Below are 72,089 nucleotides of genomic sequence, written 5' to 3'. Positions count from 1 at the left end.
CCGAGAAGGCGATGGTGGTTATGGCTTTGTAGCTGCCGCGTTTTGCAAATGATGACGAATGATAATGTTGTCCAGGTCGTGCGTCTACTCACAACGCAGCCATCACCCTCTATTTTTACGAGGAGTGTCTCGGTGCAGATCTCTGTCATACTCATGCCTACATCTTTAGCTAGCCCTTGCGCAGCTAAGACAGGCTACATGCACTACGAGACATGGGGAACGGTACATACACTGCCGGACTGGGGTTGTCTATCAGATACCCCTGAAGTGCGGTAGTGTGTACATAGGCCAGACGGGAAAATGCTTTAATGTCAGGGTCAGGGAGCACTTCCTCAACGTACAGAAACGGTCTGGAAGTAATCTAGCAGACCACTGCAACCAGCCTCGCCACAAGTGTAAACCAATATTAGAGAACACAAGGTTCTTAGCAAGATCAAAAAAAAAGGGAGGTCATTGAGGCCTACTTTATTGCTAAGGCAGGGGACAGTTGCGTAAGCACGCCTTTAATTTCACTGCACGAGAAAGAAATGCGCTTCCTTGACCATGCCTAAAGTTTCCTTATTTTGCATGTTCGCCTGCCACTTCCCGTTTGCTCATGAAGTTTTCTATGTTAGCCTCTTGGCATTCTCCTCCTTAGGTTTTTGGTGCTGCTCATAAGTGGTAATTGTCCAAATTGCGTCTTACATGTAGACTGTTTTTACCTCTTACCTTCTTGGCGTTGACAAGTTTTTTGCTCTATTTTAGGATGTATTCGTTTGTTTTTAGTTGTTTGTGGCATCTGCAGGGTTGTATGACGTTTTATGCGGTTTTAGATTTCTGACTCTGCTTTTTCTTCGCTTGCTTGGGCCCTTTTAGACTCGCTCGTTATTGCTGGTAAAGTGTTCTTGACACCGCCTTTTGGCGACGATGTTGTTTGGCACGTGTGTTTTCATTGGTTTTTGCTGGTTAAAGTGCTTTTTGATATGTTCACTTCATAAAGTTTCACCCCTTTTTCATTTATTGTTTTGTGGTTTTTTCCTTTGGGTTCATGCATGTGTTGGCCGCCCCTTGATGACTGTGGATTAGGTTGCAATCTTTGGCCCCCTGACTATCACGTGGTGTTTTGGCATATATTGTGCTGTGTGTTCCTCGACAATAAAGAGTTGTCAGCGCTCGTCCTGTCCTCAGTGTTTTTTGTGGTCGTGTCGCCGTCTGCTTCCGCGCTGGTCTTTTTCTAATCGTGCGCCCTTATATAAAAAAAATACGAAATACAAACACACACAAAAAGCCGTCTCAATCTGTGCTACCCCTGGACTACCGCACCGCAATAATGCATGCGTAATGTGCCATGTGTTGTAGGAATGCGTAGACATCGAGCGTTGTCAGCACAGTAACATTTATGAATTTGTCTCGTTGCGCTTGTTTGTCGTGTTGTCGCCCAGGACGCCGTCCGAGCGACGTAAACTTCAAGCGATACCTCATTGAGTGGTCTGCTTCCTCTCTGGTCAAGTGTTCAAGGGCGTGTTGAAGGCTCGGGTTGAGTACATGCTGGGAACGCTACTCTATGAGATGAATATCGATTCTCGGCTCTCGGGCGCAGTTTGCCAAGGTGGTCTCGGCGTTTCTTCACCGCGACAGATGTCCCGGCTCGCTGTCGCTTCGTCGTGGAATTTGTGGCGAAGGGCAAAAATGCTTCAAAAAATTCTCTGCGCCTCTTCGGACTACTCGAGCTACTTCCTCTGTTCCCCTTGACGTTGCCAACTCCGCTTTTCTCTGGTGCCCATGCCGTATTTGTCTCTTGGCTCTGTTTCTAGTTTTTTTTTTTCGCGTTGCTTTTCTACCTTGAAGAAGTCGCTTTCCACCACCACTTTGTGTAGAGCGCTTATTCTTCAAGGTATAAATGACTCCTAGACACATGCACTGGTGACTTACGGTGATAGCCGAGCTGTTTATAACGCAACACACGTTTGCGGTTGCACACCTAATGGTTCGAAACACTATGAAACTTGAAATTACTGCAGGTGTATATTTTTTCTCGAGCTTTCTTGCGGCGAAAAAAAGGTGTTAATCTTTAAATGCCTACCTATAAATACACACCTGCCTAATATACTCTTAGCCACAAGTGAACAGCACCTCACAAAACAAATATATGACGTCATCGCATGGCCGGAGCATAGGAAATGAGTTCGTTTTTCTTCACTGTCTGAGTTTTGTTCTTCTACTTTTTTCTTGGTCGATGAGGCAGACAGCACCCTCACGTATCCCTCAGTCGCTATAACCACAAAAAAAGGTTAATAATTTTTCTCTTACATTCGCGTTTCTTGATTTTGTGATTATAGTTGTTTTCTCAAAATTTAGGGCACAGGCATACCTTGAAGCATGCATCACGAGGTTTCGAGTGTAATATTTGCTCAATTGGCCACCTGATACGGTGTAGATATTCAGACGCACACAACTTGTGCTGTGGGTGCTCCAGCGTGCATTCGTGCGTGCGTGCGTGTGTGTGTGCGTACGTGCGCGTGCACTCAAGCCGCTATCACTGGGTCCTGCGAATAGATGTGAAAGATTCGAGATATCAGTGAAACATGGATGGAATAAACGCGCAAACCAGCCGCCTGTCTGGAAGCGACAACGGCGGCTACGGGAAAAGCCAAATACTCATGCGTCCCCCTTACCCCCCAACCGTGTTCTTTCATTTGGTTGCTGACACCATTTATTATTCGCCATTTTTTTACTTTATTGCCGTGCTACCTGTTTCCGTCGTTTTATCCTGGCGCGTCTATGTAAGGCGCGTCAGTCCTATACTAGCGCTGTCGAATGTGGGCTAGTATTTCTCGCTATCCAAGCGGCTTTGCCTCCCCAAAGCCCCAAATCTCTCGCGGCGCACAGACGTCAGCTGGTCGGCCCGACGATTAAGAATCGCTGTTTGGATTTTGCGACGATAAACTCATTCCCAGGGTGTGAAGTGTAGATGTGCTACTACTGGCGTATTTCGCGAGTGACTTTCGGAATTGGATCCTTTTAAAAACTTTGGATGTAATAAAGAATTTTAAAGACTAGGTTTACCTTCGATGTGGACAGCCTTCAATTTAAAGTTCATTAATAGTCTTCGAAATGAACTCTATCACGGACATAATGTCCGCCTTGGCGCACAATCCACCTGCACGGAGCGTGACGATGCATATTTTACTTCTTTTAAAAGAAAAATCTGTATACATTAGAAAAAAAAACGCACTATTTGTTGCAGCCAACACGATAATAATGAACGTTCTTCACGTCTGTAGCTTGTAGCAAAAAAATTTGAAAAGCGTTTGATACAAGCAAGAGCATAAGCTCAGCGTCTCATAACGAAACGAAGCATCTCATATCGAGATGTTTGCCCATGTATTCTCTCTAGTGAGGCTGTTTAGTTACTTTTTTGTTCTGAGATTTCAAGAGCGAGTTGAGAACAAATTCTTCTCACAGCGAGACACTGTTCTAAAATCGCGTCGCGAACACTCACTGACGGCGAGGACATTGACAAGGAATCACCGTTCGAAGTCTTCATTTTATTGTTATGGTGATGCCGCCGGAAACTAATGCAGCAAACTGTTTCATCATTTTTCCAAGAGCATATTAGTATGAATACAAGCATGCAGGTACTCATACAGTAGTTCTGTTTCAGAATATTGAATATAATACGGGCGGCGAATCCTTTAAGGCGAAAGCCTTTATTGGCTCATACTCGCAATGTCCGTCCGTCCATGACGCTCAACTCGCTAAGAAAAAAAAACTTTGTGCACGATGGGATTCGAACCACCATCCCTTCGTTCCACCAGCAGCACACACGCGTTTCCTTCTTCATGTACGTTTTTACTATCTGAAGCTAACTTGCTCTTTGTAGACGAGCTAATACAGATGCTACCCGAGCTGTACAGCTTCATTCGCTGAATGTGTTCAATAGCACGAGTGCCACCTTTCCTCCATTTTTCTCTTAGAAGTAATTGTACCTTGTTATGTATCTTCGTGACACAGTTTCATGGACTAAAACAGTCTTTCTTCCTAGGAAGCTGAGGCGATCTGAATCGTCTACAGGATCCAAAGGAGTGGAGTGGCCCTTTTATTGGCAGCTGCACTCCTTTCTTGCCACACTGACAGTAAATAACAGTGACCTAATGCAGGAGAGCGTGGAGGTAATCTTTTTTTACCTGTAGCGCAGTTCAGCCCGATAGTAGCGTAGTGAATGCTATGTGCCTGCTTTCCATTCCAATTTGGAGACGCCTTTCAGAAACCACTATTGAGTTTTGAGGAATAGTACGGAAAAAGGAATAAACGGAGAGTTGAAAGCTATATCATGCGTGCAAACATGCCTTTGTTTCTTCATTTGTGTTGTACCGCATCGTTGCTTACAAAGATGCAAGAAGGGCTAATTGATGTTGATCTAGGTTGCATCGAAGCACTACACTACACCAAAAGCAAACTACACAAACAATGCGAAGACCTACCTCACTCAGAACTTGATGTGTTTTTACTGAAAACAGTAGAATGAGTATCCTCGAAAGAGATAGGCATATGAACATAACAGCAAAGTATATATCAAGAAGAACACTTGAAAGAAATCATACTTGTCTAAAACCCAACAAAACATTCAAAACCAAAGTGGCAAATCAATAAGTGATAAGAGGACCTTCCGCACTGTCCTATAAAGAGTTTTCAGCAGCCTCCTTACAAAATGATTTTTGTGCTTGGACATCATCACACAGAACACAGAATTGAGCCTCTCGGCACAATGTGCAATGCACCTCAAAATGTGACGGCACAGATTCTTTCAGTGAGGCTTCATATATGCTCTTTGACAAGAAAAGTTCAAGTACAAGAAATTCATTGCAGGGATTGGACAGCGTGCCACTACTGAAATGAGTAGCGTATGTAGCACCAGGTCAAAATTAAATAATTTTGGTCATCATAAGTCATTTTTACACAACATGCGGCAGCCGTGTTGTGTTCAGTGTAAAATTGACATGGTGTTCCAGCGCAAGAATTTCCTCACATTCAAACAATTAATAGAGGTGTTTTACACAAGGACAAGAGGCAATGCAAATTTTGCGCCGTAAAACGTTTTGTTTTTACTAATGAGTAGGAAGCTCTCTTATCCCCCTGAGATTTTTCTGTATCTTGTCCTGTTATGTTTTCAAGAGTCTGTGTTCGAGGCTTTACTTGCCTACCAACCATCATATGATTATGTATTTTAGTGGCTGACGTATCTGTGTCATTTTCTCTTTTTTTCTCCATTCACAGTAGCCAGAGGATCCAGCACAAAATGAACAAGAGATTGTCTTTGAATATGAACAAGAAAACTCGAACCTCGTACCAGCTACAAACTGCACCCTGGAAGAGGGTGCCGACAGTAGGGCAGGCAGCGAGCCAGCAGGCAGGGAGCAGGGGACGAGCGGGGAGAGAGCGGCCTTCCAGCTTGCTACTTCGTGAGCTCATGTCCATGCATGAGTAGGCCGAAGAACGTGCAGCCAAGGCTGCGAAGTAAAGCAGCTCATCGGGCTCGAAAAAGAGAGCAACGAGGTGCAGAAAGGGATGCTTGGGATTCTGAAGCAATATTTGCGTCAAAGGAAAATAAAGAATAATTGATTCTGTCCTTCGTGTAATAAGCGAGGCACTGCCAGTATCAATATGTTGTTGACAATGCTTAAGCTGGAACCTGTTTCAACTATGCTGAAATTCCTCAAAGTTGACATGAACAATGCAAGAACTTGTGTACAGTTAGCAGCGTACAAGTGGTCACAAAAGTTTCTGACACAAAAATCATAAGGCACCTAAATTTCCTCACTGCATATAGAACAAAAGCCATGAACTGAGGGGTGGACTAAGCAGGCACACACTGCAGTTTGTGGCTGCATGTTTACACTCTGCTGAGCGATTAAGTTTTGCTGCAGTTTCAGTCTTCTGAACTTTTTGATGAGATAGTTTGTTCATGTTCTTTGAAAAACAACTGCGTTCTTAACAGACGAAGGCTATGTGTTCTGCCTCTGTCTTCGTCTGTTAAGCGCAGTTGTTTTTCTTACTTGCAATGGAGACATCAGTTCCAGTTCAGACTGCGGAACGGTTGCAAATATGCCACATATGAAAATTTGGAATGAACACACATGAACCAAAAGCAGCTTAAAAGCATATACCTGGTGTTTCAGGGAAGGTGATCACACATTTTTAAAAGTAGGGTTTTACCTGCGTTGGCGGATGTCAAAAAAACAGGCGAATCATGTTAAAGTGATTAGCTAAATTCTATTAGTTAGCTATTAAGCTATTACCAAAAGACACATGATTGCAACTAGAGATTTGTAGCGGACCGTTAAGAATGGTCATATCAGTTTTTAGAAATTCGAAAATGCCATTACCCTCGGCGGTGTGGCACGACAGAATATGGCTACATCGTGCTATAATACATGCACTTTCTAACAGTATGTATGCAAAGCAACCCCTCCAATAGTCGTAACTAGTCAAAATAACCAAATTTTGTCGTGCCACAGCGGAGAGAGTAATGGCGTTTTTCAAATTCTAAAAACTGATATGGCTTTTACTAATGGCCGGCTACAAGTCTCTAATTGCAATTAGGTGCCTATAGTTAATAGTTAAAAGCTAACGATTATAACTTAGTTAAACACTTAGCTAGTTGAGATGATTCGCCTGTTTTTTGACGTCCGCCCACACTCGTATTACTATGCCGCCAATTGCTTATCGTTACCTCCAAAAACGCTATTTTGAAAAATTAGTGATCACCTTCCCTGAAACATCCGCCATATGTACAGTTGGATAATTATTTTCAACCAGTATGCCACAAAACATACTGAAATAATCTCGCGCACAAACACAGCAGTAAATGCAAGGCATTTCACTTTCAAGCAAGGTGCTTCGCCAGGGCATTTCTTACGACCACCCCTGAAGGTTCCACTTGACTGCTTGTGCACACAGGCTGTGGCCGTCGCCTGTCTTCTACATGCACCAGATCCAGCCAGTTAGAGTCACAGCTGTCGGTAAGTTCTTCACATATGTTGTGAAGGACACAGCATGATCGAATAGGGTACATTAACAATGTCACATTCCAGGCCCTTAGTAGAATTCCGAAGAGTGCCTTGAGGCGCCCAAAGGCATTTTCCACCACACGTCTGGCACTAGAAGGGCGAAAATTAAATTCCTGTGCATCAGAACAGATAATGCCGGAATGTGGGAAGGGCTTCATTACATTCTTCTGCAGTGGGAAAGCTTTGTCGGCTAGGAAGAGAGGCCCAATCTGCACACCTTCAATTTCTCACACTTCCTTCTTGAACATATCGCTGTCCAGAACCTTTGGAAGCCGCGACACTTCAAAAACTGCTGCATCATGGTTTCGGCCAGGAGACCCAGTGTTCGTGTACAAAAATTTGTACCGGTGGTCTGCGACAGCCAAAAGAATTGTGCTGTACCACCCAGTTATAATTGTGGCAATCCACAACGTGTTCCGAGGGTGGACAAACTTCAATGTGGCTCGAGGGGATGCTTGTAGCGCGACAAAAAAACACAAGGGACAGAGACGAACGGGAGACGCTTGTCCCGTTCGTCTCTGTCCCTTGTGTTTTTTTGTCGCGCTACAAGCATCCCCTCGAGCAAAATGAACCAACTCGCCCAGCAAAATGTTTTATTGAACTTCAATGTGGCAGCGGTCGACAGCTCCTACGCCCTGCGGGAAGCCTGCGACTGCTGCAAACTGCCGGAGATGTTCGGCCAGCTCGTGCGTCCCCGACATTTTTATATACCGAGGTTCCAGCACTTCCACCATCACGTCGCAAAACTCCCTCACAATATCGTTTACTGATGAGCGGCTCACTCCGAACACATTTGCGACTGTTTTCTCTTCTGCTGAGGTGGCTAGGCGATATATGGCAATCGACACACGTTTGCGCAGCGGTATCGCCTTGCTCATGTTCGTATCGCGCCGCTTCATCCACTCACACACACCCACGATGTATTGAAATGTGCTCCTGGTCATCCAAAAATTTTCTCTGAAGCCACTCTCCGGAAGGTGCGGGAGAGTTGTTTCATACGACGACGTTTCCCGGGGGTAAGCCCACACACTACGCTCCTAGGCGTACGGCGTACTTTTTCCTAGAAAAAAACAAAACAGCGCTTGAGCTTTTGGAGGCCTACCACATAAAAGAAAATGGCGACAAATGTATAAGAGACACTTATGTCAAATTGTACAAGAAGGAGAAGTATTTTCTGCGCACATGTTGTTGATCAGGAGATGACTGGCTGTACCCCCTTCCCCCTCTCTCATTCCTCTTGTTCTTTTTGCTATGACTCTGCATATATAAGGCACGTTCACTCAAATAAACTCAGTTAGTCTGCGCTCTTTCCGTTTTCTTGGCTTTTCCTGTGTTTGTCTCTTTTGATTGCGCAACGTGGTTCTTCAAATAAATGCACCAACTAGCCCAGCAAGAAGTTCTTCGAAACATCTCAGTACTGCGTCCATTTTCCTGCCTGGGAATGCCCGGACTGCTAACCGCTTATCACCAGTTACACGCTCCATTATAGTTCTTTTGCACCTACCCATATTTGAGTCACCAGCGATAAGCACTAGTCTATTCCCTTCCACCATCCTAACTTCCGGATTATTATGCCGCCTCTTATCTGTGACTGCGACTTCATTCCTGGGAGTTAGCTTGTTCCCCTTCTCTCCATCTCCTCCGCACTTCCTAGCTGCCACGTGTGCATAGCTGTTCCTGTCCGAACCTGCCTGACCTAATTCTTTATCGCTGTCCATGCCAGCTCCGGCCCCATCCACGTGGCTGGCGCTGGAATGTCCGCCAATGGGGCTTCACTTGACGGTGTCAGCCATTTTTGCCTCGAGCACTTGACTAAGCTGTTCTTGAAGTTTCTGCTTCTCTGCCTTCTCTACCTGCAGCTCTTTTTCTCGGGCAAGTAGCGCTAGGCTGGTTTTCGCTTCGTCAGCCCTGTCCAGGAGTGAGCTAAATGCGCAGCATTTGCACATAAAATCCGCGCCTTCGGCCTCCTCTACAGATTCGAACCGCGTTTCCTTCAAATTCACCGACGCCTCACACTCCCTGCATTTAACCTTCAGTTGCTTGACCATCTTTAGCAGCACTCTATTATTACTACCACGAAATGCTAGAAATGAAAAAAAACAACCACGTGCTCAAATAAAATTCTGCCTACCGCAAAAGCCAATCGCCTAGAAAAATACTAATTACCTGTCTAAACTAGTTAACTCATGAAGGAGCCCTGCAAATCTATAGCTGTCGGCAGAAAAAGGCCCAGCCATTAGAGCACTGACCTGCTCTTTCGCGAGCACTTCACTTAAATAGCCTAGATCTAAAACGAGCCTAAATCTAAGCTCTCAAAATATTAAAGGAAAGAACTCATCTATTGGTCGTAGGCACGGCGCTCTCGCAGTCGTCCGTCCGTCCGGTCCCGGTCACCACGCGTAACCCGAACAGCACCGAAACAAGCGTCCGCACCGCATGGCTGTCAACTGTGTGGGGACCTTCCCTGCAGCCCCCCCGAGTTTGCTTTCCCGCGAGGCACCGTGCAGCACCAGTCTCACCCCGAGGATGAACGCGTTGCCCTTGTCACTTTCATTAACTGGCAAGAGAGGGCGCCAGCGTCGCTGCGCGGGAGACTGCTGAAGCCCGCCCGCGGGAGATGGGGGTCTCTTCGGCTGGGATGATCAGCCCGAGCGGACGAGTCGCTCGGGGCTCCGCTCTTCGCCGGCGGGGCGAGGAAGCGACGGGGAGACAGGCTCCCGTACTCGTCCCGTCCGGCCTTCGGAGTTTATATCCCTTGCCCTAGCGCGGGCGAACATTCGCTCGGAACCTTGCTGGTGAGTCGGACGACCTTGATTCATTAGCGTACCTTGTTGCTAGCTGGCGTTATTGTTTCTGTAGTGTAGAGCGGTGTACTGGCACGATGGAAGCGCCGGCTACGAAGACCTTGGCACAGGCAATCTACGAGGCAGAGCCGAGAGACCAGACACAAGCGGCAGTGTTCCATCCAGCACGAGCATCCAACCGGCGGCGCGAGCGCTTCGTCGTCGTTGGCTTCGGGGCTGGTTCATCTTCTTCATTCCAAGTGCCCCGGCGGAAAGAGGGAGCCATCCTGACGACTCAAGGAGAGGAGACTACGAGGGGGCTATAATACGGCTTCAAGCGGCTGACGTGATCGACGTCGCGGCCATGGCGGCGATGGTCCGAAGAAGGTGTCACCGGTTCGATAATGTAGTTGACCGGTGACGTACGCTCCAAGATGCGGTAAGGGCCGATGTGCTTGGCCGAAAATTTGGACGTATTCGGAACAGAGAGCCAGTGGAGAAGTGAACCGCGGGCGTGTCTTGATCGGAAGCATGGGTACGGAGACCTTGACGTTCGGCGGTGAAGGAGCGAGCCAACGGGCGGCACTGCTCAGCATGGCGGGTGATGTCAGAGAGGGAAGCATATTCCGAGCTGTCGGGGTTGTAGGGAAGGATTGTATCCAACATACAAGAAGGTTCGCGTCCGAATAAAAGAAAGAATAGGGAAAAGCCGGTGGTTGCTTGAGAGGCGGTGTTATATGCATAGGTGACGAACGGAAGAACCTGATCCCAATTGGAGCTGTCGGAGTGAATGTACATGGCGATCATGTCCCCAAGAGTACGGTTGAAGCGTTCGGTGTGGCCGTTGGCTTGAGGGTGGTAAGCAGTAGTGGTGCGGTGGACTGTGTGGCACGCAGCGAGAAGCTCGTGAAGAACTTCAGACAAGAAAACACGGCCGCGGTCACTGAGAAGTTCGCGAGGAGCGCCGTGACGCAGGACAAAGTGATGAAGAAGGAAGAAGGCTACATCGCGAGCAGTAGCCGCAGGTAGGGCAGCGGTCTCAGCATACCGAGTGAGGTGGTCCACGGCGACTATGATCCAGCGATTCCCAGCGGTCGTGAAGGGAAGTGGCCCATATAGGTCGATGCCCACACGATCAAAAGGGCGAGCCGGACACGGTATTGGCTGCAACGGGGCAGTCGAAGGGCGAGGTGTCGACTTCCGCTGCCGACAAGCCGTGCAGGAGCGAACGTAGCGACGAACGAAGTTGTACATGCCCCGCCAATAGTACCTCTGGCGTAGTGGCTCGTACATTTTCAGCGAGCCAGTGTGAGCGCTCTGAGGATCGGCATGGTGGTGTTCACAAATCTCAGTGTGGAGATGTCGGGGAATCCCGAGAAGCCACTTGCGGCCATCTGGACGATAGTTGCGCCGGTACAGAAGACCGTCGCGAAGGGCAAAATGGGAAGCCTGGCGACGATGTGCTCGATGGAAGGAGGCCGTAGAGGGTGCACGAAGTACGTCGAGCAACGATGAAATCCATGGATCTTGGCGTTGTTGATGGGGCATGTCCATGGTAGTGAGCGCTGCGAGTAGGGATGCAGATATTGGCGAAGAGGGCACTGGGGAGCGGGACAAGCCGTCGGAGTGCTTGCGGCCCGATCGGTAAACTACGGTGATATCGAATTCCTGAAGACGGAGGGCCCAGCGGCCTAGGCGTCCTGAGGGATCTTTGAGTGAAGCCAACCAGCACAAAGCGTGATGATCGGTGACGACGGTGAACGGGCGGTCATATAAGAATGGGCGGAATTTTGTTAGAGCCCACACTACGGCGAGACACTCCTTTTCCGTCACGGTGTAGTTCGACTCAGCCTTGGTGAGGGCACGGCTGGCGTACGCAACGACGTATTCAGGAAATTCGGGCTTGCGCTGGGCAAGGACAGCCCCGAGGCCGATTCCGCTTGCGTCGGTGTGCACTTCAGTAGGGGCACTGGGGTCGTAGTGTCGAAGGACAGGTGGTGAGGTGAGGAAACGACGGAGCGCAGCAAAAGCGTCGTCGCAGGCCGAGTCCCACGTAGACAGTTCGGCGGGACCATTAAGAAGTTTCGTCAGGGGCGCGACGATGGAGGCGAATTTGGGAACACATCGCAGAAAATAGGAGCAGAGACGCACAAATCGGCGCACTTGTTTTGTAGAAGTCGGTTTAGGGAAGTCAGCGACAGCACGGAGTTTGTCAGGATCGGGCAGGACGCCGTCTTTGAAGACTAGGTGGCCGAGTATTGTCAGCTGCCGGGCACCAAAGTGACGTTTTTTGAGATTAAGTTGAAGGCCAGCATTGGTGAGGCAGCTCAGTATCTGGCGTAAGCGCTTGAGATGCGTCGGAAAATCGGACGAAAACACGCCATCATCTAAATAGCAGAGACAAACAGTCCACTTCAGGCCGCGCAAGATGGTGTCCATCAGTTAAACTTTCCTCTGCCCTTTTACCGATGGGAACGGCAGTTAGCAGTACGAAGAGTACTTCAGGTCTTCGTCCGGCGACACGTTGCCGGTTGGGGCAGCAGTTCCAACTTCTCAAAGCAAAACTTATTTATTAAAGACGGCACTGACATAAAAAGGCAGGTGAGTAAAAGGCAGTTTAAAAAAAGGCTGTTAAAAACGGCCGAGCTTGAGACTCGGCGCGCTCGTGCCAAGTCGTCGTTTCCCACGGGTTTTAACCCCTTCGATAATTGGGCGGAGCTTGAGTAATCTAGCTCTCGCCCAATTTGGACTAATAGCAAAGCAAATGCATCTTATGTACTAGTGGGCGGAGCCCAGGGCTCGCCGGTCCGAGCCCAGTGGAATGCGCAGCTCTCACCCTAAGCGGGCGTCACGCCTCGACGTACATTCCTCGATTCCCGCCCCCCTCCCCGGGCATGATTGCTCCTGGTAACAGGTGCGGGGGGGGGGGGCATTGTCCCCGTGGGCTGTCCCGAGCCCAGTGGAATGCGCAGCTCGCTGCATGCGCATTCGATCCACCGGTTGCCACGCGTCGGGACAGAAAGGATTAGTGCCGCCTTTCACCCTAAGCGCGGGCGTCACGCCTCGACGTACATTCCTCGATTCCCCCCCCCCCCCTTCCCCGGGCATGGTAGCTCCTGGTAACAGGTGCGGGGGGGGGGGCATCGGCTCCGTGGGCTTCACACTTAACACCTCCCCACCAAGAATGTTGAGGGGACACTTGCTGTACAAACAATATACCGAAGCCCACAATAGCGCAAAGCATCCGGCCTTCAACAACATACAAAACGCGCGAAAGCACAAGGGTCCCGGCCCCCACTGGGAGCTGTACCAGCGCAAAAAAAAAAACAGAGGGGCACCTCACATCCTACTGACAATAGCGAAAAGAGTACTAAAAAAATTGCCTTCATGCATGCAGATATCTCAGTCACAGGAAGACAAGCATAAATGAAAACCTCTCGTAAAAGCATTACAAAAATCGCACAAGCAACGGCATGTAAATAAATACTGAATAAAGAAACATTCAATCAATGCATAGCTTTCATGAACTTGCATATACACCGCAACCCGATCCAAATGAGGGCAATACAGACATTGCGACGCGGCGCTATTCGCCCGACATGGATTCTATGTCCTCAGAAAGGAAAACAGTTCGCAAAGGACAGAATAAGCCCACTGGCATGAGCCTGTCCAACCATCTTCAGTGTCTTTTAGCAGTAAACTGCTCATGTTCTCCCACTCTCACCCCCTGCCTCGTTGTGTGCTCGAGCCACAAGTACATCTTTACACCTATCGCCACCCGGCAGAGTGAATTAAGGCTGGGATCTTTAGGCGTTTGTCTTTATCCACCAGGATCGAACACGTGGCCCGATGGCATAAAAGTGGAGATTACTTGATGCAGCGTGCACCATTCTGGCATTTGTCCTGCTCTCCGGTTGCATTGCTCATCTTCTACCTCGGTGGAGCCGCCGACAGTCTGCGCATATGGGGCGCAAGCTTCCGTGAACGGCTCTAAATGCTCATATCGAGAGAGCCTTTTAGAATGTGGCATGGTCGGCTCATTGCATTCATCATCACCGGCCTCTAGGTTTGCGACCCGCCAGTTGCCCAGACCCGTAATGAGATCGCAGCATGGGTCGCGGTTCGCCGCTGTAAGCGGCATTTTAACTTTGCTTCTCTCAGGGCGTGGAGCAATTTTACCGTCGTTGCTGCTGGGATTCCACTCATCTTCCGCCCAACTTATCGCCGCGTTAGACGAGTTTTCCGGCTCCAAACATAAATTATGGTGAGTCATAAAAAAAAAGGAAAAAAATAGAGCCTCTGCCTGCGCCACAAGTATAACAGTCGCGACTACTCAGCTGTGGGGCTGGCTTCTCCAACGCAGCTGTGAATGATGCGCATGCTGTTTGCACGCACACGCCGCTTTCGCCAAACGCTCTCTGGCCTACTGGCGCTTCTACTGGCAACAACGTCTCACACTGGGCAACCCGTCCGGCAAGGCAGTCCGTGCCGTTTCGCTCATCAGCGCCATTAGCCTTACTATCCACATGCTCGGCTGCTTCGCAATATTCGGCCTGCATGGTCTGATCGCTGGTCGAATTTTTCCCAGGCACGTGCGCAGAGCCCACCTCCGCTCTAGGGATCAAGGGGTGTTGATGTGTGTCAACACCCTTGGTTGACTGCACAACGTGCGGCTCCTCGACTGTACTGATCGCTGCACCGTCTGGAGTAACCTGGTTCTCCTCCTGACTGTCCTCAATAGGCACCGAATGAATGCCGCTATCCTCTTTAATCGTCGCACCGATCAGCGTTTGATCAGCGCCGTTTTCTATGATAGTGCATGACTGTGTCTGTGCCGTCTTCGGCAGTGCACGCGCAGCTCTCCGTGAGTGTTCCTCCTCCTCAATTCTCTTCCTCTCCTGCCGGAGCTTCTCTTCGGCAATAGCTAACTGGCGCTTGAGCTCTCGAATGATAGCGTCACCTCGCTCCTTTTCTAAGGCCCGCTTGGCCTCTGACATTTCTGCGCGCTCAGCGCCATACTCATAGTCGTATCGACCTACCCAGCCTATAGTAGCCATTGTGCCTTGTTTACGTCTAACCCATCGGCTCAAGCACTCCCGAGGCAAGTAAAGTGATAATGGGGCAACTCACTCCATTGTCGGGCTGTCGGCCATGGCACTTGCTTCGTGGCAGCAGCAAGTCACGTCCTGAGTCGCAGACGTGTTGCCGGAATCCAGAGCCCGCCGTAGACCTATCGCGTCCTCCAAGCCGATGAAGTCGCCAGCCACAGATGCCGCCGAAGACACCGCGCTTCGCTCCGTCGGTCCGCTTCTCTCGCTCCTCGGCATTGACGTGGAGCATTGACTCCGAGGCCTCGCACAAGGGTATCGCCTCACTTGGACCTTGGTCCCCGGGGCTTCTCACCAAGATGTTGCCCCGTCAATCTTCCGGAAGGTGCTTCCTCCAACCGCTCTGCAGAAAGCCGCTCAGACGATCCTGGTCACGGCACCAGTTAAACTTCCCTTTGCCCTCCTACTGATGGGAACGGCTTTTAGCAGTACGAAGAGTACTTCAGGTCTTCGTCCGGCGACACGTTGCCGGTTGGGGCAGCAGTTCCAGAACTCTGAAAGCAAAACTTAATTATTAAAGACGGCACTGACATAAAAAGGCAGGTGAGTAAAAGGCAGTTTAAAAAAGGCTGTTTAAAAAAGGCTGTTAAAAACGGCCGCGCTTGAGACTCGGCGCGCTCGTCCCAAGTCGTCGTTTCCCGCGGGTTTTAACCCCTTCGATAATTGGGCGGAGCTTGAGTAATCTAGCTCTCGCCCAATTTGGACCAATAGCTAAGCAAATGCATCGTATGTACTAGTGGGCGGAGCCCAGGGCTCGCCGGTCCGAGCCCAGTGGAATGCGCAGCTCTCACCCTAAGCGGGCGTCACGCCTCGACATACATTCCTCGATTCCACCCCTCCCCGGGCATGATCGCTCCTGGTAACAGGTGCGGGGGGGGGGCATTGTCCCCGTGGGCTGTCCCGAGCCCAGTGGAATGCGCAGCTCGCTGCATGCGCATTCGATCCACCGGTTGCCACGCGTCGGGACAGAAAGGATTAGTGCCGCCTTTCACCCTAAGCGCGGGTGTCACGCCTCGACGTACATTCCTCGATTCCCCCCCCTCTTCCCTGGGCATTGTCGCTCCTGGTAACAGGTGCGGGGGGGGGGGCATCGGCCCCGTGGGCTTCCACTTAACACCATCATTCGTTCAAACGTTGCGGGAGCGTTACAGAGGCCGAATGGCATCACGTTTAACTCATAGAGTCCGTCAGGGGTGACGAACGCCGTTTTTGGACGGTCGGATTCAGCCATCGGTACTTGCCAATAGCCGGAACGGAGATCCAGGGAGGAGAAGAACTCGGCGCCCTGCAAGCAGTCAAGGGCGTCGTCAATACTTGGTAGCGGGTAGACGTCTTTGCGCGTAATTTTGTTGAGCCGGCGATAGTCCACGCAAAATTGTATCGAGCCATCCTTCTTTTTAACCAGGACGACTGGGGACGACCAAGGACTGGTGGAAGGTTGAATAATGCCGCGTTGTAGGATGTCGTCAACTTGCTCAGTTATGACGCGGCGCTCGGGAGGCAACACACGGTAGGGGCGCTGACGGAGAGGAGCATGGGTTCCGGTGTCAATGTGGTGCTCGACAGTGGTCGCACGGCCCAAAGAAGTCGACTGGTGGTCAAACGATGAGCGAAACTGGTTGAGCAGGGCAAGGAGCTGCGCGCGGTGAGCAGTGTCGAGAGCGCGGTGAATGCAGCGGTCCAAAATGTCCGATGACAAAGCTGGAGTAGCACCACGTGGGGTGAGGGCAGCGACTTCAACACTAGAGGAGGTTACATCAGTGTCGAAGGAAGAGATCAAAGCAGCGGTTTCAATATGGCCGAGGCACTCGCCACGGAGCAGGGAGAGCGCGGAGAATGAGGTGTTAGAGACGAGGATGGCGGCAGCACCGTGGTGAATGTCGATGACGGCGAAGGGAAGACATGGGTGTCGGCGAGAGGCAAGTACAGGGGAAGGCATGAAGAGAACGGTGGCTTTGAACCGTGTCAGCCGCGATTTAGTGGGGAGAACGTGCTTATCTCCCCACTCCAACCCCCACATCTGGCGCCCAACGTGGGGCCTGCTCTTGGAACATTGGACGACTGTCGGTTCGGTTCGAGGAACGCTCTTTGTCCGGACTTGACAAGTGCAAGGCCTAGAGTGAATTTTGATCACTAGGACCTGCGGCATGCTTTCTTGAGTGCGAGGTGTATTGCGCTGCAGCATGTTTGAACTTTTCGACATGCTCAGCACATTTTTTTCCCTGGAGTTTCTTCGTGAGAATCACTGGGTCCGCATCGAGGGAGCGTGATTCCTAGCGCACGCGGAGTCGCCGAGCCCGAAGCGAGTGAGTACGGAAGCCGCGTGGGTGGTCCGAGTTTCTGCATATATTTTCTCTACTGTCTCTTTTTTGACTCTGGGAGTCGCGGCTCCGGGAGACGGGTGGCCTGGGGCCACGGGTGCCGCTACGAGCTCGCTGGTATTGCAGCTCGGCACCGGGCGCTCCGACACCGTCCGATACGGTGGGCGCCGACCGCTCAGAAGATGCTTTGTGCAGTGAGCGGGGTAGGACCACCCCACAAAGCTGATGTCTCCTCGCGGCTGCGCGCACATAACCCGTTTCGGGTCTTTGTTGTGGTCACAGTCGTTGTCGGAGTGGTAGATAGGCCTGAGGCTTTGCGTTTGCACAGCCGCCGACACGTTTTGCTAGCGAGTTAGGCATTGTGCCACGAGGCCCTTGCGGATGCCGTTTCCCCTCCCGTGACCTACGTTAAAGGCACGCCGAGAGCGTTTCGGCAATTTTACAGATCCGGTGGAGCCACCCAGGCTTGCTGTCCGGTGCACATCGTCTCGCTGCAACCTGCTGCGACGGAGCGGCCTGTATCCTGTTCGCCGCATCCATCCGGGGCAGCTGTGGCGAGACCAGTCAGCAGTCACCTCCGGCTGCTGCTGCCCTGGCGACTACTGCAGGATCCTGGCCTGCAGTTTTCCCACCGGCCTTCGATTCGCGGGCCTGCGGACACGGTAGTCCGCGGGCCATGCGAGTCGTCCCAGCGGAGACCTTCACGCCGCCTTCGGAATACCGCGGAAGTCTGCGTGGACGCTGTCGGCGTGACCTCCGTTGCAAGACATGCCTCAAGGACATGAAGACCGGGAGACTCCTCCATAGCATGTACCTTCAGGCGCGTGGGTCTATTTAAGGTTGGGGGGATGTGGGGACCTGCCCTGCAGCCCCCCGACTTTGCTTTCCCGCGAGGCACCGTGCAGCAGCAGTCTCACCCCGAGGATGAACGCGTTCCCTTGTCAGTTACATTAACTGGCAAGAGAGGGCGCCAGCGTCGCTGCGCGGGAGACTGCTGAAGCCCGCCTGCGGGAGATGGGGTCTCTTCGGCTGGGATAATCAGCCTGAGCGCACGCGTCGCTCGGGGCTCCGCTCTTCGCCGGCGGGGCGAGGAAGCGACGGGGAGACAGGCTCCCGTACTCGTCCCGTCCGGCCTTCGGAGTTTATATCCCTTGCCCTAGCGCGGGCCAACATTCGCTCGGAACCTTGCTGGTGAGTCGGACGACCTTGATTCTTTAGCGTACCTTGTTGCTAGCTGGCGTTATTGTTTCTGTAGCAATAAATGCCTGTTTGTGTCAGCCAATGTGTCGTTCCTTTGTTCCCCCAGAGCAAGGCCCGCCGTGGTCGGCGAGCGCTCGGTAGCGTATGCGATCAAGGGGTGGGGTCCGGGCGGCTTTGAACCGTGTCAGCCGCGATTGAGTGGGCAGAACGTGCTTATCTCCCCATTCAAACCCCCACAACTGTCAAGGTTGGATTTGCCCTTTCAGTGCCCCCAAAATCCCTTTTGTTCCCGCCTTGAAATGCTTTCTGTCGGCTCGAGAGGGGGAACGAGCCAGCACGAGGAGCATGGAGGTGCATGCCCTTTTCGACGCCCGTCGCGGCGCGACACTCGGCGCGTAGGCGCTCCGCCCGTACGCCTAGGATGTGCCCATCGAGTTGGGGCTGTACAGATATCTGCGCCCTGTTCGCGCCTGCGCGTGCGTCGCACATTGCGCATGCGCAGACAGGATCCAGTCTACGCCCGTGCGCGTAGGCGCTCCGCCGGTACACGTAGAATGTGTCCATCGAGTTGGGGCTTTAGACCATGCAGCCATCGCCGCAGCCTTCCGCACCGCGTGTTACATTGCCAGCTTCTCGCGCTGTGCTTCGCAAACGCTGGTCTTCATGCAGTCTAATACCCCTGTCACACGGGCATTTCGAGGGCCCTCGAACCGATAGTCTATCGACTCAAAGACGATCGAGCGCTGCCACACGGGCAGTTTCAATGGCGATCGAGTCAATAGCCTATCGAGTCAACGGAGTAGCGCAGAACTCCATCGAGATTTCGAGGGCCTTCGAGCGCTGCCCAAGGTTGCTAGCGTTGCTCCGAGCGGCGCCAAGCGCACTTTCGTACACGACACATTCACGGTGCAAAAACATGAACAATCATTATTCGCATAAAATTTAATGTAAGCAGCCTGTAAAATTATTTTAAAATTATATTAGACTGGTTTTAAGTGCATCAAGCGCATTAATTTTGCGTTGCAGTCATTGCGTTGCTTGCGTACTTAACGTTGACAACATGGAGGCACCCTGCCCCCCCGCTTCACAGCGATAACAGCTTCGTCGCTAATCCCTCAAAGCAATATCGTGTTCTAAGCTGTTGTATTCGCCTTCGATTTGCCCATTCTTACTCTCGCATAAAGTTTCAAGAGAAAAATAGCTCTTGTTTTTCAGATATCATGGCGATTTCCCCGGTCTTAAGCCTGACGAAGCAGCGCTCCGACGCAGTTGGACTGGCTTGGTTTTGGTTCGTCTTGTATTAGAATGGCTACAGCAGTGTCTGCATCTGTCCGTCGCGTACGCCCAATTAAAAGGATTTTAAACGACATGCGCGTATGCGTGTATTTAAGCATTTCGTATACATTTATCAAATATTTTTGCTATTTTTGTAAAATCTAAAGTAGCGATTGTGGCGCCGCACAAGCGTAGAGTGAGACACGAGAACCATTTCAATGGCCATTGAGATTTGCCGTGTAGCAGCGGCGAGTTCGATGGCGATTGAGAATCTCGAAGACCCTCGACTCGAGGGTGATTGAAACTGGCCGTGTGACAGGGGTATTATCCGTTATCGATACAGAGTCGGCGGCGGAGAAGCACCGTAAGACAACTGCCAGACGAGCAGCGGTGCGTGGTTTGTAGCGTACTAACTACTATGGTCAGAAGTGCACTGGAACAGAGGCACAACTTTCTCCAGCCTTGTTATCCGCCGCGGCCGGACGGAAGATTGTACTCAGGCGCCTGTAGTTGCGTCATCAGCGGGCCCTTCGCCTTTTCTCCTTTGGAAAGCATCTCAGAAACGATGCTGTCGGAAAAAGAGAGCAAAACAAGGTAATGTGTCCGCTGTTTTTGCCCATTGTTTATGACCTACACTGCGAGCATTCTGTTAAGCGGTGGCGCTGCATGCCGCTTCGAAAAATAATGTTCTTGGAGGTGATACTGCGCATGCATGAGGCGAACTGCTTATTTGTTTTTCCAAGAATAGCTGGATTTTGGGCTTTTGCCCAGGGTTACTCGGGTGCTGAAAAAATTGGTCCGGAGGTGTCTTTCTATCCTTTCATAGTGGCTAAATCGGCTAAAGTGGCTAAGGAGGAGAAGGATGAAATTTATTTTCATCGGCCAAGGTAGCAGTTGGTGTGGGGATGTAGCCCCATCAAGTGGCCATGAGCCCGTGGCGTCCGGCGACTTCTAGGACCCTTGTCACAACCCGGATCTGTGTGTCCGAGTCGGAACTGAGCAATGCGGTTTCCCACTGGTCTGGATTCGAGAGCTGCAAACCTCGCGGAGGGGAGTCCTGAGGGTAAGCCCAGAGTATGTGGGATAGAGTGGCATGTTGGCCACATAGTTGACAGGAGGGAGAGTAGACCCCAGGGTATATGCGGGCATATATCGCGGTGTCGGGGAAGGTGTTCGATTGGAGTTGCCTCCAAGCAACCTCTTGGGGTTTGGTGAGAGAAATATGTCCGGGGGGATATAGAAGTCTACCTAAACGGTAGTGCATGGTCATGTCTTGAAGTGTAACCATACGATCTCTCGCCGTCCGCAGGACGGGCGACAACACATCCCGCTCGACAAATCCTCGGGCATGATTGTGGGCCGCCTCATTCCCTGGATGAGATGAGTGCGCAGGTACCTAGACCAATTGCATCGGGCGGAGTTGGTCCTTGGTGGAGCGGAGGAGAGATAAGGTGACGGGGGAGACCCGGCCTTTGACGAAATTACTAATCGCAGATTTAGAGTCGCTGAAGATGGTTTCTGCAGAGGTGGAGACCATCGAAAAGGCTATGGCTGCCTCCTCGGCCTCTTCAGACGATCTGACGGGAATGGAGCACGCAGCCAACGGCCGTCCACAGTAGTTACAACCGCGCGCGAAAAAGCATCGCGATCATAGTATTCGGCGGCGTCGACGTAGACCGCTGTCAGATCGGTTGAATACTTTTTATTCAAAGACTTAGCCCTGTCCTTGCGGCGAGCGACGTGATACTCTGGGTGCATGTTTTTCTGGAGAGGGGTAACGACAAGGTTGCTGTGGATATCGGCCTTGTCGGCGACGGTCGTTTCGAAGCTTATTCCAAGCTTATCGAGTATGTGACGTGCCGTGGAGGAGTGGGTGCGACGCTCGTACTGAGCGGTGAGATGAGCTTCCGAGAGCTCGGTCACAGTGTTGTAGACCCCTAATGCCAGTAGTTTATACGTGGGGGTCCGGTGGTGGAGATGGAGAGCCGCCTTGTATGCCTGTCTAATAAGGCAGTCAACGCAGTCCCGTTCCTGGCAGCTAAGGTAGAGGTAAGGAAGAGTATATGTGAGGCGACTGACAACAAACGCCTGAACAAGACGTCGGAGTTCAGCCTCTCGCATGCCTTTATGTTTATTAGCAATGCGACGAATTAGACGAATGGTCTGCGAGAAAGAGACGGTGAGTTTAGCCGGAGTGTCGGTGTTTCTCCGATTGCCCTGGATGAGAATCCGCAGTTCCCTAATGGTGGATACTTCGGGTATGGGTTGGCCACTAGCAGTAATGCAGATGGGAGAATTGCCGCGGAGGCCGGGTTGACCTCGAATGAGGAGCAGCTCGGACTTCTGGGGTGAGCACGAGAGGTCGGCTCCGGCTACGTGGCGCTCAATGACATCCACCGCTTGTTGAAGTGCGGATTCAACCTCAGCACCATTGCCTGTTGAAACCCAGATTGTGACGTCGTCTGCGTATAAGGTATGGAATAGCAGGGGGATAGCGTCTAATTTTGATAGTAGCGTCAGCAAGGCGACATTGATAATAAAGGGAGAGAGAACGGATCCTTGGGGGTGCCATTGCTACCTAAGGTTATAGGGTCAGAGAGGAGAGAGCCAAAGCTAATTTCATCTGTACGACCAGAGAGGAAGGTGCGTGTATACTCGTAGGTATGGTGACCAGGATTTAGTAGGGAGAGGTTAGAGAGAATAGCTCCGTGCGAGGCATTGTCAAATGCTTTATTTAAATCAAGCCCTAGAAAATCCTTTGCGCCCGCTCTGGTAGAGCGGGCACGAAGGGCACAGTATCTCTCGAGAGAGCTGGGGCATAATGTCTTGCGTAGAGAGATTTGAACGGAAGCCAATCATGGTGCGAGGTAGGAGATCGTTATCTTCAACATAATGATTAAGACGGTTGAGAATGACGTGCTCCATCAGTTTCCCAGCACAGGAAGTGAGGGAGATGGGGCGGAGGTGTTCGAGAGCTAGTCGTTTGCCTGGCTTCGGTATAAAAGTCACGCGTGCATGTTTCCCTGCTGCAGGGATTTCGCCCTCTCTCCAGCAATCATTAATGAAGGCAATGAGAGCCTCAATGAACAGGTAATCTAAATTGGGGAGTGTTCTTGGAAATGCCGTCCGGTCCCGGGGGAGAGTTTGGGCGGAGCTGAGAGCGAATCTTACCTCAGCCTCTGAAATCTCCGTAAAGTGGCTAAAGATGTGGGGATACACATGAATCCTCTATGCCCTGTGTTAAGCGCGCCGTTCGGGAGGTTTGCGAGGGAGGGCACTCCGCCGCCACCGCTTTCTTTCGCGCCCCGCGGCGACGCCGCTGTGAAGACTTTCCCTCTTACCACGAAGAGACCTCGCCTCCACAGCACTGGAGACGGCGCGGTTTCCAGTCGTCGCTGCGATAAGAGGCGAAGTTCCAAGAAGTTGGAAAATTTCTCTGCGACGCGCCGCTCAGTCACTTGCATGTGAACCAGCCTTTATCGCCCGGCCACCGCGTGTGGCTTGTCCGCTGCGGGCCGGGCCGTGAGCGAGGAGCCAAGCGAGGTGAGCGGAACTAAAGCCCTTCTTCCTCCACAATTTTGTGGGCGCTCTCCCCTTTCGTGCTTTTCACCCCCATACAGGTGGGGAACACTCCCTCGTTGCGGCGGCTGCTTTGTAGCTGCTGCTTGGATTGCTCAGGAGCAATAAACGCTCATCCGAGTAGAATGCTCGTGTTTCTCTCCTCTGGCCCGAACCCGCCGTGATGGCGACTTACCGCACCACGGGTTGGGGATCACAGCTCTCACTGCTAGGGCTGGTGCGCTGGTGCTAGGGAGCGACTATCGCTTCTAGCCATTTGAGCGTTATTGCAAGAATAACGCCCACGCAGATTGTCAAATAAAGTGACGACTATATAAACCGGGCATCCTCACTGCTTTCGAGAAAGAAAATTTGTTATTTAAACAGTCTTACTTTTTGTCGCTGTTTTGTGTTTTTGCTCTTGGTTTTCAATACATTTATTTACTAGAAGCGTTGCGATAAATTGCTATTGTTGCTTGTTAGCGCTCCGCCTATTATCTTCTCTTTGTCTACGATTTAACACAGCAGTATCTGAGACTGAAGCCGACCAATAAGCACGACTTCTAGTCCTGCTTTAGTGTATTTCTATCGGTTCTTGTTATTTCCTTGCTGGCCGTCGCTTTCTCCTCGTCACTCTTCGTGATTCTGAAAGCCGTTCGGTAAATCAGTCTGCGGAAAAATCCCCCCTGGAAGGGGCCAAGGATCCATTGTCCCCGGCATTCCATCCCCCCCCCCCCCCCCCAGCTGACACCAGACAAAGCATGCACCAGCCACCTCATCGTTCACAAGCCCGAAAGGGCATGAAAAACGCATGTGCGGGAGGGGAGTGCTCTATGAGGGAGCGTCAGGAAACGAGCTTCAGAGAAAGCAACAAGCCCATTAAAGTCTCATCTTCATGTATGCTTTCTGTATGATTACGATTTTGACCAAAAAATGATGGAAGGAGACTGCAGCGCTTTTCTGTACTCTATCATGTTGGAGCCGGTAGTAGTAGTACTAGTACGTGGTTCATTAAATTAATGATAAAAAGGAAGGCATCTGCCATCGATACTGAAGCACCTGAGCTGGAGCAGGGGAAATAAAGGATAGCAGGCATAATGGGGAAATGAAATGAAAGAGGTGGGGATACAGGAAGAGAGGATAGGGGTGAGAGATAATATACAATAAAATTATTTGCACAATAATAAGTATGTACAGGTTGCGCGCGTGATTAGTTCATGGTGAAATAGGAGCCAGAGGGAAGAAATAGAAATCAGAGAAGGAGGACCCGGCTCGGAAAAGAATTTCAAGCCGTGAAGGAAAGTAAAACGTTGGGGATGAAAGGACAACTTTAACCTGGAAGAAAAGTTTGGGGAACCTGAAAGAGCTTCAGGCCATGAAGAAAATGGTCACCGAGATCCCCGTGATCCCTCGAGTGTTGCAAACCGGACCCCTTTTCCGACGTGTACGCGAGCGCCCACGCGCTGGCGCCGATATCTATCATGGACTGATATCCGCGCCTCGCAGAGTATCGCTGGCGTCCTCTGCAGCGCGCATGAGCAAAGCGGTTCTGGCGTACGCCAAGACCGCCGACGCTCGCCGCGTACGCGCAGGAAGCAGCCTTGGAGTTTGTACTTGAGTTTCCCCAACCAGCCGCCTCAACATACGATGCCGAGCACACGGCGCAGGAGATTTTGTGTACCACGTATCCAGCCTTTTCTTTAGGATGCCGGTCTGTGGCCGGAGGGACGAGGTGGCGATGGTGGTGGTCGTGTTGTGTGTTGCACATACATGTCTCTCTCAATCTGCGTGCCTCAATACATAGCAAAAACAAAACACCTAAAGAAACAAAACGTAAAAGAACAAAACCTTTTCTTAGCGATGCCGGCCTGTGGCGGGAGGGACGAGGTGGCGATGGCGGTGGTCGTGATGTGTGTTGCACATACATGTCTCTCTCAATCTGCGTGCCTCAATACATAGCAAAAACAAAACGTAAAAGAACAAAACCTTTTCTTAGCGATGTCAGCATGTGGCGGGAGGGACGAGGTGGCGATGGCGGTGGTCATGTTGTGTGATGCACATCCATGTCTCTCTCAATCTACCTGCCTCAATACATAGCAAAATCAAAACACCTAAAGAAACAAAACGTAAAAAAACAAGCCTTTTCTTAGCGATGCCGGTCTGTGGCGGGAGGGACGAGGTGGCGATGATGGTGGTCGTGTTGTGTGGTGCACATAGATGTCTCTCTCCATCTCCCTGCCTCAATACATGGCAAAATCAAAACACCTAAAAAAACAAAACGTAAAGGACCCAAGCCTATTCTTTAGGATGCCGGTCTGTGGCGGAGAGGACAAGGTGGCGATGGTGGTGGTCGTGTTGTGTGTTGCACATACTTGTCTTTCTCAATCTGCCTGCCTCAACACATAACAAAATCAAAACAACTAAAGAAACAAAACGTAAAAGAACCAAGCATTTTCTTAGCGATGCCGGTCTGTGGCGGGACGGACGAGGTGGCGATGGTGTTGGTCGTGTTGGGTGTTGCACATACGTGTCTCTCTCAATCTGCCTGCCTCAATACATCACAAAATCAAAACAACTAAAGAAACAAAACGTAAAAGAACCAAGCTTTTTCTTTAGGATGCCGTTCTGTGGCGGAAGGGGCCGAGGTGGCGACGGTGGTGGAAGTGTTTTATATTTCACATACATGTCTCTCTCAATCTGCCTGCCTCAATACATAGCAAAATCAAAACACCTAAAGAAACAAAACGTAAAAGAACCAACCCTTTTCTCAGCGAGGCCGGTCTGTGGCGGGAGGGACGAGGTGGCGAAGGTGGTGGTCGTGTTGTGTGTTGCACATACATGTCTCTCTCAATCTGCCTGTCTCAATACATAGCAAAATCAAAACACCTAAAGAAACAAAACGTAAAAGAACCAAGACTTTTCATAGCGAGGCCGGTCTGTGGCGGGAGGGACGAAGTGGCGATGGTGGTGGTCGTGTTGTGTTTTGCATATACTTGTCTCTCTCAGTCTGCCTGCCTCAATATATCACAAAATCAAAACAACTAAAGAAGCAAAACGTAAAAGAAAAAAACCTTTTCTTTAGGATGCCGGTCTGTGGCGGGGGGGGGGGGGGTCGAGGTGGCGATGCTGCTGGTCGTGTTGTATATTGCACATACATGTCTCTCTCCATCTGCGTGCCTCAATACATAGCAAAATCAAAACACCTAAAGAAACAAAACGTAAAAGAACCAAGCCTTTTCTTAGCGAGGCCGGTCTGTGGCGGGAGGGACAAGGTGGCAATGGTGGTGGTCGTGTTGTGTGTTGCACATACATGTCTCTCTCAATCCGTCTGCCTTAATACATCACAAAATCAAAACAACTAAAGAAACAAAATAGTAAAAGAAACAAGCCTTTCCTTTAGGATGCCGGTCTGTGGCGGGGGGGGGGGGGTGGCGATGGTGGTGGTCGTGTTGTGTATTGCACATACATGTCTCTCTCAGTCTGCCTGTCTCAATACATAGCAAAATCAAAACATGTAAAGAAACAAAACGTAAAAGAACCAAGCCTTTTCTTAGCGAGGCCCGTCTGTGGCAGGAGTGACGAAGTGGCGACGGCGGTGGTCGTGTTGTGTGTTGCCGTGAAGGAAAGTAAAACGTTGGGCATGAAAGGACAACTTTATCCTGGAAGAAAAGTTTGGGGAACCTGAAAGAGCTTCACTCCATGAAGAAAATGGTAACCGAGAGCCACGTGATCCCTCGAGTGTTGCAAACCGGACCCCTATTCCGACGTGTACGCGAGCGCCCATGCGCTGGCGCCGATATCTATCATGGACTGATATCTGCGCCTCGCAGAGGTTCGCTGGCGTCCTCTGCTGCGCGCATGATCAAAGCGGTTCTGGCGTACGCCAAGACCGTCGACGCTCGCCGTGTACGCGCAGGAAGCACCCGTGGAGATGGTACTTGAGTTTCCCCAACCAGCCGCCTCAACATACAATGGCGAGCACTCGGCGCAGGAGATTTTGTGTACCATGTTTCGAGCCTTTTCTTTAGGATGCCGGTCTGTGGCCGGAGGGACGAGGTGGCGATGGTGGTGGTCGTGCTGTGTGTTGCACATTCATGCCTCTCTCAATCTGCGTGCCTCAATACATAGCAAAATCAAAATACTTAAAGAAACAAAACGTAAAAGAACAAAACCTTTTCTTAGCGATGCCGGCCTGTGGCGGGAGGGACGAGGTGGCGATGGCGGTGGTCGTGTTGTGTGTTGCACATACATGTCTCTCTCAATCTACCTGTTTCAATACATAGCAAAATCAAAACACCTAAAGAAACAAAACGTAAAAAACAAGCCTTTTCTTAGCGATGCTGGTCTGTGGCGGGAGGGACGAGGTGGCGATGGTGGTGGTCGTGTTGTGTGCTGTACATACTAGTCTCTCTCAATCTCCCTGCCTCAATACATGGCAAAAGCAAAACACCTAAAGAATCAAAACGTAAAGGAACCAAGCCTTTTCTTTAGGATGCCGGTCTGTGGCGGGGAGGACGAGGTGGTGATGGTGGTGGTCGTGTTGTGTGTTGTTCATACATGTCTCTCTCAATCTAACAGCCTCAACACATACCAAAATCAAAACACCTAAAGAAACAAAACGTAAAGGAACCAAGCCTTTTCTTTAGGATGCCGGTCTGTGGCGGGGAGGACGAGGTGGCGATGGTGGTGATCGTGTTGTGTATTGCACATACATGTCTCTCTCAATCTACCTGCCTCCACACAAAGCAAAATCAAAACACCTAAAGAAACAAAGCGTAAAAGAACCAAGCCTTTTCTTAGCGATGCAGGCCTGTGGCGGGGAGGACGAGGTGGCGATGGTGGTGGTCGTGTTGTGTGTGGCACATACATGTGTCTCTCAATCTGCCTGCCTGAATACATTGCAAATCAAAACACCTAAAGAAACAAAACGAAAAAGAACCAAGCCTTTTCTTAGCGATGCCGGTCCGTGGCGGGAGGGACGAGGTGGCGATGACGGTGGTCGTGTTGTGTGTTACACATACATGTCTCTCTCAATCTCCCTAGCTCAATACATGGCAAAATCAAAACACCTAAAGAAACAAAACGTAAAGAACCAAGCTTTTTCTTTAGGATGCCGGTCTGTGGCGGGGGCGGGGCGAGGTGGCGATGCTGCTGGTCGTGTTGTATATTGCACATACATGTCTCTGTTGATCTGCCTGCCTCAATAGATAGGAAAATCAATACCCCTAAAGAAACAAAACGTAAAAGATCCAAGCCTTTTCTTAGCGATGCCGGCCTGTGGCGGGAGGGACGAGGTGGCTATGGTCGTGGTCGTGTTGTGTGTTGCACACGCATGTCTCTCTCAATCTGCCTGTCTCAATAATTAGTAAAATCAAAACACCTAAAGAAACAAAACGTAAAAGAACCAAGCCTTTTATTGGCGATGCCGGTCTGAGGCAGAGGGACGAGGTGGCGGTGGTGGTGGTCGTGTTGTGTGTTGCACATACATGTCTTTCTCAATCTGCCTGTCTCAATACATAGCAAAATCAAAACACCTAAAGAAACAGAACGTAAAAGAACCAAGCCTTTTCTTAGCGATGCCGGTCAGTGGCGGGAGGGACGAGGTGGCGATGGTGGTGGTCGTCTTGTGTGTTGCACATACATGTCTTTCTCAATCTGCGTGCCTCAATACATAGCAAAATCAAAACACCTAAAGAAACAAAACGTAAAAGAACCAATCCTTTTCTCAGCGAGGCCGGTCTGTGGCGGGAGGGACGAGGTGGCGAAGGTGGTGGTGTGTTGTGTGTTGCACATACATGTCTCTCTCAATCTGCCTGCCTCAACACATAGCAAAATCAAAACACCTAAAGAAACAAAACGTAAAAGAACCAAGCCTTTTCTTAGCGATGCCGGTCAGTGGCGGGAGGGACGAGGTGGCGATGGTAGTGGTCGTGTTGTGTGTTGCACATGCATGTCTCTCTCAATCTGCGTGCCTCAATACATAGCAAAATCAAAACACCTAAAGAAACAGAACGTAAAATAACTAAGCCTCTTTTTAGCGATGCCGGTCTGTGGCGGCAGGGACGAGGTGGCGATGGTGGTGGTCGTGTTGTGTGTTGCACACACATGTCTCTCTCAATCTGCCTGCCTCAACACATAGCAAAATCAAAACACCTAAAGAAACAAAACGTAAAAGAACCAAGCCTTTTCTTAGCGATGCTGGTCTGTGGCGGGACGTACGAGTTGGCGATGGTGATGGTCGCGTTGTGTGTTGCACATATATGTCTCTCTCGATCTGCCTGCCTCAATGCATAGCAAAATCAATACCCCTAAAGAAGCAAAACGTAAAAGATCCAAGCCTTTTCTTAGCAATGCCGGTCTGTGGCGGGAGGGACGAGGTGGCTATGGTGGTGGTCGTGTTGTGTGTTGCACATGCATGTCTCTCTCAATCTGCCTGTCTCAATACATAGCAAAATCAAAACACCTAAAGAAACAAAACGTAAAAGAACCAAGCCTTTTCTTAGCGAGGCCGGTCTGTGGCGGCAGGGACAAGGTGGCAATGGTGGTGGTCGTGTTGTGTGTGGCACATACATGTCTCTCTCAATCTGCCTGCCTTAATACATCACAAAATCAAAACAACTAAGGAAACAAAACGTAAAAGAACCAAGCCTTTTCTTTAGGATGCCGGTCTGTGGCGGGGGGGTGGGTGGCGATGGTTGTGGTCGTGTTGTGTATTGCACATACATGTCTTTCTCAATCTGCCTGTCTCAATACATAGCAAAATCAAAACACCTAAAGAAACAAAACGTAAAAGAACCAAGACTTTTCATAGCGAGGCCGGTCTGTGGCGGGAGGGACGAAGTGGCGATGGTGGTGGTCGTGTTGTGTGTTGCACATACATGTCTCTCTCATTCTGCCTGCCTCAATGCATGGCAAAATCAAAACACCTAAAGAAACCAAACGTAAAGGACCCAAGCCTTTTCTTCAGGATGCCGGTCTGTGGCGGGGAGGACGAGGCGGCGATGGTGGTGGTCGTGTTGTGTGTTACACATACATGTCTCTCTCAATCTCCCTGCCTCAATGCATGGCGAAATCAAAACACCTAAAGAAACAAAACGTAAAGGAACCAAGCCTTTTCTTTAGGATGCCGGTCTGTGGCGGGGAGGACGAGGTGGCGATGGTGGTGGTCTTGTTGTGTGTTGCACATACATGTCTCTGTCAATCTACCTGCCTCCAGACATAGGAAAATCAAAACACCTAAAGAAACAAAGCGTAAAAGAACCAAGACTTTTCTTAGCGATGCAGGCCTGTGGCGGGAGGGACGAGGTGGCGATGACGGTGGTCGTGTTGTGTGTTACACATACATGTCTCTCTCAATCTCCCTAGCTCAATACATGGCAAAATCAAAACACCTAGAGAAACAAAACGTAAAAGAACCAAGCCTTTTCTTAGCGATGCTGGTCTGTGGCGGGACGTACGAGTTGGCGATGGTGATGGTCGTGATGTGTGTTGCACATACTTGTCTCTCTCAGTCTGCCTGCCTCAATATATCACAAAATCAAAACAACTAAAGAAGCAAAACGTAAAAGAACCAAACATTTTCTTTAGGATGCCGGTCTGTGGCGGGGAGGGGGGGCGAGGTGGCGATGCTGCTGGTCGTGTTGTATATTGCACATACACGTCTCTCTCAATCTGCGTGCCTCAATACATAGCAAAATCAAAACACCTAAAGAAACAAAACGTAAAGGAACCAAGCCTTTTCTTAGCGAGGCCCGTCTTTGGCAGGAGTGACGAAGTGGCGATGGCGGTGGTCGTGTTGTGTGTTGCCGTGAAGGAAAGTAAAACGTTGGGGATGAAAGGACAACTTTATCCTGGAAGAAAAGTTTGGGGAACCTGAAAGAGCTTCACTCCATGAAGAAAATGGTAACCGAGAGCCCCGTGATCCCTCGAGTGTTGCAAACCGGACCTCTTTTCCGACGTGTACGCGAGCGCCCATGCGCTGGCGCCGATTTCTATCATGAACTGATATCTGCGCATCGCAGAGGTTCGCTGGCGTCCTCTCCTGCGCTCATGATAAAAGCGGTTCTGGCGTACGCCAAGACCGTCGACGCTCGCCGTGTACGCGCAGGAAGCACCCTTGGAGATGGTACTTGAGTTTCCCCAACCAGCCGCCTCAACATACGATGGCGAGCACTCGGCGCAGGAGATTTTGTGTACCACGTTTCGAGCCTTTTCTTTAGGATGCCGGTCTGTGGCCGGAGGGACGAGGTGGCGATGGTGGTGGTCGTGTTGTGTGTTGCACATACATGCCTCTCTCAATCTGCGTGCCTCAATACATAGCAAAATCAAAATACCTAAAGAAACAAATCGTAAAAGAACAAAACCTTTTCTTAGCGATGCCGGCCTGTGGCGGGAGGGACGAGGTGGCGATGGCGGTGGTCGTGTTGTGTGTTGCACATACATGTCTCTCTCCATCTACCTGCCTCAATACATGGCAAAATCAAAACACCTAAAGAATCAAAACGTAAAGGAACCAAGCTTTTTCTTTAGGATGCCGGTCTGTGGCGGGGAGGACGAGGCGGCGATGGTGGTGGTCGTGTTGTGTGTTGTTCATACATGTCTCTCTCAATCTACCAGCCTCAACACATACCAAAATCAAAACACCTAAAGAAACTAAACGTAAAGGAACCAAGCCTTTTCTTTAGGATGCCGGTCTGTGGCGGGGAGGACGAGGTGGCGATGGTGGTGGTCGTGTTGTGTGTTGCACATACATGTCTCTCTCAATCTACCTGCCTCCACACATAGCAAATTCAAAACACCTAAAGAAACAAATCGTAAAAGAACCAAGCCTTTTCTTAGCGATGCAGGCCTGTGGCGGGGAGGACGAGGTGGCGATGGTGGTCGTCGTGTTGTGTGTTGCACATACATGTGTCTCTCAATCTGCCTGCCTGAATACATAGCAAATCAAAACACCTAAAGAAACAAAACGAAAAAGAACCAAGCCTTTTCTTAGCGATGCCGGTCCGTGGCGGGAGGGACGAGGTGGCGATGACGGTGGTCGTGTTGTGTGTTACACATACATGTCTCTCTCAATCTCCCTAGCTCAATACATGGCAAAATCAAAACACCTAAGGAAACAAAACGTAAAAGAACCAAGCATTTTCTTTAGGATGCCGGTCTGTGGCGGAAGGGGCGGAGGTGGCGACGGGGGTGGAAGTGTTTTATATTACACATACATGTCTCTCTCAATCTGCCTGCCTCAATACATAGCAAAATCAAAACACCTAAAGAAACAAAACGTAAAAGAACCAAGCCTTTTCTTTAGGATGCCGGTCTGTGGCGGGGGCGGGGCGAGGTGGCGATGCTGCTGGTCGTGTTGTATATTGCACATACATGTCTCTGTCGATCTGCCTGCCTCAATAGATAGGAAAATCAATACCCCTAAAGAAACAAAACGTAAAAGATCCAAGCCTTTTCTTAGCGATGCCGGTCTGTGGCGGGAGGGACGAGGTGGCTATGGTGGTGGTCGTGTCGTGTGTTGCACATGCATGTCTCTCTCAATCTACCTGCCTCCACAAATAGCAAAATCAAAACACCTAAAGAAACAAAGCGTAAAAGAACCAAGCCTCTTCTTAGCGATGCCGGTCTGTGGCGGGACGGACGAGGTGGCGATGGTGTTGGTCGTGTTTGGTGTTGCACGTACGTGTCTCTCTCAATCTGCCTGCCTCAATGCATCACAAAATCAAAACAACTAAAGAAACAAAACGTAAAAGAACCAAGCTTTTTCTTTAGTATGCCGGTCTGTGGCGGAAGGGGCCGAGGTGTCGACGGTGGTGGAAGTGTTTTAAATTGCACATACAGGTCTCTCTCAATCTGCCTGTCTCAATACATAGCGAAATCAAAAGACGTAAAGAAACAAAACGTAAAAGAACCAAGCCTTTTCTTAGCGATGCCGGTCTGTCGCAGGGAGTACGACGTGGCGATGGTGGTGGTCGTGTTTCTATTGCACATACATGTCTCTCTCAATCTGCCTGCCTCAATGCATGGCGAAAACAAAACACCTAAAGAAACAAAACGTAAAGGAACCAAGCCTTTTCTTAGCGATGCCGGTCTGTGGCAGGGAGTACTAGGTGGCGATGGTGGTGGTCGTGTTGTGTGTTGCACACACATGTCTCTCTCATTCTGCCTGCCTCAACACATAGCAAAACCAAAAGACCTAAAGAAACAAAACGTAAAAGAACCAAGCCTTTTCTTAGCGATGCTGGTCTGAGGCGGGACGTACGAGTTGGCGATGGTGATGGTCGCGTTGTGTGTTGCACATATATGTCTCTCTCGATCTGCCTGATTCAATGCATAGAAAAATCAATACCCCTAAAGAAGCAAAACGTAAAAGATCCAAGCCTTTTCTTAGCAATGCCGGTCTGTGGCGGGAGGGACGAGGTGGCTATGGTGGTGGTCGTGTTGTGTGTTCCACATGCATGTCTCTCTCAATCTGCGTGTCTCAATACATAGCAAAATCAATACACCTAAAGAAACTAAACGTAAAAGAACCAAGCCTTTTCTTAGCGATGCAGGCCTGTGGCGGGGAGGACGAGGTGGCGATGGTGGTCGTCGTGTTGTGTGTTGCACATACATGTGTCTCTCAATCTGCCTGCCTGAATACATAGCAAATCAAAACACCTAAAGAAACAAAACGAAAAAGAACCAAGCCTTTTCTTAGCGATGCCGGTCCGTGGCGGGAGGGACGAGGTGGCGATGACGGTGGTCGTGTTGTGTGTTACACATACATGTCTCTCTCAATCTCCCTAGCTCAATACATGGCAAAATCAAAACACCTAAGGAAACAAAACGTAAAAGAACCAAGCATTTTCTTTAGGATGCCGGTCTGTGGCGGAAGGGGCGGAGGTGGCGACGGGGGTGGAAGTGTTTTATATTACACATACATGTCTCTCTCAATCTGCCTGCCTCAATACATAGCAAAATCAAAACACCTAAAGAAACAAAACGTAAAAGAACCAAGCCTTTTCTTTAGGATGCCGGTCTGTGGCGGGGGCGGGGCGAGGTGGCGATGCTGCTGGTCGTGTTGTATATTGCACATACATGTCTCTGTCGATCTGCCTGCCTCAATAGATAGGAAAATCAATACCCCTAAAGAAACAAAACGTAAAAGATCCAAGCCTTTTCTTAGCGATGCCGGTCTGTGGCGGGAGGGACGAGGTGGCTATGGTGGTGGTCGTGTCGTGTGTTGCACATGCATGTCTCTCTCAATCTGCCTGTCTCAATACTTACCAAAATCAAAACAACTAAAGAAATAACACGTAAAACAACCAAGCCTTTTATTAGCGATGCCGGTCTGAGGCAGGGGGACGAGGTGGCGGTGGTGGTGGTCGTGTTGTGTGTTGCACATACAAGTCTCTCTCAATCTGCCTGTCTCAATATATAGCAAAATCAAAACAACTAAAGAAACAAAACGTATAAGAACCAAGCCTTTTCTTTAGGATGCCGGTCTGTGGCGGGGGGGGGGGGGGGCGATGGTGGTGGTCGTGTTGTGTATTGCACATACATGTCTCTTTCAATCTGCCTGTCGCAATAAATAGCAAAATCAAAACACCTAAAGAAACAAAACGTAAAAGAACCAAGCCTTTCATTAGCGATGCCGGTCTGAGGCAGAGGGACGAGGTGGCGGTGGTGGTGGTCGTGTTGTGTGTTGCACATACATGTCTCTCTCAATCTACCTGCCTCCACACATAGCAAAATCAAAACACCTAAAGAAACAAAGCGTAAAAGAACCAAGCCTTTTCTTAGCGATGCAGGCCTGTGGCGGTGAGGACGAGGTGGCGATGGTGGTCGTCGTGTTGTGTGTTGCACTTACATGTCTCTCTCATTCTGCCTGCCTTAATACATAGCAAAATCAAAACACCTAAAGAAACAAAACGTAAAAGAACTAAGCCTTTTCTTTAGGATGCCGGTCTGTGGCGGGGAGGAGGAGGTGGCCATGGTGGTGGTCGTGTTGTGTGTTGCACATACATGTCTCTCTCAATCTACCTGCCTCCACAAATAGCAAAATCAAAACACCTAAAGAAACAAAGCGTAAAAGAACCAAGCCTCTTCTTAGCGATGCCGGTCTGTGGCGGGACGGACGAGGTGGCGATGGTGTTGGTCGTGTTTGGTGTTGCACGTACGTGTCTCTCTCAATCTGCCTGCCTCAATGCATCACAAAATCAAAACAACCAAAGAAACAAAACGTAAAAGAACCAAGCTTTTTCTTTAGTATGCCGGTCTGTGGCGGAAGGGGCCGAGGTGTCGACGGTGGTGGAAGTGTTTTAAATTGCACATACAGGTCTCTCTCAATCTGCCTGTCTCAATACATAGCGAAATCAAAAGACGTAAAGAAACAAAACGTAAAAGAACCAAGCCTTTTCTTAGCGATGCCGGTCTGTCGCAGGGAATACGACGTGGCGATGGTGGTGGTCGTGTTTCTATTGCACATACATGTCTCTCTCAATCTGCCTGCCTCAATGCATGGCGAAAACAAAACACCTAAAGAAACAAAACGTAAAGGAACCAAGCCTTTTCTTAGCGATGCCGGTCTGTGGCAGGGAGTACTAGGTGTCGATGGTGGTGGTCGTGTTGTGTGTTGCACACACATGTCTCTCTCATTCTGCCTGCCTCAACACATAGCAAAACCAAAAGACCTAAAGAAACAAAACGTAAAAGAACCAAGCCTTTTCTTAGCGATGCTGGTCTGAGGCGGGACGTACGAGTTGGCGATGGTGATGGTCGCGTTGTGTGTTGCACATATATGTCTCTCTCGATCTGCCTGATTCAATGCATAGAAAAATCAATACCCCTAAAGAAGCAAAACGTAAAAGATCCAAGCCTTTTCTTAGCAATGCCGGTCTGTGGCGGGAGGGACGAGGTGGCTATGGTGGTGGTCGTGTTGTGTGTTCCACATGCATGTCTCTCTCAATCTGCGTGTCTCAATACATAGCAAAATCAATACACCTAAAGAAACTAAACGTAAAAGAACCAAGCCTTTTCTTAGCGATGCCGGTCAGTGGCGGGAGGGACGAGGTGGCGATGGTGGTGGTCGTGTTGTGTGTTGCACATACATGTCTCTCTCAATCTACCTGCCTCCACAAACAGCAAAATCAAAACACCTAAAGAAACAAAGCGTAAAAGAACCAAGCCTCTTCTTAGCGATGCCGGTCCGTGGCGGGAGGGACGAGGTGGCGATGACGGTGGTCGTGTTGTGTGTTACACATACATGTCTCTCTCAATCTCCCTAGCTCAATACATGGCAAAATCAAAACACCTAAGGAAACAAAACGTAAAAGAACCAAGCATTTTCTTTAGGATGCCGGTCTGTGGCGGAAGGGGCGGAGGTGGCGACGGGGGTGGAAGTGTTTTGTATTACACATACATGTCTCTCTCAATCTGCCTGCCTCAATACATAGCAAAATCAAAACACCTAAAGAAACAAAACGTAAAAGAACCAAGCCTTTTCTTTAGGATGCCGGTCTGTGGCGGGGGCGGGGCGAGGTGGCGATGCTGCTGGTCGTGTTGTATATTGCACATACATGTCTCTGTCGATCTGCCTGCCTCAATAGATAGGAAAATCAATACCCCTAAAGAAACAAAACGTAAAAGATCCAAGCCTTTTCTTAGCGATGCCGGTCTGTGGCGGGAGGGACGAGGTGGCTATGGTGGTGGTCGTGTCGTGTGTTGCACATGCATGTCTCTCTCAATCTGCCTGTCTCAATACTTAGCAAAATCAAAACAACTAAAGAAATAACACGTAAAACAACCAAGCCTTTTATTAGCGATGCCGGTCTGAGGCAGAGGGACGAGGTGGCGGTGGTGGTGGTCGTGTTGTGTGTTGCACATACAAGTCTCTCTCAATCTGCCTGTCTCAATATATAGCAAAATCAAAACAACTAAAGAAACAAAACGTAAAAGAACCAAGCCTTTTCTTTAGGATGCCGGTCTGTGGCGGGGGGGGGGGGGGGGCGATGGTGGTGGTCGTGTTGTGTATTGCACATACATGTCTCTTTCAATCTGCCTGTCGCAATAAATAGCAAAATCAAAACACCTAAAGAAACAAAACGTAAAAGAACCAATTCTTTTATTAGCGATGCCGGTCTGAGGCAGAGGGACGAGGTGGCGGTGGTGGTGGTCGTGTTGTGTGTTGCACATACATGTCTCTCTCAATCTACCTGCCTCCACACATAGCAAAATCAAAACACCTAAAGAAACAAAGCGTAAAAGAACCAAGCCTCTTCTTAGCGATGCCGGTCTGTGGCGGGACGGACGAGGTGGCGATGGTGTTGGTCGTGTTTGGTGTTGCACGTACGTGTCTCTCTCAATCTGCCTGCCTCAATGCATCACAAAATCAAAACAACTAAAGAAACAAAACGTAAAGGAACCAAGCTTTTTCTTTAGTATGCCGGTCTGTGGCGGAAGGGGCCGAGGTGTCGACGGTGGTGGAAGTGTTTTAATTTGCACATACAGGTCTCTCTCAATCTGCCTGTCTCAATACATAGCGAAATCAAAAGACGTAAAGAAACAAAACGTAAAAGAACCAAGCCTTTTCTTAGCGATGCCGGTCTGTCGCAGGGAGTACGACGTGGCGATGGTGGTGGTCGTGTTTCTATTGCACATACATGTCTCTCTCAATCTGCCTGCCTCAATGCATGGCGAAAACAAAACACCTAAAGAAACAAAACGTAAAGGAACCAAGCCTTTTCTTAGCGATGCCGGTCTGTGGCAGGGAGTACTAGGTGGCGATGGTGGTGGTCGTGTTGTGTGTTGCACACACATGTCTCTCTCATTCTGCCTGCCTCAACACATAGCAAAACCAAAAGACCTAAAGAAACAAAACGTAAAAGAACCAAGCCTTTTCTTAGCGATGCTGGTCTGAGGCGGGACGTACGAGTTGGCGATGGTGATGGTCGCGTTGTGTGTTGCACATATATGTCTCTCTCGATCTGCCTGATTCAATGCATAGAAAAATCAATACCCCTAAAGAAGCAAAACGTAAAAGATCCAAGCCTTTTCTTAGCAATGCCGGTCTGTGGCGGGAGGGACGAGGTGGCTATGGTGGTGGTCGTGTTGTGTGTTCCACATGCATGTCTCTCTCAATCTGCGTGTCTCAATACATAGCAAAATCAATACACCTAAAGAAACTAAACGTAAAAGAACCAAGCCTTTTCTTAGCGATGCAGGCCTGTGGCGGGGAGGACGAGGTGGCGATGGTGGTCGTCGTGTTGTGTGTTGCACATACATGTGTCTCTCAATCTGCCTGCCTGAATACATAGCAAATCAAAACACCTAAAGAAACAAAACGAAAAAGAACCAAGCCTTTTCTTAGCGATGCCGGTCCGTGGCGGGAGGGACGAGGTGGCGATGACGGTGGTCGTGTTGTGTGTTACACATACATGTCTCTCTCAATCTCCCTAGCTCAATACATGGCAAAATCAAAACACCTAAGGAAACAAAACGTAAAAGAACCAAGCATTTTCTTTAGGATGCCGGTCTGTGGCGGAAGGGGCGGAGGTGGCGACGGGGGTGGAAGTGTTTTATATTACACATACATGTCTCTCTCAATCTGCCTGCCTCAATACATAGCAAAATCAAAACACCTAAAGAAACAAAACGTAAAAGAACCAAGCCTTTTCTTTAGGATGCCGGTCTGTGGCGGGGGCGGGGCGAGGTGGCGATGCTGCTGGTCGTGTTGTATATTGCACATACATGTCTCTGTCGATCTGCCTGCCTCAATAGATAGGAAAATCAATACCCCTAAAGAAACAAAACGTAAAAGATCCAAGCCTTTTCTTAGCGATGCCGGTCTGTGGCGGGAGGGACGAGGTGGCTATGGTGGTGGTCGTGTCGTGTGTTGCACATGCATGTCTCTCTCAATCTGCCTGTCTCAATACTTACCAAAATCAAAACAACTAAAGAAATAACACGTAAAACAACCAAGCCTTTTATTAGCGATGCCGGTCTGAGGCAGGGGGACGAGGTGGCGGTGGTGGTGGTCGTGTTGTGTGTTGCACATACAAGTCTCTCTCAATCTGCCTGTCTCAATATATAGCAAAATCAAAACAACTAAAGAAACAAAACGTATAAGAACCAAGCCTTTTCTTTAGGATGCCGGTCTGTGGCGGGGGGGGGGGGGGGGCGATGGTGGTGGTCGTGTTGTGTATTGCACATACATGTCTCTTTCAATCTGCCTGTCGCAATAAATAGCAAAATCAAAACACCTAAAGAAACAAAACGTAAAAGAACCAAGCCTTTTATTAGCGATGCCGGTCTGAGGCAGAGGGACGAGGTGGCGGTGGTGGTGGTCGTGTTGTGTGTTGCACATACATGTCTCTCTCAATCTACCTGCCTCCACACATAGCAAAATCAAAACACCTAAAGAAACAAAGCGTAAAAGAACCAAGCCTTTTCTTAGCGATGCAGGCCTGTGGCGGTGAGGACGAGGTGGCGATGGTGGTCGTCGTGTTGTGTGTTGCACTTACATGTCTCTCTCATTCTGCCTGCCTTAATACATAGCAAAATCAAAACACCTAAAGAAACAAAACGTAAAAGAACTAAGCCTTTTCTTTAGGATGCCGGTCTGTGGCGGGGAGGAGGAGGTGGCCATGGTGGTGGTCGTGTTGTGTGTTGCACATACATGTCTCTCTCAATCTACCTGCCTCCACAAATAGCAAAATCAAAACACCTAAAGAAACAAAGCGTAAAAGAACCAAGCCTCTTCTTAGCGATGCCGGTCTGTGGCGGGACGGACGAGGTGGCGATGGTGTTGGTCGTGTTTGGTGTTGCACGTACGTGTCTCTCTCAATCTGCCTGCCTCAATGCATCACAAAATCAAAACAACTAAAGAAACAAAACGTAAAAGAACCAAGCTTTTTCTTTAGTATGCCGGTCTGTGGCGGAAGGGGCCGAGGTGTCGACGGTGGTGGAAGTGTTTTAAATTGCACATACAGGTCTCTCTCAATCTGCCTGTCTCAATACATAGCGAAATCAAAAGACGTAAAGAAACAAAACGTAAAAGAACCAAGCCTTTTCTTAGCGATGCCGGTCTGTCGCAGGGAGTACGACGTGGCGATGGTGGTGGTCGTGTTTCTATTGCACATACATGTCTCTCTCAATCTGCCTGCCTCAATGCATGGCGAAAACAAAACACCTAAAGAAACAAAACGTAAAGGAACCAAGCCTTTTCTTAGCGATGCCGGTCTGTGGCAGGGAGTACTAGGTGGCGATGGTGGTGGTCGTGTTGTGTGTTGCACACACATGTCTCTCTCATTCTGCCTGCCTCAACACATAGCAAAACCAAAAGACCTAAAGAAACAAAACGTAAAAGAACCAAGCCTTTTCTTAGCGATGCTGGTCTGAGGCGGGACGTACGAGTTGGCGATGGTGATGGTCGCGTTGTGTGTTGCACATATATGTCTCTCTCGATCTGCCTGATTCAATGCATAGAAAAATCAATACCCCTAAAGAAGCAAAACGTAAAAGATCCAAGCCTTTTCTTAGCAATGCCGGTCTGTGGCGGGAGGGACGAGGTGGCTATGGTGGTGGTCGTGTTGTGTGTTCCACATGCATGTCTCTCTCAATCTGCGTGTCTCAATACATAGCAAAATCAATACACCTAAAGAAACTAAACGTAAAAGAACCAAGCCTTTTCTTAGCGATGCCGGTCAGTGGCGGGAGGGACGAGGTGGCGATGGTGGTGGTCGTGTTGTGTGTTGCACATACATGTCTCTCTCAATCTACCTGCCTCCACAAACAGCAAAATCAAAACACCTAAATAAACAAAGCGTAAAAGAACCAAGCCTCTTCTTAGCGATGCCGGTCCGTGGCGGGAGGGACGAGGTGGCGATGACGGTGGTCGTGTTGTGTGTTACACATACATGTCTCTCTCAATCTCCCTAGCTCAATACATGGCAAAATCAAAACACCTAAGGAAACAAAACGTAAAAGAACCAAGCATTTTCTTTAGGATGCCGGTCTGTGGCGGAAGGGGCGGAGGTGGCGACGGGGGTGGAAGTGTTTTATATTACACATACATGTCTCTCTCAATCTGCCTGCCTCAATACATAGCAAAATCAAAACACCTAAAGAAACAAAACGTAAAAGAACCAAGCCTTTTCTTTAGGATGCCGGTCTGTGGCGGGGGCGGGGCGAGGTGGCGATGCTGCTGGTCGTGTTGTATATTGCACATACATGTCTCTGTCGATCTGCCTGCCTCAATAGATAGGAAAATCAATACCCCTAAAGAAACAAAACGTAAAAGATCCAAGCCTTTTCTTAGCGATGCCGGTCTGTGGCGGGAGGGACGAGGTGGCTATGGTGGTGGTCGTGTCGTGTGTTGCACATGCATGTCTCTCTCAATCTGCCTGTCTCAATACTTAGCAAAATCAAAACAACTAAAGAAATAACACGTAAAACAACCAAGCCTTTTATTAGCGATGCCGGTCTGAGGCAGAGGGACGAGGTGGCGGTGGTGGTGGTCGTGTTGTGTGTTGCACATACAAGTCTCTCTCAATCTGCCTGTCTCAATATATAGCAAAATCAAAACAACTAAAGAAACAAAACGTAAAAGAACCAAGCCTTTTCTTTAGGATGCCGGTCTGTGGCGGGGGGGGGGGGGGCGATGGTGGTGGTCGTGTTGTGTATTGCACATACATGTCTCTTTCAATCTGCCTGTCGCAATAAATAGCAAAATCAAAACACCTAAAGAAACAAAACGTAAAAGAACCAAGCCTTTTATTAGCGATGCCGGTCTGAGGCAGAGGGACGAGGTGGCGGTGGTGGTGGTCGTGTTGTGTGTTGCACATACATGTCTCTCTCAATCTACCTGCCTCCACACATAGCAAAATCAAAACACCTAAAGAAACAAAGCGTAAAAGAACCAAGCCTTTTCTTAGCGATGCAGGCCTGTGGCGGTGAGGACGAGGTGGCGATGGTGGTCGTCGTGTTGTGTGTTGCACTTACATGTCTCTCTCATTCTGCCTGCCTTAATACATAGCAAAATCAAAACACCTAAAGAAACAAAACGTAAAAGAACTAAGCCTTTTCTTTAGGATGCCGGTCTGTGGCGGGGAGGAGGAGGTGGCCATGGTGGTGGTCGTGTTGTGTGTTGCACATACATGTCTCTCTCAATCTACCTGCCTCCACAAATAGCAAAATCAAAACACCTAAAGAAACAAAGCGTAAAAGAACCAAGCCTCTTCTTAGCGATGCCGGTCTGTGGCGGGACGGACGAGGTGGCGATGGTGTTGGTCGTGTTTGGTGTTGCACGTACGTGTCTCTCTCAATCTGCCTGCCTCAATGCATCACAAAATCAAAACAACTAAAGAAACAAAACGTAAAAGAACCAAGCTTTTTCTTTAGTATGCCGGTCTGTGGCGGAAGGGGCCGAGGTGTCGACGGTGGTGGAAGTGTTTTAAATTGCACATACAGGTCTCTCTCAATCTGCCTGTCTCAATACATAGCGAAATCAAAAGACGTAAAGAAACAAAACGTAAAAGAACCAAGCCTTTTCTTAGCGATGCCGGTCTGTCGCAGGGAGTACGACGTGGCGATGGTGGTGGTCGTGTTTCTATTGCACATACATGTCTCTCTCAATCTGCCTGCCTCAATGCATGGCGAAAACAAAACACCTAAAGAAACAAAACGTAAAGGAACCAAGCCTTTTCTTAGCGATGCCGGTCTGTGGCAGGGAGTACTAGGTGGCGATGGTGGTGGTCGTGTTGTGTGTTGCACACACATGTCTCTCTCATTCTGCCTGCCTCAACACATAGCAAAACCAAAAGACCTAAAGAAACAAAACGTAAAAGAACCAAGCCTTTTCTTAGCGATGCTGGTCTGAGGCGGGACGTACGAGTTGGCGATGGTGATGGTCGCGTTGTGTGTTGCACATATATGTCTCTCTCGATCTGCCTGATTCAATGCATAGAAAAATCAATACCCCTAAAGAAGCAAAACGTAAAAGATCCAAGCCTTTTCTTAGCAATGCCGGTCTGTGGCGGGAGGGACGAGGTGGCTATGGTGGTGGTCGTGTTGTGTGTTCCACATGCATGTCTCTCTCAATCTGCGTGTCTCAATACATAGCAAAATCAATACACCTAAAGAAACTAAACGTAAAAGAACCAAGCCTTTTCTTAGCGATGCAGGCCTGTGGCGGGGAGGACGAGGTGGCGATGGTGGTCGTCGTGTTGTGTGTTGCACATACATGTGTCTCTCAATCTGCCTGCCTGAATACATAGCAAATCAAAACACCTAAAGAAACAAAACGAAAAAGAACCAAGCCTTTTCTTAGCGATGCCGGTCCGTGGCGGGAGGGACGAGGTGGCGATGACGGTGGTCGTGTTGTGTGTTACACATACATGTCTCTCTCAATCTCCCTAGCTCAATACATGGCAAAATCAAAACACCTAAGGAAACAAAACGTAAAAGAACCAAGCATTTTCTTTAGGATGCCGGTCTGTGGCGGAAGGGGCGGAGGTGGCGACGGGGGTGGAAGTGTTTTATATTACACATACATGTCTCTCTCAATCTGCCTGCCTCAATACATAGCAAAATCAAAACACCTAAAGAAACAAAACGTAAAAGAACCAAGCCTTTTCTTTAGGATGCCGGTCTGTGGCGGGGGCGGGGCGAGGTGGCGATGCTGCTGGTCGTGTTGTATATTGCACATACATGTCTCTGTCGATCTGCCTGCCTCAATAGATAGGAAAATCAATACCCCTAAAGAAACAAAACGTAAAAGATCCAAGCCTTTTCTTAGCGATGCCGGTCTGTGGCGGGAGGGACGAGGTGGCTATGGTGGTGGTCGTGTCGTGTGTTGCACATGCATGTCTCTCTCAATCTGCCTGTCTCAATACTTAGCAAAATCAAAACAACTAAAGAAATAACACGTAAAACAACCAAGCCTTTTATTAGCGATGCCGGTCTGAGGCAGAGGGACGAGGTGGCGGTGGTGGTGGTCGTGTTGTGTGTTGCACATACAAGTCTCTCTCAATCTGCCTGTCTCAATATATAGCAAAATCAAAACAACTAAAGAAACAAAACGTAAAAGAACCAAGCCTTTTCTTTAGGATGCCGGTCTGTGGCGGGGGGGGGGGGGCGATGGTGGTGGTCGTGTTGTGTATTGCACATACATGTCTCTTTCAATCTGCCTGTCGCAATAAATAGCAAAATCAAAACACCTAAAGAAACAAAACGTAAAAGAACCAAGCCTTTTATTAGCGATGCCGGTCTGAGGCAGAGGGACGAGGTGGCGGTGGTGGTGGTCGTGTTGTGTGTTGCACATACATGTCTCTCTCAATCTACCTGCCTCCACACATAGCAAAATCAAAACACCTAAAGAAACAAAGCGTAAAAGAACCAAGCCTTTTCTTAGCGATGCAGGCCTGTGGCGGTGAGGACGAGGTGGCGATGGTGGTCGTCGTGTTGTGTGTTGCACTTACATGTCTCTCTCATTCTGCCTGCCTTAATACATAGCAAAATCAAAACACCTAAAGAAACAAAACGTAAAAGAACTAAGCCTTTTCTTTAGGATGCCGGTCTGTGGCGGGGAGGAGGAGGTGGCCATGGTGGTGGTCGTGTTGTGTGTTGCACATACATGTCCCTCTCAATCTACCTGCCTCCACAAATAGCAAAATCAAAACACCTAATGAAACAAAGCGTAAAAGAACCAAGCCTCTTCTTAGCGATGCCGGTCTGTGGCGGGACGGACGAGGTGGCGATGGTGTTGGTCGTGTTTGGTGTTGCACGTACGTGTCTCTCTCAATCTGCCTGCCTCAATGCATCTCAAAATCAAAACAACTAAAGAAACAAAACGTAAAAGAACCAAGCCTTTTCTTTAGTATGCCGGTCTGTGGCGGAAGGGGCCGAGGTGTCGACGGTGGTGGAAGTGTTTTAAATTGCACATACAGGTCTCTCTCAATCTGCCTGTCTCAATACATAGCGAAATCAAAAGACGTAAAGAAACAAAACGTAAAAGAACCAAGCCTTTTCTTAGCGATGCCGGTCTGTCGCAGGGAGTACGACGTGGCGATGGTGGTGGTCGTGTTTCTATTGCACATACATGTCTCTCTCAATCTGCCTGCCTCAATGCTTGGCGAAAACAAAACACCTAAAGAAACAAAACGTAAAAGAACCAAGCCTTTTCTTAGCGATGCTGGTCTGAGGCGGGACGTACGAGTTGGCGATGGTGATGGTCGCGTTGTGTGTTGCACATATATGTCTCTCTCGATCTGCCTGATTCAATGCATAGAAAAATCAATACCCCTAAAGAAGCAAAACGTAAAAGATCCAAGCCTTTTCTTAGCAATGCCGGTCTGTGGCGGGAGGGACGAGGTGGCTATGGTGGTGGTCGTGTTGTGTGTTCCACATGCATGTCTCTCTCAATCTGCGTGTCTCAATACATAGCAAAATCAATACACCTAAAGAAACTAAACGTAAAAGAACCAAGCCTTTTCTTAGCGATGCCGGTCAGTGGCGGGAGGGACGAGGTGGCGATGGTGGTGGTCGTGTTGTGTGTTGCACATACATGTCTCTCCCAATCTACCTGCCTCCACAAACAGCAAAATCAAAACACCTAAAGAAACAAAGCGTAAAAGAACCAAGCCTCTTCTTAGCGATGCCGGTCTGTGGCGGGGAGGACGAGGTGGCGATGGTGGTGGTCGTGTTCTGTGTTGCACATACATGTCTCTCTCAATCTCTCTGCCTCAATACATGGCAAAATCAAAACACCTAAAGAAACAAAACGTTAAGGAACCTAGCCTTTTCTTTAGGATGCCGGTCTGTGGCGGGGAGGACGAGGTGGCGATGGTGGTGGTCGTGTTGTGTGTTGCACATACATGTCTCTCAATCTGCCTGCCTCAGTGCATGGCAAAATCAAAGCACCTAAAGAAACTAAACGTAAAGGAACCAAGCCTTTTCTTTAGGATGCCGGTCTGTGGCGGGGAGGACGAGGTGGCGATAGTGGTGGTCGTGTTGTGTATTACACATACATGTCTCTCTCAATCTCTCTGCCTCAATACATGGCAAAATCAAAACACCTAAAAAAAAACGTTAAGGAACCAAGCCTTTTCTTTAGGATGCCGGTCTGTGGCGGGGAGGAGGAGGTGGCGATGGTGGTGGTCGTGTTGTGTGTTGCACATACATGTCTCTCTCAATCTACCTGCCTCCACAAATAGAAAAATCAAAACACCTACAGAAACAAAGCGTAAAAGAACCAAGCCTCTTCTTAGCGATGCCGGTCTGTGGCGGGACGGACGAGGTGGCGATGGTGTTGGTCGTGTTTGGTGTTGCACGTACGTGTCTCTCTCAATCTGCCTGCCTCAATGCATCACAAAATCAAAACAACTAAAGAAACAAAACGTAAAAGAACCAAGCTTTTTCTTTAGTATGCCGGTCTGTGGCGGAAGGGGACGAGGTGTCGACGGTGGTGGAAGTGTTTTAAATTGCACATACAGGTCTCTCTCAATCTGCCTGTCTCAATACATAGCGAAATCAAAAGACGTAAAGAAACAAAACGTAAAAGAACCAAGCCTTTTCTTAGCGATGCCGGTCTGTCGCAGGGAGTACGACGTGGCGATGGTGGTGGTCGTGTTTGTATTGCACATGCATGTCTCTCTCAATCTGCCTGCCTCAATGCATGGCGAAAACAAAACACCTAAAGAAACAAAACGTAAAGGAACCAAGCCTTTTCTTAGCGATGCCGGTCTGTGGCAGGGAGTACAAGGTGGCGATGGTGGTGGTCGTGTTGTGTGTTGCACATACATGTCTCTCTCATTCTGCCTGCCTCAATGCATGGCAAAATCAAAACACCTAAAGAAACCAAACGTAAAGGAACCAAGCCTTTTCTTCAGGATGCCGGTCTGTGGCGGGGAGGACGAGGCGGCGATGGTGGTGGTTGTGTTGTGTGTTACACATACATGTCTCTCTCAATCTCCCTGCCTCAATGCATGGCAAAATCAAAACACCTAAAGAAACAAAACGTAAAGGAACCAAGCCTTTTCTTTAGGATGCCGGTCTGTGGCGGGGAGGACGAGGTGGCGATGGTGGTAGTCTTGTTGTGTGTTGCACATACATGTCTCTCTCAATCTACCTGCCTCCAGACATAGCAAAATCAAAACACCTAAAGAAACAAAGCGTAAAAGAACCAAGCCTTTTCTTAGCGATGCAGGCCTGTGGCGGGAGGGACGAGATGGCGATGACGGTGGTCGTGTTGTGTGTTACACATACATGTCTCTCTCAATCTCCCTGCATCAATGCATTGCGAAATCAAAACACCTAAAGAAACAAAACGTAAATGAACCAAGCCTTTTCTTTAGGATGCCGGTCTGTGGCGGGGAGGACGAGGTGGCGATGGTGGTAGTTTTGTTGTGTGTTGCACATACATGTCTCTCTCAATCTACCTGCCTCCAGACATAGCAAAATCAAAACACCTAGAGAAACAAAACGTAAAGGAACCAAGCCTTTTCTTAGCGATGCTGGTCTGTGGCGGGACGTACGAGTTGGCGACGGTGATGGTCGTGTTGTGTGTTGCACTTACATGTCTCTCTCGATCTGCCTGCCTCAATACATAGCAAAACCAATACCCCTAAAGAAACAAAACGTAAAAGATCCAAGCCTTTTCTTAGCGATGCCGGTCAGTGGCGAGAGGGACGAGGTGGCGATGGTGGTGGTCGTGTTGTGTGTTGCACATGCATGTCTCTCTCAATCTGCCTGTCTCAATACATAGCAAATCAAAACACCTAAAGAAACCAAACGTAAAAGAACCAAGCCTTTTCTTAGCGATGCCGGTCCGTGGCGGGAGGGACGAGGTGGCGATGACGGTGGTCGTGTTGTGTGTTACACATACATGTCTCTCTCAATCTCCCTAGCTCAATACATGGCAAAATCAAAACACTTAAAGAAACAAAACGTAAAAGAACCAAGCTTTTTCTTTAGGATGCCGGTCTGTGGCGGAAGGGGCCGAGGTGGCGACGGTGGTGGAAGTGTTTTATAATACACATACATGTCTCTCTCAATCTGCCTGCCTCAATACATAGCAAAATCAAAACACCTAAAGAAACAAAACGTAAAAGAACCAAGCCTTTTCTTTAGGATGCCGGTCTGTGGCGGGGGCGGGGCGAGGTGGCGATGCTGCTGGTCGTGTTGTATATTGCACATACATGTCTCTGTCGATCTGCCTGCCTCAATAGATAGGAAAATCAATACCCCTAAAGAAACAAAACGTAAAAGATCCAAGCCTTTTCTTAGCGATGCCGGTCTGTGGCGGGAGGGACGAGGTGGCTATGGTGGTGGTCGTGCTGTGTGTTGCACATGCATGTCTCTCTCAATCTGCCTGTCTCAATACTTAGCAAAATCAAAACAACTAAAGAAACAACACGTAAAAGAACCAAGTCTTTTCTTTAGGTTGCCGGTCTGTGGCGGGGGGGGGGGGGGGGTGGCGATGGTGGTGGTCGTGTTGTGTGCTGCAAATACATGTCTCTCTCAATCTGCCTGTCTCAATACATAGCAAAATCAAAACAACTAAAGAAACAAAGCGTAAAAGAACCAAGCCTTTTCTTTAGGATGCCGGTCTGTGGCGGGGGGGGGGTGGCGATGGTGGTGGTCGTGTTGTGTATTGCACATACATGTCTCTTTCAATCTGCCTGTCTCAATAAATAGAAAAATCAAAACACCTAAAGAAACAAAACGTAAAAGAACCAAGCCTTTTATTAGCAATGCCGGTCTGAGGCAGAGGAACGAGGTGGCGGTGGTGGTGGTCGTGTTGTGTGTTGCACATACATGTCTCTCTCAATCTACCTGCCTCCACACATAGCAAAATCAAAACACCTAAAGAAACAAAACGTAAAAGAACCAAGCCTTTTCTTAGCGATGCCGGTCTGTGGCGGGAGGGACGAGGTGGCGATGGTGGTGGTCGTGTTGTGTGTTGCACACACATGTCTCTCTCAATCTGCCTGCCTCAACACATAGCAAAACCAAAACACCTAAAGAAACAAAACGTAAAAGAACCAAGCCTTTTCTTAGCGATGCTGGTCTGTGGCGGGAGGGACGTACGGGTTGGCGATGGTGATGGTCGCGTTGTGTGTTGCACATATATGTCTCTCTCGATCTGCCTGCCTCAATGCATAGCAAAATCAATACCCCTAAAGAAGCAAAACGTAAAAGATCCAAGCCTTTTCTTAGCAATGCCGGTCTGTGGCGGGAGGGACGAGGTGGCTATGGTGGTGGTCGTGTTGTGTGTTCCACATGCATGTCTCTCTCAATCTGCCTGTCTCAATACATAGCAAAATCAATACACCTAAAGAAACTAAACGTAAAAGAACCAAGCCTTTTCTTAGCGATGCCGGTCAGTGGCGGGAGGGACGAGGTGGCGATGGTGGTGGTCGTGTTGTGTGTTGCACATACATGTCTCTCTCAATCTACCTGCCTCCACAAATAGCAAAATCAAAACACCCAAAGAAACAAAGCGTAAAAGAACCAAGCCTCTTCTTAGCGATGCCGGTCTGTGGCGGGGAGGACGAGGTGGCGATGGTGGTGGTCGTGTTCTGTGTTGCACATACATGTCTCTCTCAATCTGCTTGTCTCAATACATAGCGAAACCAAAAGACGTAAAGAAACAAAACGTAAAAGAACCAAGCCTTTTCTTAGCGATGCCGGTCTGTCGCAGGGAGTACGACGTGGCGATGGTGGTGGTCGTGTTTCTATTGCACATACATGTCTCTCTCAATCTGCCTGCCTCAATGCATGGCGAAAACAAAACACCTAAAGAAACCAAACGTAAAGGAACCAAGCCTTTTCTTCAGGATGCCGGTCTGTGGCGGGGAGGACGAGGCGGCGATGGTGGTGGTCGTGTTGTGTGTTACACATACATGTCTCTCTCAATCTCCCTGCCTCAATGCATGGCGAAATCAAAACACCTAAAGAAACAAAACGTAAAGGAACCAAGCCTTTTCTTTAGGATGCCGGTCTGTGGCGGGGAGGACGAGGTGGCGATGGTGGTAGTCTTGTTGTGTGTTGCACATACATGTCTCTCTCAATCTACCTGCCTCCAGACATAGCAAAATCAAAACACCTAGAGAAACAAAACGTAAAGGAACCAAGCCTTTTCTTAGCGATGCTGGTCTGTGGCGGGACGTGCGAGTTGGCGATGGTGATGGTCGTGTTGTGTGTTGCACTTACATGTCTCTCTCGATCTGCCAGCCTCAATACATAGCAAAACGAATACCCCTAAAGAAACAAAACGTAAAAGATCCAAGCCTTTTCTTAGCGATGCCGGTCAGTGGCGAGAGGGACGAGGTGGCGATGGTGGTGGTCGTGTTGTGTGTTGCACATGCATGTCTCTCTCAATCTGCCTGTCTCAATACATAGCAAATCAAAACACCTAAAGAAACCAAACGTAAAAGAACCAAGCCTTTTCTTGGCGATGCCGGTCTGAGGCGGGAGGGACGAGGTGGCGGTGGTGGTGGTCGTGTTGTGTGTTGCACATACATGTCTTTCTCAATCTGCCTGTCTCAATACATAGCAAAATCAAAACACCTAAAGAAACAAAACGTAAAAGAACCAAGACTTTTCATAGCGAGGCCGGTCAGTGGCGGGAGGGACGAAGTGGCGATGGTGGTGGTCGTGTTGTGTGTTGCACATACTTGTCTCTCTCAGTCTGCCTGCCTCAATATATCACAAAATCAAAACAACTAAATAAGCAAAACGTAAAAGAACCAAACCTTTTCTTTAGGATGCCGGTCTGTGGCGGGGGGGGGGGGGGCGAGGTGGCGATGCTGCTGGTCGTGTTGTATATTGCACATACATGTCTCTCTCAATCTGCGTGCCTCAATACATATCAAAATCAAAACACCTAAAGAAACAAAACGTAAAAGAACCAAGCCTTTTCTTAGCGAGGCCGGTCTGTGGCGGGAGGGACAAGGTGGCAATGGTGGTGGTCGTGTTGTGTGTTGCACATACATGTCTCTCTCAATCCGTCTGCCTTGATACATCACAAAATCAAAACAACTAAAGAAACAAAATAGTAAAAGAAACAAGCCTTTCCTTTAGGATGCCGGTCTGTGGCGGGGGGGGGGGGTGGCGATGGTGGTGGTCGTGTTGTGTATTGCACATACATGTCTCTCTCAATCTGCCTGTCTCAATACATAGCAAAATCAAAACACGTAAAGAAACAAAACGTAAAAGAACCAAGCCTTTTCTTAGCGAGGCCCGTCTGTGGCAGGAGTGACGAAGTGGCGATGGCGGTGGTCGTGTTGTGTGTTGCCGTGAAGGAAAGTAAAACGTTGGGGATGAAAGGACAACTTTATCCTGGAAGAAAAGTTTGGGGAACCTGAAGGAGCTTCACTCCATGAAGAAAATGGTAACCGAGAGCCCCGTGATCCCTCGAGTGTTGCAAACCGGACCCCTTTTCCGACGTGTATGCGAGCGCCCATGCGCTGGGGCCGATATCTATCATGGACTGATATCTGCGCCTCGCAGAGGTTCGCTGGCGTCCTCTGCTGCGCGCATGATCAAAGCGGTTCTGGCGTACGCCAAGACCGTCGACTCTCGCCGTGTACGCGCAGGAAGCACCCTTGGAGATGGTACTTGAGTTTCACCAACCAGCCGCCTCAACATACGATGGCGAGCACTCGGCGCAGGAGATTTTGTGTACCACGTTTCGAGCCTTTTCTTTAGGATGCCGGTCTGTGGCCGGAGGGACGAGGTGGCGATGGTGGTGGTCGTGTTGTGTGTTGCATATACATGTCTCTCTCAATCTGCGTGCCTCAATACATAGCAAAATCAAAATACCTAAAGAAACAAAACGTAAAAGAACAAAACCTTTTCTTAGCGATGCCGGCCTGTGGCGGGAGGGACGAGGTGGTGATGGCGGTGGTCGTGTTGTGTGTTGCACATACATGTCTCTCTCAATCTACCTGCCTCAATACATAGCAAAATCAAAACACCTAAAGAAACAAAACGTAAAAAACAAGCCTTTCCTTAGCGATGCTGGTCTGTGGCGGGAGGGACGAGGTGGCGATGGTGGTGGTCGTGTTGTGTGCTGTACATTCTAGTCTCTCTCAATCTCCCTGCCTTAATTCATGGCAAAATCCAAACACCTAAAGAATCAAAACGTAAAGGAACCAAGCCTTTTCTTTAGGATGCCGGTCTGTGGCGGGGAGGACGAGGTGGCGATGGTGGTGGTCGTGTTGTGTGTTGCACATACATGTCTCTCTCAATCTACCTGCCTCCACATATAGCAAAATCAAAACACCTAAAGAAGCAAAGCGTAAAAGAACCAAGCCTTTTCTTAGAGATGCAGGCCTGTGGCGGGGAGGACGAGGTGGCGATGGTGGTGGTCGTGTTGTGTGTTGCACATACATGTGTCTCTCAATCTGCCTGCCTGAATACATAGCAAATCAAAACACCTAAAGAAACAAAACGAAAAAGAACCAAGCATTTTCTTAGCGATGCCGGTCCGTGGCGGGAGGGACGAGGTGGCGATGACGGTGGTCGTGTTGTGTGTTACACATACATGTCTCTCTCAATCTCCCTAGCTCAATACATGGCAAAATCAAAACACCTAAAGAAACAAAACGTAAAAGAACCAAGCTTTTTCTTTAGGATGCCGGTCTGTGGCGGAAGCGGCCGAGGTGGCGACGGTGGTGGAAGTGTTTTATAATACACATACATGTCTCTCTCAATCTGCCTGCCTCAATACATAGCAAAATCAAAACACCTAAAGAAACAAAACGTAAAAGAACCAAGCCTTTTCTTTAGGATGCCGGTCTGTGGCGGGGGCGGGGCGAGGTGGCGATGCTGCTGGTCGTGTTGTATATTGCACATACATGTCTCTGTCGATCTGCCTGCCTCAATAGATAGGAAATTCAATAGCCCTAAAGAAACAAAACGTAAAAGATCCAAGCCTTTTCTTAGCGATGCCGGTCTGTGGCGGGAGGGACGAGGTGGCTATGGTGGTGGTCGTGTTGTGTGTTGCACATGCATGTCTCTCTCAATCTGCCTGTCTCTATATTTAGCAAAATCAAAACAACTAAAGAAACAACACGTAAAAGAACCAAGTCTTTTCTTTAGGTTGCCGGTCTGTGGCGGGGGGGGGGGGTGGCGATGTTGGTGGTCGTGTTGTGTGCTGCACATACATGTCTCTCTCAGTCTGCCTGTCTCAATACATAGGAAAATCAAAACAACTAAAGAAACAAAACGTAAAAGAACCAAGCCTTTTCTTTAGAATGCCGGCCTGTGGCGGGGGGGGGGGGGTGGCGATGGTGGTGGTCGTGTTGTGTATTGCACATACATGTCTCTTTCAATCTGCCTGTCTCAATAAATAGCAAAATCAAAACACCTAAAGAAACAAAACGTAAAAGAACCAAGCCTTTTATTAGCGATGCCGGTCTGAGGCAGAGGGACGAGGTGGCGGTGGTGGTGGTCGTGTTGTGTGTTGCACATACATGTCTTTCTCAATCTGCCTGTCTCAATACATAGCAAAATCAAAACACCTAAAGAAACAAAACGTAAAAGAACCAAGCCTTTTCTTAGCGAGGCTGGTCTGTGGCGGGAGGGACGAAGTGGCGATGGTGGTGGTCGTGTTGTGTGTTGCACATACATGTCTCTCTCAATCTGCCTGCCTCAATACATAGCAAAACCAAAACACTTAAAGAAACAAAACGTAAAAGAACCAAGCCTTTTCTTAGCGTCCGGTCAGTGGCGGGAGGGACGAGGTGGCGATGGTGGTGGTCGTCTTGTGTGTTGCACATACATGTCTCTCTCAATCTGCGTGCCTCAATACATAGCAAAATCAAAACACCTAAAGAAACAAAATGTAAAGGAGCCAAGCCTTTTCTTAGCGATGCCGGTCTGTGGCAGGGAGTACAAGGTGGCGATGGTGGTGGTCTTGTTGTGTGTTGCACATACATGTCTCTCTCATTCTGCCTGCCTCAATGCATGGCAAAATCATAACACCTAAAGAAACCAAACGTAAAGGAACCAAGCCTTTTCTTCAGGATGCCGGTCTGTGGCGGGGAGGACGAGGCGGCGATGGTGGTGGTCGTGTTGTGTGTTACACATACATGTCTCTCTCAATCTCCCTGCCTCAATGCATGGCGAAATCAAAACACCTAAAGAAACAAAACGTAAAGGAACCAAGCCTTTTCTTTAGGATGCCGGTCTGTGGCGGGGAGGACGAGGTGGCGATGGTGGTAGTCTTGTTGTGTGTTGCACATACATGTCTCTCTCAATCTACCTGCCTCCAGACATAGCAAAATCAAAACACCTAGAGAAACAAAACGTAAAGGAACCAAGCCTTTTCTTAGCGATGCTGGTCTGTGGCGGGACGTGCGAGTTGGCGATGGTGATGGTCGTGTTGTGTGTTGCACTTACATGTCTCTCTCGATCTGCCAGCCTCAATACATAGCAAAACGAATACCCCTAAAGAAACAAAACGTAAAAGATCCAAGCCTTTTCTTAGCGATGCCGGTCAGTGGCGAGAGGGACGAGGTGGCGATGGTGGTGGTCGTGTTGTGTGTTGCACATGCATGTCTCTCTCAATCTGCCTGTCTCAATACATAGCAAATCAAAACACCTAAAGAAACCAAACGTAAAAGAACCAAGCCTTTTCTTGGCGATGCCGGTCTGAGGCGGGAGGGACGAGGTGGCGGTGGTGGTGGTCGTGTTGTGTGTTGCACATACATGTCTTTCTCAATCTGCCTGTCTCAATACATAGCAAAATCAAAACACCTAAAGAAACAAAACGTAAAAGAACCAAGACTTTTCATAGCGAGGCCGGTCAGTGGCTGGAGGGACGAAGTGGCGATGGTGGTGGTCGTGTTGTGTGTTGCACATACTTGTCTCTCTCAGTCTGCCTGCCTCAATATATCACAAAATCAAAACAACTAAATAAGCAAAACGTAAAAGAACCAAACCTTTTCTTTAGGATGCCGGTCTGTGGCGGGGGGGGGGGGGGCGAGGTGGCGATGCTGCTGGTCGTGTTGTATATTGCACATACATGTCTCTCTCAATCTGCGTGCCTCAATACATAGCAAAATCAAAACACCTAAAGAAACAAAACGTAAAAGAACCAAGCCTTTTCTTAGCGAGGCCGGTCTGTGGCGGGAGGGACAAGGTGGCAATGGTGGTGGTCGTGTTGTGTGTTGCACATACATGTCTCTCTCAATCCGTCTGCCTTAATACATCACAAAATCAAAACAACTAAAGAAACAAAATAGTAAAAGAAACAAGCCTTTCCTTTAGGATGCCGGTCTGTGGCGGGGGGGGGGGGGGTGGCGATGGTGGTGGTCGTGTTGTGTATTGCACATACATGTCTCTCTCAATCTGCCTGTCTCAATACATAGCAAAATCAAAACACGTAAAGAAACAAAACGTAAAAGAACCAAGCCTTTTCTTAGCGAGGCCCGTCTGTGGCAGGAGTGACGAAGTGGCGATGGCGGTGGTCGTGTTGTGTGTTGCCGTGAAGGAAAGTAAAACGTTGGGGATGAAAGGACAACTTTATCCTGGAAGAAAAGTTTGGGGAACCTGAAGGAGCTTCACTCCATGAAGAAAATGGTAACCGAGAGCCCCGTGATCCCTCGAGTGTTGCAAACCGGACCCCTTTTCCGACGTGTATGCGAGCGCCCATGCGCTGGCGCCGATATCTATCATGGACTGATATCTGCGCCTCGCAGAGGTTCGCTGGCGTCCTCTGCTGCGCGCATGATCAAAGCGGTTCTGGCGTACGCCAAGACCGTCGACTCTCGCCGTGTACGCGCAGGAAGCACCCTTGGAAATGGTACTTGAGTTTCACCAACCAGCCGCCTCAACATACGATGGCGAGCACTCGGCGCAGGAGATTTTGTGTACCACGTTTCGAGCCTTTTCTTTAGGATGCCGGTCTGTGGCCGGAGGGACGAGGTGGCGATGGTGGTGGTCGTGTTGTGTGTTGCATATACATGTCTCTCTCAATCTGCGTGCCTCAATACATAGCAAAATCAAAATACCTAAAGAAACAAAACGTAAAAGAACAAAACCTTTTCTTAGCGATGCCGGCCTGTGGCGGGAGGGACGAGGTGGTGATGGCGGTGGTCGTGTTGTGTGTTGCACATACATGTCTGTCTCAATCTACCTGCCTCAATACATAGCAAAATCAAAACACCTAAAGAAACAAAACGTAAAAAACAAGCCTTTCCTTAGCGATGCTGGTCTGTGGCGGGAGGGACGAGGTGGCGATGGTGGTGGTCGTGTTGTGTGCTGTACATTCTAGTCTCTCTCAATCTCCCTGCCTTAATTCATGGCAAAATCCAAACACCTAAAGAATCAAAACGTAAAGGAACCAAGCCTTTTCTTTAGGATGCCGGTCTGTGGCGGGGAGGACGAGGTGGCGATGGTGGTGGTCGTGTTGTGTGTTGTTCATACATGTCGCTCTCAATCTACCAGCCTCAACACATACCAAAATCAAAACACCTAAAGAAACAAAACGTAAAGGAACCAAGCCTTTTCTTTAGGATGCCGGTCTGTGGCGGGGAGGACGAGGTGGCGATGGTGGTGGTCGTGTTGTGTGTTGCACATACATGTCTCTCTCAATCTACCTGCCTCCACATATAGCAAAATCAAAACACCTAAAGAAGCAAAGCGTAAAAGAACCAAGCCTTTTCTTAGAGATGCAGGCCTGTGGCGGGGAGGACGAGGTGGCGATGGTGGTGGTCGTGTTGTGTGTTGCACATACATGTGTCTCTCAATCTGCCTGCCTGAATACATAGCAAATCAAAACACCTAAAGAAACAAAACGAAAAAGAACCAAGCATTTTCTTAGCGATGCCGGTCCGTGGCGGGAGGGACGAGGTGGCGATGACGGTGGTCGTGTTGTGTGTTACACATACATGTCTCTCTCAATCTCCCTAGCTCAATACATGGCAAAATCAAAACACCTAAAGAAACAAAACGTAAAAGAACCAAGCTTTTTCTTTAGGATGCCGGTCTGTGGCGGAAGCGGCCGAGGTGGCGACGGTGGTGGAAGTGTTTTATAATACACATACATGTCTCTCTCAATCTGCCTGCCTCAATACATAGCAAAATCAAAACACCTAAAGAAACAAAACGTAAAAGAACCAAGCCTTTTCTTTAGGATGCCGGTCTGTGGCGGGGGCGGGGCGAGGTGGCGATGCTGCTGGTCGTGTTGTATATTGCACATACATGTCTCTGTCGATCTGCCTGCCTCAATAGATAGGAAATTCAATACCCCTAAAGAAACAAAACGTAAAAGATCCAAGCCTTTTCTTAGCGATGCCGGTCTGTGGCGGGAGGGACGAGGTGGCTATGGTGGTGGTCGTGTTGTGTGTTGCACATGCATGTCTCTCTCAATCTGCCTGTCTCTATATTTAGCAAAATCAAAACAACTAAAGAAACAACACGTAAAAGAACCAAGTCTTTTCTTTAGGTTGCCGGTCTGTGGCGGGGGGGGGGGGGGTGGCGATGGTGGTGGTCGTGTTGTGTGCTGCACATACATGTCTCTCTCAGTCTGCCTGTCTCAATACATAGGAAAATCAAAACAACTAAAGAAACAAAACGTAAAAGAACCAAGCCTTTTCTTTAGAATGCCGGTCTGTGGCGGGGGGGGGGGGGTGGCGATGGTGGTGGTCGTGTTGTGTATTGCACATACATGTCTCTTTCAATCTGCCTGTCTCAATAAATAGCAAAATCAAAACACCTAAAGAAACAAAACGTAAAAGAACCAAGCCTTTTATTAGCGATGCCGGTCTGAGGCAGAGGGACGAGGTGGCGGTGGTGGTGGTCGTGTTGTGTGTTGGACATACATGTCTTTCTCAATCTGCCTGTCTCAATACATAGCAAAATCAAAACACCTAAAGAAACAAAACGTAAAAGAACCAAGCCTTTTCTTAGCGAGGCTGGTCTGTGGCGGGAGGGACGAAGTGGCGATGGTGGTGGTCGTGTTGTGTGTTGCACATACATGTCTCTCTCAATCTGCCTGCCTCAATACATAGCAAAACCAAAACACTTAAAGAAACAAAACGTAAAAGAACCAAGCCTTTTCTTAGCGTCCGGTCAGTGGCGGGAGGGACGAGGTGGCGATGGTGGTGGTCGTCTTGTGTGTTGCACATACATGTCTCTCTCAATCTGCGTGCCTCAATACATAGCAAAATCAAAACACCTAAAGAAAAAAAACGTAAAAGATCCAAGCCTTCTCTTAGCGAGGCCGGTCTTTGACGGGAGGGACAAGGTGGCAATGGTGGTGGTCGTGTTGTGTGTTGAACAAACATGTCTCTCTCAATCTGCCTGCCTTAATACATAACAAAATCAAAACTAAAGAAACAACACGTAAAAGAACCAAGCCTTTTCTTTAGGTTGCCGGTCTGTGGCGGGGGGAGGGGGGTGGTGGCGATGGTGGTGGTCGTGGGTTGCACTGCACATACATGTCTCTCTCAATCTGCCTGTCTCAATACATAGCAAAATCAAAACACGTAAAGAAACAAAACGTAAAAGAACGAAGCCCTTTCTTAGCGATGCCGGTCTGTGGCAGGGAGTACGAGGTGGCGATGGTGGTGGTCGTGATGTGTATTGCACATACATGTCTCTCTCGTTCTGCCTGCCTCCATACATAGCAAAATCAAAACACCTAGAGAAACAAAATGTAAAGGAACCAAGCCTTTTCTTTAGGATGCCGGTCTGTGGCGGAGAGGAGGAGGTGGCGACGGTGGTGGACGTGTTGTGTGTTGCACACACGTCTCTCTCACTCAGCCTGCCTCAACAGATAGCAAAATCAAAACACCTAAAGAAACAAAACGTAAAAGAACCAAGCCTTTTCTAAGCGATGCTGGTCTGTGGCGGGACGTACGAGTTGGCGATTGTGATGGTCGTGTTGTGTGTTGCACATACATGTCTCTCTCGATCTGCCTGCCTCAATACAAAGCAAAATCAATACCCCTAAAGAAACAAAACTTAAAAGAAACAAGCCTTTTCTTAGCGATGCCGGTCTGTGGCGGGGGGGGGGTGGCGATGGTGGTGGTCGTGTTGTGTATTGCACATACATGTCTCTCTCATTCTGCCTGTCTCAATACAACGCAAAATCAAAAAACGTAAAGAAACAAAACGTAAAAGGCTCAAGCCTTTTCTTAGCGATGCCGGTCTGTGGCAGGGAGTACAAGGTGGCGATGGTGGTGGTCGTGTTGTCTATTGCACATACATGTCTCTCTCAACCTGACTCCCTCGATACATAGCAAAATCAAAACACCCAAAGAAACAAAACGTAAAAGAACCAAGCCTTTTCTTAGCGAGGTCCGTCTGTGGCAGAAGGGACGAAGTGGCGATGGTGGTGGACTTGTTGCGTGTTGCCGTGAAGGAAAGTAAAACGTTGGGAATGAAAGGACAACTTTATTCTGGAAGAAAAGTTTGGGGAACCTGACAGAGCTTCACACCATGAAGAAAATGGACACCGAGAGCACCGTGATCCCTCGAGTGTTGCAAACCGGACCCCTTTTCCGACGTGTACGCGAGCGCCCATGCACTGGCGCCGATATCTATCATGGACTGATATCTGCGCCTCGCAGAGGTTCGCTGGCGTCCTCTGCAGCGCGCGTGAGCAAAGCGGTTCTGGCGTACGCCAAGACCGCCGACGCTCGCCGTGTACGCAAAGGAAGCACCCTTGGAGTTGGTACTTGAGTTTCCCCAACCAGCCGCCTCAACATACGATGCTGAGCACTCGGCGCAAAAGATTTCGTGTACCACGTTTCGAGCCTTTTCTTTAGGATGCCAGTCTGTGGCCGGAGGGACGAGGTGGCGATGGTGGGGGTCGTGTTGTGTGTTGCACATACACGTCTCTCTCAATCTGCGTGCCTCAATACATAGCAAAATCAGAACACCTAAAGAAACAAAACGTAAAAGAACAAAGACTTTTTCTTAGCGATGCCGGTCTGTGGCGGGAGCGACGAGGTGGTGATGTTGGGGGTCGTGTTGTGTATTGCACATACATGTCTCTCTCGATCTGCCTCCCTCGATACATAGCAAAATCAAAACACCTAAAGAAACAAAACGTAAAAGAACCAAGCCTTTTATTAGCGATGCCGGTCTGAGGCAGAGGGACGAGGTGGCGGTGGTGGTGGTCGTGTTGTGTGTTGCCGTGATGGAAAGTAAAACGTTGGGGATGAAAGGACAACTTTATCCTGGAAGAAAAGCTTGGGGAACCTGAAAGAGCTTCACGCCATGAAGAAAATGGTCACCGAGAGTCCCGTGATCCCTCGAGTGTTGCAAACCGGACCCCTTTTCCGACGTGTACGCGAGCGCCCATGCACTGGCGCCGATATCTATCATGGACTGATATCTGCGCCTCGCAGAGATTCGCTGGCGTCCTGTGCAGCGCGCATGAGCAAAGCGGATTTGGCGTACGCCAAAACCGCCGACGCTCCCCGTGTACGCGCAGGAAGCACCCTTGGAGTTGGTACTTGAGTTTCCCCAACCAGCCGCCTCAACATACGATGCTGAGCACTCGGCGCAGGAGATTTTGTGTACCACGTTTCGAGCCTTTTCTTTAGGATGCCGGTCTGTGGCCGGAGGGACGAGGTGGCGATGGTGGTGATCGTGTTGTGTGATGCACATACACGTCTCTCTCAATCTGCGTGCCTCAATACATAGCAAAATCTAAACACCTGAAGAAACAAAACGTAAAAGAACAAAACCTTTTCTTAGCGATGCCGGCCTAAGGCGGGAGGGACGAGGTGGCGACGGCGGTGGTCGTGTTGTGTGTTGGACATACATGTCTCTCTCAATCTACCTGCCTCAATACATAGCAAAATCAAAACACCTATAGAAACAAAACGTAAAGGAACCAAGCCTTTTCTTTAAGATGCCGGTCTGTGGCGGGGAGGACGAGGTGGCGATGGTGGTGGAAGTGTTTTATATTGCACATACATGTCTCTCTCAATCTGCCTGCCTCAATACATAGCAAATCACAACACCTAAAGAAACAAAACGTAAAAGAACCAAGACTTTTCTTAGCGATGCCGGTCTGTGGCGGGAGGGACGAGGTGGCGATGGTGGTGGTGTGTGCTGCACATACATGTCTCTCTCAATCTCCCTGCCTCAATACATGGCAAAATCAAAACACCTAAAGAAACAAAACGTAAAGGAACCAAGAATTTTCGTTAGGATGCCGGACTGTGGCGGGGAGGACGAGGTAGCGATGGTGGTGGTCGTGTTGTGTGTTGCACATGTCTCTCTCAATCAACCTGCCTCAATACATAGCAAAATCAAAACACCTATTGGAACAAAACGTAAAAAACAAGCCTTTTCTTAGCGATGCCGGTCTGTGGCGGGTGGGACGAGGTGGCGATGATGGCGGTCGTGTTGTGTGCTGCACATACATGTCTCTATCAATCTCCCTGCCTTAATACATGGCAAAATCAAAACACCTAAAGAAACAAAACGAAAAAAACCAATACTTTTCTTAGCGATGCCGGTCCGTGGAGGGAGGGACGAGGTGGCGATGGTGATGGTCGTGTTTTGTGTTGCACATACTTGTCTCTCTCATTCTGCCTGCCTCAATACATAGCAAAATCAAAACACCTTAAGAAAGAAAACGTAAAAGAACCAAGACTTGTTCTTAGCGATGCCGGTCTGTGGCGGGAGGGTCGAGGTGGTGATGGTGATGGTCGTGTTATGTGTTGCACATACTTGTCTCTCTCAATCTACCAGCTTCAGTGCATGGCAAAATCAATACACTTAAAGAAACTAAACGTAAAGGAACCAAGCCTTTTCTTTAGGATGCCTTTCTGTGGCGGGGAGGACGAGGTGGCGATGGTGGTGGTCGTGTTGTGTATTACACATACATGTCTCTCTCAATCTCTCTGCCTCAATACATGGCAAAATCAAAACACCTAAAGAAAAAAAAACGTTAAGGAACCAAGCCTTTTCTTTAGGATGCCGGTCTGTGGCGGGGAGGAGCAGGTGGCGATGGCGGTGGTCGTGTTGTGTGTTGCACATACATGTCTCTCTCAATCTACCTGCCTCCACAAATAGCAAAATCAAAACAACTAAAGAAACAAAGCGTAAAAGAACCAAGCCTCTTCTTAGCGATGCCGGTCTGTGGCGGGGAGGACGAGGTGGCGATGGTGGTGGTCGTGTTCTGTATTGCACATACATGTCTCTCTCAATATGCCTGCCTCAGTGCATGGCAAAATCAAAACACCTAAAGAAACTAAACGTAAAGGAACCAAGCCCTTTCTTTAGGATGCCGGTCTGTGGCGGGGAGGACGAGGGGGCGATGGTGGTGGTCGTGTTGTGTATTACACATACATGTCTCTCTCAATCTCTCTGCCTCAATACATGGCAAAATCAAAACACCTAAAGAAACAAAACGTTAAGGAACCAAGCCTTTTCTTTAGGATGCCGGTCTGTCGCGGGGAGGACGAGGTGGCGATGGTGGTGGTCGTGTTGTGTGTTGCACATACATGTCTCTCAATCTGCCTGCCTCAGTGCATGGCAAAATCAAAACACCTAAAGAAACCAAACGTAAAGGAACCAAGCCTTTTCTTTAGGATGCCGGTCTGTGGCGGGGAGGAGGAGGTGGTGATGGTGGTGGTCGTGTTGTGTGTTGCACATACATGCCTCTCTCAATCTGCCTCCCTCGATACATAGCAAAGTCAAAACACCTAAAGAAACAAAACGTAAAAGAACCAAGCCTTTTCTTAGCGAGGCCCGTCTGTGGCGGGAGGGACGAAGTGGCGATGGTGCTGGTCGTGTAGTGTGTTGCTGTGATGAAAAGTAAAATGTTGGGGATGAAAGGACAACTTTATCCTGGAAGAAAAGTTTGGGGAGCCTCAAAGAGCTTCACGCCATGAAGAAAATGGTCACCGAGAGCCCCGTAATCCCTCGAGTGTTGGAAACCGGACCCCTTTTCCGACGTGTACGCGAGCGCCCATGCACTGGCGCCGATATCTATCATGGACTGATATCTGCGCCTCGCAGAGATTTGCTGGCGTCCTCTGCAGCGCGCATGAGCAAAGCGGTTTTGGCCTACGCCAAAACCGCCGACGCTCCCCGTGTACGCGCAGGAAGCACCCTTGGAGTTGGTACTTGAGTTTCCCCAACCAGCCGCCTACACATACGATGCCGAGCACTCTGCGCAGGAGATTTTGAGTACCACGTTTCGAGCTTTTTCTTTAGGATGCCGGTCTGTGGCCGGAGGGACGAGGTGGCGATGGTGGTGATCGTGTTGTGTGTTGCACATACACGTCTCTCTCAATCTGCGTGCCTCAATACATAGCAAAATCTAAACACCTAAAGAAACAAAACGTAAAACAACAAAACCTTTTCTTAGCGATGCCGGCCTGTGGCGGGAGGGACGAGGTGGCGACGGCGGTGGTCGTGTTGTGTGTTGCACATACATTTCTCTCTCAATCTGCCTGCTTCAATAGATAGCAAAATCAAAACACCTATAGAAACAAAACGTAAAGGAACCAAGCCTTTTCTTTAAGATGCCGGTCTGTGGCGGGGAGGACGAGGTGGCGATGGTGGTGGAAGTGTTTTATATTGCACATACATGTCTCTCTCAATCTGCCTGCCTCAATACATAGCAAATCACAACACCTAAAGAAACAAAACGTAAAAGAACCAAGACTTTTCTTAGCGATGCCGGTCTGTGGCGGGAGGGACGAGGTGGCGATGGTGGTGGTGTGTGCTGCACATACATGTCTCTCTCAATCTCCCTGCCTCAATACATGGCAAAATCAAAACACCTAAAGAAACAAAACGTAAAGGAACCAAGAATTTTCGTTAGGATGCCGGACTGTGGCGGGGAGGACGAGGTAGCGATGGTGGTGGTCGTGTTGTGTGTTGCACATGTCTCTCTCAATCAACCTGCCTCAATACATAGCAAAATCAAAACACCTATTGGAACAAAACGTAAAAAACAAGCCTTTTCTTAGCGATGCCGGTCTGTGGCGGGTGGGACGAGGTGGCGATGATGGCGGTCGTGTTGTGTGCTGCACATACATGTCTCTATCAATCTCCCTGCCTTAATACATGGCAAAATCAAAACACCTAAAGAAACAAAACGAAAAAAACCAATACTTTTCTTAGCGATGCCGGTCCGTGGAGGGAAGGACGAGGTGGCGATGGTGATGGTCGTGTTTTGTGTTGCACATACTTGTCTCTCTCATTCTGCCTGCCTCAATACATAGCAAAATCAAAACACCTTAAGAAAGAAAACGTAAAAGAACCAAGACTTGTTCTTAGCGATGCCGGTCTGTGGCGGGAGGGACGAGGTGGCGACGGCGGTGGTCGTGTTGTGTGTTGCACATACATTTCTCTCTCAATCTGCCTGCTTCAATAGATAGCAAAATCAAAACACCTATAGAAACAAAACGTAAAGGAACCAAGCCTTTTCTTTAAGATGCCGGTCTGTGGCGGGGAGGACGAGGTGGCGATGGTGGTGGAAGTGTTTTATATTGCACATACATGTCTCTCTCAATCTGCCTGCCTCAATACATAGCAAATCACAACACCTAAAGAAACAAAACGTAAAAGAACCAAGACTTTTCTTAGCGATGCCGGTCTGTGGCGGGAGGGACGAGGTGGCGATGGTGGTGGTGTGTGCTGCACATACATGTCTCTCTCAATCTCCCTGCCTCAATACATGGCAAAATCAAAACACCTAAAGAAACAAAACGTAAAGGAACCAAGAATTTTCGTTAGGATGCCGGACTGTGGCGGGGAGGACGAGGTAGCGATGGTGGTGGTCGTGTTGTGTGTTGCACATGTCTCTCTCAATCAACCTGCCTCAATACATAGCAAAATCAAAACACCTATTGGAACAAAACGTAAAAAACAAGCCTTTTCTTAGCGATGCCGGTCTGTGGCGGGTGGGACGAGGTGGCGATGATGGCGGTCGTGTTGTGTGCTGCACATACATGTCTCTATCAATCTCCCTGCCTTAATACATGGCAAAATCAAAACACCTAAAGAAACAAAACGAAAAAAACCAATACTTTTCTTAGCGATGCCGGTCCGTGGAGGGAAGGACGAGGTGGCGATGGTGATGGTCGTGTTTTGTGTTGCACATACTTGTCTCTCTCATTCTGCCTGCCTCAATACATAGCAAAATCAAAACACCTTAAGAAAGAAAACGTAAAAGAACCAAGACTTGTTCTTAGCGATGCCGGTCTGTGGCGGGAGGGTCGAGGTGGTGATGGTGATGGTCGTGTTATGTGTTGCACATACTTGTCTCTCTCAATCTACCAGCTTCAGTGCATGGCAAAATCAATACACTTAAAGAAACTAAACGTAAAGGAACCAAGCCTTTTCTTTAGGATGCCTTTCTGTGGCGGGGAGGACGAGGTGGCGATGGTGGTGGTCGTGTTGTGTATTACACATACATGTCTCTCTCAATCTCTCTGCCTCAATACATGGCAAAATCAAAACACCTAAAGAAAAAAAAACGTTAAGGAACCAAGCCTTTTCTTTAGGATGCCGGTCTGTGGCGGGGAGGAGCAGGTGGCGATGGCGGTGGTCGTGTTGTGTGTTGCACATACATGTCTCTCTCAATCTACCTGCCTCCACAAATAGCAAAATCAAAACAACTAAAGAAACAAAGCGTAAAAGAACCAAGCCTCTTCTTAGCGATGCCGGTCTGTGGCGGGGAGGACGAGGTGGCGATGGTGGTGGTCGTGTTCTGTATTGCACATACATGTCTCTCTCAATCTGCCTGCCTCAGTGCATGGCAAAATCAAAACACCTAAAGAAACTAAACGTAAAGGAACCAAGCCCTTTCTTTAGGATGCCGGTCTGTGGCGGGGAGGACGAGGGGGCGATGGTGGTGGTCGTGTTGTGTATTACACATACATGTCTCTCTCAATCTCTCTGCCTCAATACATGGCAAAATCAAAACACCTAAAGAAACAAAACGTTAAGGAACCAAGCCTTTTCTTTAGGATGCCGGTCTGTCGCGGGGAGGACGAGGTGGCGATGGTGGTGGTCGTGTTGTGTGTTGCACATACATGTCTCTCAATCTGCCTGCCTCAGTGCATGGCAAAATCAAAACACCTAAAGAAACCAAACGTAAAGGAACCAAGCCTTTTCTTTAGGATGCCGGTCTGTGGCGGGGAGGAGGAGGTGGTGATGGTGGTGGTCGTGTTGTGTGTTGCACATACATGTCTCTCTCAATCTGCCTCCCTCGATACATAGCAAAGTCAAAACACCTAAAGAAACAAAACGTAAAAGAACCAAGCCTTTTCTTAGCGAGGCCCGTCTGTGGCGGGAGGGACGAAGTGGCGATGGTGCTGGTCGTGTAGTGTGTTGCTGTGATGAAAAGTAAAATGTTGGGGATGAAAGGACAACTTTATCCTGGAAGAAAAGTTTGGGGAGCCTCAAAGAGCTTCACGCCATGAAGAAAATGGTCACCGAGAGCCCCGTAATCCCTCGAGTGTTGGAAACCGGACCCCTTTTCCGACGTGTACGCGAGCGCCCATGCACTGGCGCCGATATCTATCATGGACTGATATCTGCGCCTCGCAGAGATTTGCTGGCGTCCTCTGCAGCGCGCATGAGCAAAGCGGTTTTGGCCTACGCCAAAACCGCCGACGCTCCCCGTGTACGCGCAGGAAGCACCCTTGGAGTTGGTACTTGAGTTTCCCCAACCAGCCGCCTACACATACGATGCCGAGCACTCTGCGCAGGAGATTTTGAGTACCACGTTTCGAGCTTTTTCTTTAGGATGCCGGTCTGTGGCCGGAGGGACGAGGTGGCGATGGTGGTGATCGTGTTGTGTGTTGCACATACACGTCTCTCTCAATCTGCGTGCCTCAATACATAGCAAAATCTAAACACCTAAAGAAACAAAACGTAAAACAACAAAACCTTTTCTTAGCGATGCCGGCCTGTGGCGGGAGGGACGAGGTGGCGATGGCGGTGGTCGTGTTGTGTGTTGCACATACATTTCTCTCTCAATCTGCCTGCTTCAATAGATAGCAAAATCAAAACACCTAAAGAAACAAAACGTAAAAGAACCAAGCCTTTTCTTAGCAATGCCGGTCTGTGGCGGGGAGGAAGAGGTGGCGATGGTGGTGGTCATGTTGTGTGTTGCACATACATGTCTCTATAAATCAGCCTGCCTCAATGCATGGCAAAATCAAAACACCTAAAGAAACAAAACGTAAAGAAACCAAGCCCTTTCTTTAGGATGCCGGTCTGTGGCGGAGAGCACAAGGTGGCGATGGTGGTGGTCGTGTTGTGTGTTGCACATACATGTCTCTCTCAATCTGCCTGCTTCAATACATAGCAAAATCAGAACACCTAAAGAAACAAAACATAAAAGAACCAAGACTTTTTCTTAGCGATGCCGGTCTGTGGCGGGAAGGACGAGTTGGTGATGGTGTGGGTCGTGTTGTGTGTTGCACATACATGTCTCTCTCAATCTACCTGCCTCAATACATAGCAAAATCAAAACATCTATAGAAACAAAACGTAAAAAAACAAGCCTTTTCTTAGCGATGCCGGTCTGTGGCGGGAGGGACGAGGTGGCGATGGTGGTGGTCGTGTTGTGTGCTGCACATACATGTCTCTCTCAATCTCCCTGCCTCAATACATGGCAAAATCAAAACAACTAAAGGAACAAAACGTAAAAAACAAGCCTTTTCTTAGCGATGGCGGTCTGTGGCGGGAGGGACGAGGTGGCGATGGTGGTGGTGGTGTTGTGCTGCACATACATGTCTCTCTGAATCTCCCTGCCTCAATACATGGCAAAATCAAAACACCTAAAGAAACAATACGTAAAGGAACCAAGCCTTTTCTTTATCATGCCGGTCTGTGGCGGGGAGGATGATGTGGCGATGGTGGTGGTCGTGTTGTGTGTTGCACATACATGTCTCTCTCAACATGCCTGCCTCAATACATAACAAAATCAAAACACCTAAAGAAACAAAACGAAAAAGAACCAAGAGTTTTCTTAGCGGTGCCGGCCCGTGGAGGGAGGGACGAGGTGGCGATGGTGATGGTCGTGTTGTGTGTTGCACATACTTGTCTCTCTCGTTCTGCCTGCCTCAATACATAGCAAAATCAAAACACCTAAAGAAACAACACGTAAAAGAACCAAGCCTTTTCTTAGCGATGCAGATCTGTGTTGGGGAGGACGAGGTGGCGTTGGTGGTGGTCGTGTTCTGTGTTTCACATACATGTCTCTCTCAATCTGCCTGCCTCAGTGCATGGCAAAATCAAAACACCTAAAGAAACAAAGCGTAAAAGAACCAAGCCTTTTCTTAGCGATGCCGGTCTGTGACGGGACGGATGAGGTGGCGATGGTGTTGGTCGTGTTGGGTCTTGCACATACGTGTCTCTCTCAATCTGCCTGCCTCAATGCATCACAAAATCAAAACAACTAAAGAAACAAAACGTAAGAGATCCAAGCCTTTTCTTAGCGAGGCCGGTCTTTGACGGGAGGGACAAGGTGGCAATGGTGGTGGTCGTGTTGTGTGTGGCACATACATGTCTCTCTCAATCTGCCTGCCTTAATACATAACAAAATCAAAACTAAAGAAACAACACGTAAAAGAACCAAGCCTTTTCTTTAGGTTGCCGGTCTGTGGCGGGGGGGGGGGGTGGCGATGGTGGCGGTCGTGGGTTGCACTGCACATAAATGTCTCTCTCAATCTGCCTGTCTCAATACATAGCAAAATCAAAACACGTAAAGAAACAAAACGTAAAAGAACCAAGCCCTTTCTTAGCGATGCCGGTCTGTGGCAGGGAGTACGAGGTGGCGATGGTGGTGGTCGTGATGTGTATTGCACATACAAGTCTCTCTCGTTCTGCCTGCCTCCATACATAGCAAAATCAAAACACCTAGAGAAACAAAATGTAAAGGAACCAAGCCTTTTCTTTAGGATGCCGGTCTGTGGCGGAGAGGAGGAGGTGGCGACGGTGGTGGACGTGTTGTGTGTTGCACACACGTCTCTCTCAATCAGCCTGCCTCAACAGATAGCAAAATCAAAACACCTAAAGAAACAAAACGTAAAAGAACCAAGCCTTTTCTAAGCGATGCTGGTCTGTGGCGGGACGTACGAGTTGGCGATGGTGATGGTCGTGTTGTGTGTTGCACATACATGTCTCTCTCGATCTGCCTGCCTCAATACAAAGCAAAATCAATACCCCTAAAGAAACAAAACTTAAAAGAAACAAGCCTTTTCTTAGCGATGCCGGTCTGTGGCGGGAGGGACGAGGTGGCTATGGTGGTGGTCGTGTTGTGTGTTGCACATGCATGTCTCTCTCAATCTGCTTGTCTCAATACATAGCAAAATCAAAACACCTAAAGAAACAAAACGTAAAAGAACCAAGCCTTTTCTTAGCGATGCCGGTCTGTGGCGGGGGGGGGGGGGTGGCGATGGTGGTGGTCGTGTTGTGTATTGCACTTACATGTCTCTCTCATTCTGCCTGTCTCAATACAACGCAAAATCAAAAAACGTAAAGAAACAAAACGTAAAAGGCTCAAGCCTTTTCTTAGCGATGCCGGTCTGTGGCAGGGAGTACAAGGTGGCGATGGTGGTGGTCGTGTTGTCTATTGCACATACATGTCTCTCTCAACCTGACTCCCTCGATACATAGCAAAATCAAAACTCCTAAAGAAACAAAACGTAAAAGAACCAAGCCTTTTCTTAGCGAGGTCCGTCTGTGGCAGGAGGGACGAAGTGGCGATGGTGGTGGACTTGTTGCGTGTTGCCGTGAAGGAAAGTAAAACGTTGGGAATGAAAGGACAACTTTATTCTGGAAGAAAAGTTTGGGGAACCTGAAAGAGCTTCACGCCATGAAGAAAATGGTCACCGAGAGCCCCGTGATCCCTCGAGTGTTGCAAACCGGACCCCTTTTCCGACGTGTACGCGAGCGCCCATGCACTGGCGCCGATATCTATCATGGACTGATATCTGCGCCTCGCAGAGATTTGCTCTCGTCCTGTGCAGCGCGCATGAGCAAAGCGGATTTGGCGTACGCCAAAACCGCCGACGCTCCCCGTGTACGCGCAGGAAGCACCCTTGGAGTTGGTACTTGAGTTTCCCCAACCAGCCGCCTCAACATACGATGCTGAGCACTCGGCGCAGGAGATTTTGTGTACCACGTTTCGAGCCTTTTCTTTAGGATGCCGGTCTGTGGCCGGAGGGACGAGGTGGCGATGGTGGTGATCGTGTTGTGTGTTGCACATACACGTCTCTCTCAATCTGCGTGCCTCAATACATAGCAAAATCTAAACACCTAAAGAAACAAAACGTAAAAGAACAAAACCTTTTCTTAGCGATGCCGGCCTGTGGCGGGAGGGACGAGGTGGCGACGGCGGTGGTCGTGTTGTGTGTTGCACATACATTTCTCTCTCACTCTGCCTGCCTCAATACATAGCAAAATCAGAACACCTAAAGAAACAAAACGTAAAAGAACCAAGACTTTTTCTTAGCGATGCCGGTCTATGGCGGGAGGGACGAGGTGGTGATGGTGAGGGTCGTGTTGTGTGTTGCACATACATGTCTCTCTCAATCTACCTGCCTCAATACATAGCAAAATCAAAACACCTATAGAAACAAAATGTAAAAAAAACAAGCCTTTTCTTAGCGATGCCGGTCTGTGGCGGGAGGGACGATGTGGCGATGGTGGTGGTGTGTGCTGCACATACATGTCTCTCTCAATCTCCCTGCCTCAATACATGGCAAAATCAAAACACCTAAAGAAACAAAACGTAAAGGAACCAAGCCTTTTCTTTAGGATGCCGGACTGTGGCGGGGAGGACGAGGTAGCGATGGTGGTGGTCGTGTTGTGTGTTGCACATGTCTCTCTCAATCAACCTGCCTCAATACATAGCAAAATCAAAACACCTATTGGAACAAAACGTAAAAAACAAGCCTTTTCTTAGCGATGCCGGTCTGTGGCGGGTGGGACGAGGTGGCGATGGTGGCGGTCGTGTTGTGTGCTGCACATACATGTCTCTCTCAATCTCCCTGCCTCAATACATGGCAAAATCAAAACACTTAAAGAAACAAAACGAAAAAAACCAATACTTTTCTTAGCGATGCCGGTCCGTGGAGGGAGGGACGAGGTGGCGATGGTGATGGTCGTGTTGTGTGTTGCACATACTTGTCTCTCTCATTCTGCCTGCCTCAATACATAGCAAAATCAAAACACCTTAAGAAACAAAACGTAGAAGAACCAAGACTTTTTCTTAGCGATGCCGGTCTGTGGCGGGAGGGTCGAGGTGGTGATGGTGATGGTCGTGTTATGTGTTGCACATACTTGTCTCTCTCAATCTACTAGCTTCAGTGCATGGCAAAATCAATACACTTAAAGAAACTAAACGTAAAGGAACCAAGCCTTTTCTTTAGGATGCCGGTCTGTGGCGGGGAGGACGAGGTGGCGATGGTGGTGGTCGTGTTGTGTATTACACATACATGTCTCTCTCAATCTCTCTGCCTCAATACATGGCAAAATCAAAACACCTAAAGAAACAAAACGTTAAGGAACCAAGCCTTTTCTTTAGGATGCCGGTCTGTGGCGGGGAGGACGAGGTGGCGATGGTGGTGGTCGTGTTGTGTGTTGCACATACATGTCTCTCAATCTGCCTGCCTCAGTGCATGGCAAAATCAAAACACCTAAAGAAACTAAACGTAAAGGAACCAAGCCATTTCTTTAGGATGCCGGTCTGTGGCGGGGAGGACGAGGTGGCGATAGTCGTGGTCGTGTTGTGTATTACACATACATGTCTCTCTCAATCTCTCTGCCTCAATACATGGCAAAATCAAAACACCTAAAGAAAAAAAAACG

This window comes from Amblyomma americanum, chromosome 4 (genome assembly GCF_052857255.1).
Source record: "Amblyomma americanum isolate KBUSLIRL-KWMA chromosome 4, ASM5285725v1, whole genome shotgun sequence".
Classification (NCBI taxonomy): Eukaryota; Metazoa; Arthropoda; class Arachnida; order Ixodida; family Ixodidae; genus Amblyomma; species Amblyomma americanum.
The sequence above is the reverse complement of the archived record's forward strand: the minus strand, read 5'-3'. Positions refer to the sequence as shown.